General features: G+C 41.6%; 2 protein-coding genes across 6 annotated transcripts in view; one reads left to right on the top strand and one right to left on the bottom strand.

Moving 5' to 3' along the window:
- The first annotated feature begins 18,876 nt into the window (after window positions 1-18,876).
- SPATA7 (spermatogenesis associated 7) lies at window positions 18,877-57,437 on the top strand. Of its 4 annotated transcripts, XM_029952585.1 has the most exons (12): window positions 18,877-19,048; window positions 25,300-25,374; window positions 27,198-27,293; window positions 31,563-31,610; window positions 41,803-41,936; window positions 47,137-47,609; window positions 48,718-48,784; window positions 51,206-51,321; window positions 52,848-52,901; window positions 53,636-53,713; window positions 56,507-56,564; window positions 56,818-57,437. In XM_029952585.1, the coding sequence occupies exons 1-12, from the start codon at window positions 19,030-19,032 to the stop codon at window positions 57,400-57,402; spliced, it is 1,803 nt and encodes a 600-aa protein (XP_029808445.1). In that variant the 5' UTR covers window positions 18,877-19,029; the 3' UTR covers window positions 57,403-57,437. The 4 variants fall into 4 exon arrangements, with proteins under 4 accessions (XP_029808445.1, XP_029808446.1, XP_029808447.1 ...); XM_029952586.1 differs by lacking the exon at window positions 27,198-27,293; XM_029952587.1 differs by lacking the exons at window positions 25,300-25,374; window positions 27,198-27,293 and having other exon boundaries at window positions 18,878-19,048.
- Window positions 57,438-66,270: 8,833 nt separating this feature from the next.
- The window catches only part of LOC115302115 (tyrosine-protein phosphatase non-receptor type 21), a 14,258-nt gene continuing 8,863 nt past the window's right edge, over window positions 66,271-71,665 (bottom strand). The window contains exons 5-8 of one of the 2 annotated variants that reach the window (XR_003913424.1): window positions 71,380-71,614; window positions 70,362-70,522; window positions 69,794-70,146; window positions 66,271-69,389 (exon numbers count right to left, since the gene is read on the bottom strand). Coding sequence is in view for 1 of the 2 variants with exons in the window: in XM_029952114.1 (XP_029807974.1) it covers window positions 70,018-70,146; window positions 70,362-70,522; window positions 71,380-71,614 (525 nt within the window). In the remaining variant the exon portion in view is untranslated. Of the gene's footprint in view, window positions 70,147-70,361; window positions 70,523-71,379; window positions 71,615-71,665 lie in introns of both variants that reach the window. The other variant, XM_029952114.1, reaches the window with a different exon arrangement.

Below are 71,665 nucleotides of genomic sequence, written 5' to 3'. Positions count from 1 at the left end.
ACAATGGCAGCCCAATCTCAGGAAGAAGAGTGGGCTTATTGTATTTGCTGCGATAGAGTCATGCTCTTCTTTCTGATGTGCCATCTTTTTTTGTTTTCAAACAAATGTGTTTCTGCTTAACAACAAAGGGACTGACAAGATGCCACAGACTCACACTATTGAGCTACATAAAAGCAGAAGATGATGAACGTTAAGTGTGTTCTGGCTTGATTTGGTTTAAAGAGATCACTTCCAAGAAACACTTGGAATCAGTACTTGAGGTATTAGAGATGTGCCCTGACAGCTGGGGTTTAGTGGAACAAGAGCAGCTTTGTTCAATGTCCACTTGTTCCCATGCATTTGTTGTCAGTAGCTGCTCATGCACAGGGCACAGCAGAGGGGGACACAACAGAGAGCGGTAGATTTTCTCCAGCCAACTCTGAGGCGGAGGGATTGGCTGTCACGAGTCTGCTTTTAGTAGTTGCTGCTGTAATGCTAAGTGCTGAATCCAGCCCGTCCCTACAAATGACTTCACGGTCCATTTGAATCATACCCATAACGTCTTCTCATGCACATGGTTAGCCTCTACTGCTCAGTCTCCCTTGAGAATAGGGCTAAAGGAATGTAAGCAGAGGGGATGTCCTCTTTAAAATGTCCAAGGGTAATTCTCCTCTTTCTTCCCTCCTCTGCCACGTGGATTTCCATGCCCAAGGAGCCATGAAGCCATGTTTGAAGAATGGTGGACCTCCATAGCCAGATCCTTGAATGATTCTGTGGAGCTAAGCTTGCCAATACCAATACTCCTGTTGACTGGAATTTATGAAAAGAAAATAAAAACATCCATACTATCAGGCTGCTGAAAGATGAGCGGGGAGGTTTGTTACAGCAGTTAGCATACCCTGAACAATAGAGTATGCAAGAGCCCAGGGAAAGAATGCATGAGGCTCACTCTGAATGTGTTAGCTCTGGCTGCCTTTCTGATCACCTTTCCTTTAACCTCCTCACCTGCATGATCCCTAACAACTGACCCAGACCTGGGGAAAGATACAGGAAAACACGTTGGGTCATTACACAGTAGCATGTTGGCATGACTTTGGAAAAGTCTCTATGAAGATAGGGAAGAACTTGCATTCCTTTTTTTTTTTTTTCTTTTTAAGAGAGAGAGAGAATATGTGACACAGCAGGGAAAGGATAGAGGGAGGAGAGAGAGAATCTTAAGCAGGCTCCATGCCCAGGACAAAGCCTCACATGGAGCTCAAGCTCTCAACCCTGAGATCATGACCTGAGCCAAAATCAAGAGGTGAACACTATACCAATTAAGCCATCCAGGTGCCCTGATAACTCACACTCGAGGAAAGAAATGCTATCCCAACCAACAAATGTTTACTGGACACATTCCCGAAAACAAATCATTTTGCTATGTGCTGGGAATACAAAGGTTCATCTCTTCCTTGGAATTAAAACAAAACAAAAGAGGGGCACCTGGGTGGCTCAGTCAGTTAAGCGTCTGGCTTTGGCTCAGGTCATGATCTCACGGTTCGTGGGTTCAAGCCCTGCATTGGGCTCTGTGCTGACAGCTAGCTCAGAGCCTGGAGCCTGCTTCAGATTCTGTATCTCCCTCTCTCTCTCTGACCCTCCCTTGCTAGCGCTGTCTCTCTCTGTCTCTCAAAAATAAAAAACATTAAAAAAAAAAAAGAGATAGTCCTATAAGCTTGCAAATTGGAGAAACATGATTTAAAAGATAGTTGGGTAATGAAAAAGGACATGCTTTATAGTTCCACAGACCACAGTTGAAACACTAGACATGGCACTCATTAAACTTAGGGACAGTTGCTTAATCACTTTGTGTCTCAATACTCTTTGAAGTGGGAGAAAACCTGCTAACTTTTTTGGGGGGGTTTTGTTGTTGTTGTTGTTGTTGTTGTTGTTGTTGTTTTACTTTTTATTTGGAAATAATCTTCAACTTAGAGAAAAGTTGCAAGAATTCCCAACTATCCTTTCCCCAACTTCCCCCTAACATCAATGATTTGCATAGCTATCATATAATTACCAAAACTAGGAAATTAACATTAGTACAGATCCAATAGCTAAATGACAGACTTTACTAGAATTTCTCTGGGTTTTTTTTCACTAATGTCCTTTCTCTGTTCCAGGATCCAGTCCCAGGGGCCGCTTGTGGATCCTTCCATTTTGTTATCACGTCTCTTTAGTTACCTTTAGTTCAACCCATTTCCCTTGTTTTCCTTCCATTTCATGACCTCACCACTTTGGAATAGTACGTGTAATATATTTTTCTAGAGTGTGTCTCTCAATTTCAGTTTGTCTAGTATTTTCTCCGAGGTTATAGATTCAAGGAAAAAAGTAGCATACAGATGAATTTCATTATTTCAGGAGGTACGTTGTATCAACATGACATTACTGGACTTACTACTGGTGACCACTTGGTGAAAGGATATCCAAAAGATTTCTGCAGAGTAAAATTACTCCTTACCCCCTTCAAATAGAAGTGAGTCATCCTTACATATTCTTTGGTAAGGTGTATAATCAGAACATTTGCCCATCAAATAAAATCAGGTTGTTTTTTAATACTTAGGTTTAGGAGTTCTTTACATATGCTGTAGATAAGAATATTATCAGATACGTGATTTGAAGATATTTTTTCCAAGCCTATGGCTTATCTTTTCATTGTCCTAAGAGTGTCTTTTACAGAATAAGTATTTTTAATTATAATAAATTGAAATTCATAAAAATTTTTTCTTTTATGGACCATGCTTTTAGTGTCAAGCTTTGTCAAATCAGGCACGTTTTCTCCTAGAGGATTTGTAGCTTTGGGTTTTACACTTAGGTCTGGAATTCATTTTGAATTAATTTTTGTAAGGGGTATGAGATCAATGTCTAGGTTAGTTTTTTTTACAGATGGACATTCAATTCTTCTAACACCATTTGTTGAAGGGACGATTCTTTCTACATTGAATTGCCTTTGCAACTTTATAAAAAAGGCAGTGATTGTATTTGGATGAGTCTATTTCTGGACTCTCTGCTGTTGCATTTATCTGTGTTCTAAACTTTCACCAACACCATTGTATCTTGACTACTGTAGCCTTATAGTGTCTTGACTACTGTAGCCTTATAATAAGTCATGAAATAAGGTAACATGAGACTGCCAACTTTGTTTTTATTTGTAAATTTCCAGCTCCTTCCCTTCTCTATATAAGGTTCCATATAAATTCAGGATTAGCTTGTTGAGATCAGAAAAGAAGTTGGAGCACCTGGGTGGGTCGGTTGGTTAGGCATCCAACTCTTGATTTTGGCTTGGATCATGGAGATCAAGCCCCAAGTGGGGCTCTGTGCTGACAGCATGGAGCCTGCTTGGGATCTCTCTCTCTCTGCCCCTCTCCTGTGCTCTTTCTCTCTCTCCCTCTTTTTCTCTCTCTCTCAAAATAAATAAACTTTAAAAAAAAAAAAAAGAAAAGAAGCATATACTTGGGTCTTATTTTTTAGCAAATCTGATAATCTCTGTTTTTTAATTAGTGTTTAGATCATTTACATGTAAAATGGATTAAAATCTACCTTTGTACTAGCTCTTTTCTATTTGTTCCAACAACTGTCTCTCTTTTTCTCTGTCTAGTGTCAGGTTCACTAGTATTTCTTAGGACTCCATTTGACCACTTCTATAGACATCATTTATATTAGTTTTTAAAAATGTTTAGTGGATGCCCTACATTTACAGTATGCATTTAAAAAAATTTTTTTAATGTTTTATTTATTTTTGACACAGAGAGAGACAGAGCATGAGAGGGAGAAGGGCAGAGAGAGAAGGAGATACAGAACCAGAAGCAGGCTCCAGGCTCTGAGCTAGCTGTCAGCACAGAGCCTGACGTGGGGCTCGAACCCACGAACTTGAGATCTGACCTGAGCCAAAGTCGGAGGCTTAACCGACTGAGCCACCCAGGTGCCCCTAAAAATTTTTTTAATGTTTATTTATTTTTGAGAGACAACATTAGCAGGGGAGGGGCAGAGAGGGGAGACACTGAATCCAAAGCAGGTTCCAGGCTCTGAACTGTCGGCACAGAGCCCAATGCAGGGCTTGAGCCCATGAGCAAAAAGATCCTGACCTGAACTGAAATTAGTCGCTTAACCATCTAACTCACTCAGGTGCTGCAGGATGCATCTTTTTTAATGAGAGTCTACCTGCAAATGTATTATACCACTTTACTTCAGTATAGGGAACTTCTATCAGTGAATCGCCAGTGCTTTTCAACTTGCCTTACCTGAGAATCACCAGAGGCAATGTGGAAAAAAATACCAATGCCCAAGCTTAACTGAAAATAAATTTAAATCTGAATCTGGGGTGGGGTTGGGGACTAGGGGGGAGGGCAAAAAATCTTATTTTTCAGAGCTTCCTAGGAGATTCTAAATAAGCAACCAGAATGGATCACCAATCCCTAAAGATCATGGGTTACCACTCAGTCCTTATGTGTGATTTACAGCCTGAGTTTGATTATGTCTGCCATTGAAAAGGCAAAGGCACTGAGCAGTGGTTATATCTGGTAATAGTACCAGTGACTGAGCACTTCTTGTGCTTATACATTTATGTCAACTGCCCACCCCCTGCAGGCTTTTGTCATTTCCAGTTTAGACTGCAACCATTAGAAGACATTGAACTATGGCATAAGGAATGTGTAAAAACATGTGTAATGGAAATGGGTAAAAGAAATCAATTTCTTATCAGTTTGATAGAACATGACTCAGTCCAATCCATCAAGGAAGTACCAAGCTGAGTAATTTACTTCCTCATCCTGAAACTCTTCAATTTTTATAGATGGTAGTGTCAACAATCTAAGAGTCTGAATGTGATTTAAGGCCATGAATAATTTTCTAAGAACAAAATATCAGTGAAATCACTAACACTAAATCTGCCATTTCCTTAAGCAGCTTGATAGCATAAGTCCTACAATAACTCCAGAGTTTAGATGTTTAGTCTTTGTCAGAAAGCTAGGGAAAAAGTTATATTTAAAAATACCCAGTTTTTCATAGAAAAAGTACTAAAAGCAACATTTATTGCATTTTGACTCTCTTAAATTAAAGGTTAAGAAACTGAGGGGCGCCAGGATGGCTCAGTTGGTTAAGCTTTAGACTTCGGCTCAGGTCATGATCTTGGGGTTTGTGAGTTCAAGCCCTGCCGTGGGCTCTGTGCTGACAACTCAGAGCCTGGAGTCTGCTTCAGATTCTATGTCTTCCTCTCTCTTTGCTTCTCCCTGACTCATGCTCTGTCTCTGTCTCTCTCAAAAATAAACAATCATTTAAATAAACAAACAAACAAACAAATAAATAAAAGTCAGGAAATCTAGGCTCAGAGAAGTGCTTTGTTCAAGGTCACACAGCTAGCCAAGACCACACAGCCCAAAGATTCTGATCTCATAAAGTCTTCATTCTACAATGTTTCCATGCTCTTGTAAACTAAGCCTTCAGAATTGTTAGAGCCGTTACTCTGGATAACCCCAAGAGCAGAGAATACAGTGGGAAAATGGTAACCTTTATATAAAATCTGAAGCTGGGTTGGTTTATTTCAAGTCAGTTCCCAAATTGCTCCTATTAGAAACTTCTAAAATATTCATATACAACACAAAATATTCATATATAACGTGTATATATACTGTTACATTTTTATTCTGGCCATGCTGAATTGATTGACTTGTCCAAGTGGTCAGTAAAGTTACTTTTGGGAGGATCCATTTCCATAGTCTAGCTTGAATACTATAAAAATCCTGTGATCGGTTAGGATTTTGTATAACAATGAATACTAGAAAACACAAACATTTAGTATTCTCTTTCGTGAATATCTGACTCCAGGATTGGTGTCTATCGGGTCTATTCCAGGATTGGTATGAAGCCCCACAGAGTCAGAGACTCATGCTCTGTCTAGTCTGTTACTATCCTGAGCATTGCCTTCATTCCCAGGACCACTTCATGGTCTGAGATGGCTGTTCTGGTCCTTCCACTACATCCACATTGTAGTAATGAAAGGAGGAAAGGGAAAAAGAAGGGCGCTCTCCCTCCTTTATGGACACATTCCCACTGTTGCATGCATTCCTTCTGTTTCACACATTAACAAAAAAATTGTTACATGTGAATCCATCTTGCAAAGGAAGATGAGAAACATTTTGATTCCATATGGCCCAACCAAAAATTGGGAGTGCAATTATTATCTAAGGGAAAATAGATATTGGAAGCAAGTAATAGTCTCTAGTATAACGTGTGAGAGAATCTTTTGTTTGTTATATATCAGTGAAAACCAACATTCTCAATTATCTGGAAAGCAAGATTTTTTTAATGACCATGCTAGGAGTTAATGGTGATGCTCCTTATTGTTTTATTTTTATTTATTTAGGTTTTTTTTTAGAGAGAAAGAGCACAGGTGCCAACTGGGGAAGAGCAGGGGAGAGAAAGAGAGAGAAGCAGGCTCCATGCCCAGCACAGAGCCCGACACCGGGCTCAACACAGGGCTTGATCTCACAACTGAGAGATTGTGCCCTGAGCCTAAGTCAAGAGGCAGGTGCTTAGCTAACTGAACCACCCAAGTGCCCTGGTGATGTTCCTTTTAGGAACAAGAGGGTATTGAGTGTTTACTGGAATATTTTTTTCCTAGGCTTCCTGAATTGTAATTAAGATCCAAATTCAGAACAAAAAGACATGGGTACTTGCATTGTTATTTCTGAGAAAATGCTTGTCTTGAGGACACTCATTGAGAGAAATCATTTCAGGAAAAAGTGTCCTACTCCACTGTACTAGGTCCCCAGGTCTACTGTAACAAATTCTGGGTAGTTTAAAACAACAAAAGTTTTTTCTCCGACAGCGCTGGGGGCATGAGTCTGAAATCAAGATCACTGGGCCAAAATCACGATGTCAGCAGGGTCTCACTCTCTCTGCGAAGTTCTAGGGACAATCCATTCCTGGCCTTTTCTGGCTTCTGGTGGCTGATGATGATCTCTTGCCTTGTGACCACATCTACGATCTCTGCTTCTATCTTCACGTTGTCTTCTCTTCCATCCGTGTGACCTCCCTCCACTTCCCTTTTACAAGGACACTTGTGATTGTATTTAGGACCCACTCACATCATCCAGGATCACCATCTCACCTCAAGATCCTTCATTTAACCACCTCTGCAGAGACCCTTTTTCCTTATAAAATAACATTCATAGAATCCAGGGATTAGGACCTGATCTCTTTGGATGGCCATTATTCAGTGAACTACATTTACCCAAAAGAAAATGTGAAGATGATTGGGGAGAAAAAAAGTCATCACCTTTTGGTGGAGTCATCACCTTTTCTTATAAGGAGAAGCCATTTGGTGCCTCTCTTCTCTGTCATCAGGAAGAGAGCTGTTTCCCTTCCTGGAAACCAAGGGATTGGTGGATTCATAGGTGCCTTCAGAAAGGAGAATTCTGATTCCGCTCCCTGGTTACATACATGTCTATGTGAGCCAATGGATCTGCTCACCTGCCCTGTGATCCAGGCAGAAGGGAATGTGTTAAGGAGACAATGCAGGGTGGAGGGTAGTCAGACAGAGAGGGGCCACTCCCCTTTCCTGGCACTGCTCCCATGGTTCTAGTTCCCAAAACGCACAGAAAAGGATCCCCCCACACACCTGCAAGTCAATGAGGCTGGATCTTCAGTCTGGTTGGGGATTGCTAAGGCAGTGACCAAACAGGCAGGTGTGTTACAGCAGTGCGGAGAAATGGCAACCAGTGGGGTTCATTTGGAGTCAAATATTGCAACATATTACCTACATCCGGGGAAGCTGCTTGGGATGAGATGCCATCAAAAGGGAATGTTGGAGCCCCCACTCCTCCACATTGAGTTCATAGACAAGAGCTAGAAGAACAGCATCAACCACCCAGGGGGAGATAAATAAAGACCTCAAATCGAAGAAACTTGGCCCATATTATTCCTTTTTCGTCTCCCTGTCAGTGTCAGAGGAGCCAGGGCAGGGCAAGGAGGTAGGGAGAAGGGGTGTGTGAAAGCTGATCCCAGGCGCCTCCAATACCAGCCAGCGGAACCTCCCAGCATGGCCAGTGCTGGGGGAGAGGAAAGAGCTTTAGATTTGACAAAAGATTACATTTTCAGATAAACAGAAGTGAGTCCTAAAATCTGGAGGTGCTTTTAATTAAGGAAAATGACACACACACACATACATGCCTGTGCGCGTGCGTGCGCGCACGCGCGCGCGCACACACACACACACACACACACACACACACACACACACAACCTAAAGAATCAAGCCAAGCTGAAGTGTTCTTAAAAGCCTCTATGACCCAGTAGGAGGGAACCTTAGAACACAGGTAAAAGCAGTGACTTGGAAAAGTCGAAATGTTCTGTTTTTTTACCCCCTCATGAAACTGAAACTTCCCAATAAACCCATTTTGTTCTTTTGTCAAAATCACACCAAAGCATCAGCCTCTGCAAATTTGAGTGGCACCTGGCCTACCTAATCCCTGTATTTTTTTTACCCTGGAAGCAGGGATACCATTATACAAAGCAGATTATTTCCAAATTCCAGTCTTTTAAGTGTCATCTACATGACTTTTGCCACACTGTTACACCAGCAAACACTTTTGTTTCCTACATAGTTTTCCTGTGAATTTACTCAGTTTTTAAATTAAACATTTTTAAAAGAAAAACTATACTTCAAGTATAATTGGTAGGACATTAGTAAATGCCGTCAGCACCACAAAGACAGAGGAGGATGCCCTCAAATACCATGGCCTGAAACCAAACTTCTGCCTTTGTTAAAAAAGGAAGATTAGCTAAGACAACAGGTGTTAAAGTCATATTAGGATCACACTGAGACTTTCTTCTTGATGTAATTAGTGAAAGAATTGCAAAGGGAATAACTTTCTCATGGTGTAATCCAAAGTTATCCAATGCCGTGGCTGAGCAATAAAGTATGAAGTGCCAGAACCTCAAAGGAGAGGAAGGCTATTCCTGAATATAAAGCTACCGCCAGTGCATGCCCTGCCTCCACTATCTTGCTAGCAGCTTTTATAACCACCCGGGAATTTACATTGGAAGATGAGGTGTTAAAAGATGTCCTAGAATCTTAGAGCAGGAAATGCTACAAATGTGTCCATTAGGATTCTTTCCTTGCATGTGACAGCAAAGAATTTATTGGCTCATATAACTGGGAAGTCAGGTTCAAATACTTCCACCAGAGCTGTATTGGGGGAGCTCAGATAATGTCTTCAGGATGTTTCCCTCTGTCTTCCTCCCTCTGCCTGCCCCCCCCCCCCGCCTCTCTCTTTCTGTTTCCCCTTATCTGTTGTACATGTGCTTTCCACAGAGAGCAAGAGAGCTGTCAGCAGCACAGACCTCTATCTCCCAGCTCAGCAAACCCAACAGAAGTCAGTGCTAATGTAGCAGCTAGGTCCCAGAGAGGACGCTGATAGGGCGGGATGCTGACTAGGCTTCTGTGCCCATCTTTGAATCAATCCCCAGAGCCAGCTGGCTGGAAACATTCTGGCCAGGCCGGAGTCACACTCCCCCATTCTATGATAAAGGAGGGGCAGGAGAAGAGAGAGGACTGGGAAGGAGGCAAAATAGAGGCTATCACCCAAAGGATGAGGGATGTGTTTCCCACCAGAAGAAAAGGGAAAGAATGTGGGGCAGACAAAAATAACAGGCATTCACAACAAATGCCTTCTCTGTGCCAGTCCTGTGCAATTTGAAAAGAACTCAAAAGGTTACTTACTGGTAACAACGTTTAAAAATACAAGGAGTAAATATATGTTGAATGGCAACTGTGGACCCTGTCAATGCCACTTCCTTGCACACCAATCTCAACTACAACAGTGAGTGCCTGCACCTTATTGCCTAGAGCTTTCTCTGAACACAGAAGCCCACTTAACCTGCCCTTCAAGAATCACTCCCTCCCCTGTGCTCCCCCGGCTCCACCCTGGCAGCCCTTAGACATGGTCTGTTGGTGGATGGTGGATACATACCCCAGCTCACCAGCGTTGAGTAGGATAATTCTATGGTGTTCTGTTTCCCAGAGTTCCCTGGAGGGATTGAGCTCCAGTTGTGCACTAGATAGAATGAATCCTTTACAGCTTCCTTCCCTTCTCTGTCTCGCTAATTGGCGTTTACTGGGATGACCTTGTAAATAAACGATGTGTACTTGAATCCCTGTCCCAAAGTCTGCTTCTGGGAAACCAAACTATGGCAGCCACGCAGGCACTTTGGTAAGCTATTTATTGGTATTACCTTTCATCATTTTCACAACAATCACATCAAGCAGACACTACTATTATGCTCCGTGATCTTATACACGAAGAAATGGAGTCCTTGGTCAAGGACATCTAGGAAACAGCAAAGCCAGGATTCAAAAGCAGGTGGATTCCAACACACACTTAATGGCTATTCTATGTTACCTGACACTTTACAGTGTCTCTATAAATGTCCAGCTTCCAGGATCACTGTAAATGATCTAGAGAAAATATGGTTGTGTGTTGTAGAATCTGAAAGGAAAATGCGAGCTGAAGAGTCATGGGTCTTGCACAAAGTAAATGTTCATTAATGAGTTGGAATAACTCATTAATAAATTAAGGGTTGAATAACAGGTGACAGTTTTTAGTTTACAGGATGTTATTAGTGTTCTTTTCTGCCATCCTTGAAAAAGAGAAGCTGCCCCTTCTCAGAAATAAATCTCTAGTATAAAGTTTCCTGGGGCGCCTGGGTGGCTGAGTTGGTTAAGCATCCAACTCTTGATTTAGCTTGGGTCAGGATCTCATGGTTTGTGAGACTGAGCCCCGTGTGGGGTTCTGTGCTGACAGTGGGGAGCCTGCTTGGGATTCTCTCCCTGCCCCTCCCTTGCTCGCGCTCTCTCTCTCTCTCTAAGTAAATAAATAAGCAAAATAAAATAAGATAAAATATTCCTAAACTCAGTGTCAATGACAGTCTTTCTTGGATTATGGCAAAGTAATCATCTTCAGGGTAGGAGAAAAACTGGGCTCAACTGAGTTCTATTTCATTTTGTAAGAATAATATGTGTTAGTTTTTTAGAAAAAAATGTGACTTTAAAATATACATACACTTGGGGCGCCTGGGTAGCTCAGTCAGTTAAGCATCCGACTTCGGCTCAGGTCATGATCTCATGGTTCGTGGGTTTGAGCCCTGCGTCGGGCTCTGTGCTGAGAGCTCAGAGCCTGGAGCCTGCTTCAGATTCTGTGTCTCCCTCTCTGTCTGCCCCTCCCCTGATCACACACTCTCTCTCTCTCTCTCTCACAAAAAATAAATAAATGTTAAAAAAAACTTTTTAAAAATTAAACAACTCCATTACTAATTTATTTAAAAAATAATAAAATAAAATAAAATATGCATACACTTATCTTAGACAGCTTAGATATAGGTTTGTCTGAAAGAAAGGACTTAAGCAAAGTTTCATTTACCCTTCCCATCTTATATGTCCATAATTGCACATGGAAACAAATTTTCCATTATTTTAGGTAGCATGTACACAAAAGTGCAAACGGGCATAATGACATGTCACTGAAATAATTGTCTAGCTGCCTATTTCCTGATTTAGTGGAATGAGCATTAAATCAAGAGTCAGAAAGCTGAGCTGTAGAGGCTAATTATTCATCTTCTCTGTGGTCCAGTAGTTTCTTCTACAAGTTGGGTGTTTTGGCTTAGGGATCACTGGCATCCTTCTAGCCCTCAAATTTTCTGAGGTGCAAGAAGAAATATTATTCACTGCCAGCCTCATTTAAAAAGTAAATTAAGGGGGCACCTGGTGACTCTGTCAGTTAAGCATCAATTTCAGTTCAGCTCATGATCTCACAGTTCATGAGTTCAAGCCCCACGTCGGGCTCTGGGCTAAACGCTCAGAGCCTGGAGCCTGGAGCCTGCTTTGGATTCTGTATCTCCTTCTCTCACTCTCTGCCCCTCCCCCACTCGCACACTATCTCTCAAAACTGAATAAACGTTAAAAAAAATTTTTTTAGGGGAGCCTGGGTGGCTCAGTTGGTTAAGCATCTGACTTTGGCTCAGGTCATGATTTCACAGTTTGTGGGTTCAAGCCCTGCATTGGGCTCTGTGCTTACAGCTTGGAGCTTGGAGCCTGTCTTCGGATTCTGTGTCTCCCTCTCTCTCTAACCCTGCCCTGCTCACGCTGTCTCTCTCTCTCAAAAATAAATAAAAACAGTGGAAACATTTTTTTGACTTTTTTTTAATTCAAAAAAATAATTAAAAAATAAAAATAAAAAGTAAATTAAGAAGGCTCAGAGAATCACTCAGTCTCTTATTTGTCTATTATATATAAATATCCACTCCACATGTTATAAATGACACAGAGGAAGCCCTTCTGTGCCCAGAGCACAATTTCTAGACTGTGCCTTCAGTGTGGGAAATGCTTTTTTTTTTTAAAAAGATTTTATTTCTTTTAGAATGACTTTTTTTAATAGTTTATTGTCAAATTCGTTTCCATATAACACCCAGTGGGGAAATGCCTTTTGAATTTACTTCTTGACTCACAATTTTTTTTCTTTTAATCTACAGTTGCCAATGGGTAAAAACTTCAGTGGACATTTAATGTTACATGACAAGAAGCTGTTTTCCTAAAACATTTTCATACTGTTGGTCAATTTAGATTTTGTTTAAAAACCCAAAACACAACGAACACTGAATAATTGTTTGCAGGCAAGGAAATGAAGGATGCACAGAGGGTGTGAGAAACCTTTTATCTGAGGCAAGTCAAGTCGGGAACTGAGCATAGCTGGTGGGGGGGGGCGGGGCAGAAACCCCTGACCGTTATTGTCTAAGCCTGCTCGCTCCATTAGTGAAGTCTGAATCTACAGCCAGGTTTCCAGGGGTGCTCTGCAAACAACTTCAAGTTATTAAGTCAAACCAGACGGCCCTCTCGACCGTGGGCAGCGCTGAGGTGGCAGCCAATCCTCCTCGGCCTCACGGCTGCTCTCAGACCTCGGGTGAAGCCCAAGATCATTAAAAAGAGAATTGAGGGACGCCTGGGTGTCTCTGTCAGTTAAGTGTACAAATCTTGGTTTCACCTCAGGTCATGATCTCATGGTTTTGTAAGTTTGAGCCCCACGTCAGGCTCTGCTCTGACAGCACTGAGCCTGTTTGGAATTTTCTCTCTTCCTCTCTCTCTGCCCCTCCCCAACTCACTTTGTTTCTGCCTCTTTCAAAATAAATACTCTTAGAGAGAGAGAGAGAGAGAGCGCGCGCCAAGAGGGACACCTGGCAGGTTCAGTCAGTTAAGCATCAGAGTTTGACTCAGATCATGATCTCCTGGTTTGTGGGTTTGAGTCCCACATTGGATTCTTCACGGATAGTGTGAAGCCTGCTTGGGATTCTCTTTCTCCCTTCTCTCTGTCTCTACCCTCCCCTCACTTGCATTCTCTCTCTCTCTCCCTCTCAAAGAAATAAATAAATAAATAAATAAATAAATAAATAAATAAATAAATAAAAAGACAATCAAGAAGTTCATCTGGCATCAATCAAACCAAATGTCAAAATTAAGCACAACTGGCATTGACAATAGGGTGTGGAAAAGATTCAAGGGCCAGATCTTGATGGCTGACGCTGGTTACCGAAGCAACAAGAAAATAAAGCACGTGCTGCCCGGTGGCTTCCAGAAGTTCCTCGTCCACAAGGTCAAGCAGCTTGAAGTGCTGTATGTGCAACAAATCTGACTGTGCAGAGATGGCTCACGAGGTCTCCTCTAAGGACCTCAAAGCCACTGCGGAAAGAGCAGCGCAGCTGGCCATCAGAGTTACCCATGCTGCAGCCAGGCTGCGAAGCGGAGAAAATGAAGAGACAGACAGCTTACATGCATGTCATATTTGTATTAATAGAACCATAAAACTAGAAAGAAAAGAAAGCATGTCTGTATTTGAGCACTTTTGATTTACAAAAGAACAATATTGTGTCATTCAGCCTAATAATTTAAGGTGTTTGGGGAGTCAATTGCAGGCGGATATCCTAAAAGACAAAGTATGACAGGAGAGGAGATTGAATCCCTACGGAAAACTAGATAGGGCATCAATAAAGGGCGGTTTTCATCGGTGGCTTTACAAAACCCAGCTGTTGTTTTCATTGATTTGTGTATGGTAGCTTGTGAATTCTAGATGCACTTATCAGGGCTTCCCTGCAACTTCCTCAAAATCCAGTAATTGTTAAAACTCCAAACTCTGCTTCTTAAGTGAAACAAATATTACCAGGATAGACTGACAACTTGGTTATGTCCTTTGTTTCGCTTTGTTTGTAATGGTGTGAAACCACTTGTAAACAGAGCACATTAGGTGGAGATTATCAAGCTTTTTGGCCAAGTATTACCCCGTGGTATTGTGGCAGCTGACTGGCAGTGGAAGAAAAGATGAAATGCTCTTCTTAAGCTACGGCGACAGGTTACCTAGTAACCACTGAATGATTAAATTCCGTTCACAGAGACTTGTTCTCCTAATTGGACGAAAAGATGTAAAGAACACAGCTGGAGAGAAACGAGAGCAAAGGAGGACGGTGACAGGTATTAGTGGACCTAATATCTGCCATTTTAGCAGCCTTCACTTAAGAGCCACACTATATGATTGACTCTTTTGTTAGTAATAAGAAGCAGCTAAGCTGCCTATAGAGCCATAATTTCGTGCTCTTCTCCACTATAGAAAAAATGAAGATAAAGTATAGAACGGAGCACATCAAATGCAGTACAAACTCCAGATGGTGCTACAGTTCTGAAAGTGATCACTTACTGTGGGCAAGATTATGTTTGTGCTGAGATATCAAAGTTCTATTCATTACCAGAACGCAGAACGGTCATTTGGGGTCAGTTTATCTTGCTATCACTCTCTTCTGTCAGTTAGGCACATATTGCTTTGTAGAGAATTATGGTCACTTTTTTTCCTGTGCTCAAAAAAGAACTCAGCATGTGTGTCACTAACTATAATTGGAAAAGTTCTACCTAGAGTCAATTTTAAAAATGTTTTTCAGGTGGCTCAGTCAGTTGAGCGTCCAACTTCAGCTCAGGTCATGATCTCATGGTTCCTGGGTTCAGGCCCTACATCAGGCTCTGTGCTTATAGCTAGCTCAGAGCTTGGAACCTGTCTTCGGATTCTGTCTCTCCCTCTCCCTCTGTCCCTCCCCTGCTCGTGCTGTGTCTCTCTCTCTCTCTCTCTCAAAAAATAAATAAAACATTAAAAAAATTTTTTAATGTTTTCGTTACATCTTATACTCCTTGAGTAAGATTTGTAGGTTAATATTGCCTCAGTTTGGCCCCTATGCTCACAGGGATGTGGCTTAAAACTTTCTTGGGGCACCTGGGTGGCTCAGTTGGTTAGGCATCCAACTCTTGATTTCAGCTCAGGTCATGATCTCTCGGTTTGTGAGATCAAACCTCATGTGAGGCTCTGTGCTGATAGTGTGGAGCGTGCTTAGGATTCTCTCTCCTTCTCTCTCTCTCTCTCTTTCTCTCTCTCTCTCTCTGTACCCCCCTCATGTGTGTGCCACATGTGCTCTGTCTCTCTCTCTCAGATAAATAAACATTAAAGAAAAAAAAACCTTCTAAAAAAACTTTCTTAAAGCCCCTTCTAGTGAAAACAACAAATTGATCCATTACTACATAACATGCTAACCCCTCCAAGGTCCAAGTTCTGTTTTCTCTTTTAGTATTAGATGAATCAGGAGCTGCAGTATTTTGACTGGATCATGACTAAGAGCGTGCTCTTCAATCATGAAAACCGAAGGGATTTTCTTTTGAGACTGAAGTCAATCCAAAATACACACACATCATGTAATTGTATTTCTTTTACTCTGCCCTGTTATATATTTCTTTAAAATTTTTTTCCTAAGTGTTTGTTTTTGTTCTTTAATCCTTTCGGGATTAAAATATGTTCACAATAACCCAATGAATGGAAAAAGATTATCGTGGCCTTTTATGTCTTGTTGCTTTCATTGGATAATTTTCACCATGGTGTTAAGCATGTCCAAACTGACATACATGAGTTCCAGGAATCCTCTGAATTGTGAAACTCAGGGTTATCTATAAATATATAGATTAAATACATAAATAAGAATATAATAATTTTTAAAAATATAAAATAAAATGCAGTAAATAAACAGACAAACATGAGTTCCAGGAATCCTCTGAATTAAAAATTAAGGGTTATCTATAAATATACAGATTAAATATATAAATAATAATATAATGATTTTTTAAAATATAAAATAAAATGTGGTAAATAAACTATTATACATATTAGACTATGTATTATGGTATGTGTGATACATAGTTCATTTTATTTATATCTCCGGTTCCAAAGGGCTTAGAACTCCTCCAATAAAACAGAGCCATTAAAACAAGAGTGGAATAAAAAACCCACCTGCTTAATAAAAGGAATTAGAGATAAATAGAAATATAGGCTATGAATGATTATTGCAAATGAGCATAAATCTTATTTATACTTTCTGCCAGCTAAGACAAAAAGGGAAACCCAATCATAAAAGTAAGCATGCCAATTCATTAGGGCCAAAAACCTTTTCCTTCTAAAATACAACATATAGGGGCGCCTGGGTGGCTCAGTCGGTTAAGTGACCGGCTTTGACTCAGGTCATGATCTCATGGTTTGTGGGTTCGAGCCCCACATCAGGCTCTGTGCTGACAGCTAGCTCAGAGCCTGGAGCCTGCTTCAGATTCTGTACCTCCCCCTCTCTCTGACCCTCCCCTGCTGTCTCTGTCTCTCAAGAGTAAATAAAGAACATTTAAAAAATTAAAAATAAAATACAACATATAAATTTCTAGATATCAATAAAAATATACCAAGGAGTAATTTCTTAAAATGAAATTCATTTTTAAATATTCAATAAAAGGTCTTTAGGAACGGCCCCTCTCCAAGTCCATTGTACCTGGCAGTGATGCCTCCCAGTGGAAGGACACTTCTGGAAACTAACTCTACTATAAACCACTACTAGCTGCATGCATCTGCCTATGATCCTTGACTGCCTCCTGGAAATAGCAACCAGAAAGGATCCTCTCTGTCTTGTTTATACACACAGCGTGAAAGCCAAGGACATATTAAATTGAACTTAGGATAAGATGTTCACCACTAAAAATGGAAGGAAAAAGTATATTCTTGAAAGAATTGGAACGAAATACTTAAATAATGAAATGATGATGGCTTCAGTTGAAGTTGGGTACCATGCAATGTTGTCTCTAGAACCCTCTCCCGATCTTGGAGATCCTTGGAGATATTTCAAAGCAATATCTACTCTTCATCCAAAAATTTACTTTCATAAGAGGAGCCGGCATCATCTTTGTGTGAATCAAGTCACTGCGTTACTTTCCCCAGGGTGTTTGTCCTTTAAGCTTTAGCTCTAATTCAATTTAACAAATGCTTACCGGAGACTTATTAGATGCAAGGTATTTTCCAGATGCCTGTACTGGAATAAAAGGCTTCATGTTCTTAGATAGGGATTTCAAGCATCAGTGAGTAGGTAGTTTTTGTTCTCTAGGTAAAACGTGACTCTCCAACCATGAATCCTTCTAAATGACCTTTGTTGTTGGGGCCACAGAGCCATCACACATACTTCTACATTCTTCAGATTTTTAATCTAATGTTCTCCTTTCCCTAGTCTTAGCGAACCAGGAGTTCAGATGTTATTGTGACTGAATTTCTGGCTTATTCCCCTTTCCTTGTCATAGGATTCCTGACTTACTCCCTATGTCTGAATTTTTCTGATACCCCAGCTTTTCTAAGATAGGGTCTTTAAAAAGAGAGAGAACTATTATTTCTTGAAAACCTCGTTTTACATTCCAGGCAGTGGACTTCTTGATCCTTGCAACTACAACGTTAGTAGCATTTTACATTTTAGAAAAGAAAGACCTGAGGCTCAGAGAAGTTTCCAAACAAAGATCAAGCTCACAAGTGGCAGAAAAGTTCCACATATCTGCCACCAAAGCCAGTAGTTTTTCCATTACAGCAACAGTTCTCAATGGGGTGCAATTTGCCACCCACCCCTGGGAAATCTGGTAATATCTGGAGACATTCTTGCAACTGGAGGTGGAGTGGGTGGGTTACTACTGTCATCTAGTGGGTAGAGACCATGAATGCTGCTACTACCCTACTAGGTACAGGGCACCTCCCACAAACAATTATGCACCCAGCCCAAAACGTCAGTGGTGCCACTAATGAGAAGCCCCACGTTACAGAATACTCCCTGCCCTATTATCTTATTTCCAAGGATCCAAAAGTGGGTAACTGCTTCAAAATTAAACAAATTGTATAAAGCCACAGATCAACCAACGCCTTGTTCATACTGCAACTCTCTTCCAGTCTAAGGAAAAAAGATAGGAGCCTTAAGATGAATAAGACTGGGTGTGGAGAGGGAAGACGGACAGATAGAGCTCAGAAAGAAGAAAGGATATACAAGCTGATTGCTGAGGTTAAAAATCAAGAGGTAAATATATAGGTATCTTTAATCCCCAGGATTTTCACTAATCCAAATATTCACGCACTGCTCTGAAACTTAACTATTTGGAACTGGCTGAATGTTACCCAGACCGCAACCAACATTTGCGCTTGATTTTTTTTTCCAGGATCCAGGGGACAAGGATGCCAGATGAAGCCACCTTGTCTCCCGCTCTTCCCACAGGGACAAGACCTGCCAGGTGCTGGTGACTTAGCTCCCGAGAGGAGGCGCTCTGCGGACGGCTGGCTGGATCCCAGGGCCACAGACCGAGGTTTGGGACACTTTCCCCGCCCAGTAATCCCCTCCCCGCCACCACAATTCTCATCTTCTCTCCCCCTCCCTGCGCGTACCCCCGGCAGCCCGGCGGCGGGAGAGCACGTCCCTGCGCGGTGACGTCACAATCCCGGCGCCGCGGCTTCGGCCCTTAGCAACGGGCCTAGCGACGGTCTCCGGCGGCTGCCGCCAGGCGCCGGCTCCAACGCGCCAGTCCACTGATGCGGGGGCTGGCCCTGCCCGGGGAAGGACGGAAGGGGGGCCCGTGTGTCCCCGCGGCGGCTGCAAGAGGATCTAAGCATGGATGGCAGCCGGAGAGGTAAAGGGAACTCTCACGGGCGACCGCCGCCTCGCGCCGGCCCGCATCCGGGCCTCGGGTCCGGGATCCCGGTCGCGGGTGCGCGGGTCGGGGCCGGGCCCTGGGGCCCCAGGTCCCCTATCTACTCGCCCCTGTCGGCCCCAGTGTTATCCTGCGCACCGGAGGAGGAGGTCCTGCCTGCTCAGAATTTGTGGCCCTGACTGCTGGAGGCGGGTCTCCTGAACTCGGGTGCATGCAGCCTTTCTTACTTCGGTGGCCCCGAGGCAGAGGAACTAAATTTGGGTCTCCCAAGTCAAGTCCCCTTTGCTCTCCACAAGGACGACCCTCAGTTTCTTCATCTCTCGAACGTGGCAGTAAAATGCCCATGTCATAGACTTCTTGAAGATTAAATGAAGATAATATATAACTCCAAGCACTTTTGAAGTAATCAGTTAAATAGGAAATCTTTCCTTCTGTAACCACCTTCCTCCCCACAAGACAAATAACCCAGGGATTCTTTAATGTGAATAGGAATCCCCTGGGAATCATGTTAAAATGCAGACAATGGGGCGCCTGGGTGGCTCAGTTGGTTACATTGGACTCTTGATCTTGGCTTAGGTCATGATCTCAGGGTTTGTGGGATGGAGCCCCTCCTCGGGGTGTGCACTGTCAGTGGGAAGCCTGCTTGCGATTCTCTCTCCTTCTCTCCCCTGCTTTCTCTCTCACTCACTCACAGAATAAATAAATTTTTTAAAAATGCAGATTATGGGATGCCTGGGTGGCTCAGTCCATTAAGCGTCCGACTTCAGCCCAGATCATGATCTCATGGATGGTGGGTTTGAGCCTTGCATCTGGCTCTGTGCTAACAGCTCAGAATCTGGAGCCTGTCTTAGGATTGTGTCTCCCTCTCTCTCTGACCCTCCCCTGCTCACGCTGTCTCTCTCTCTCTCTCTCTCAAAAATAAATTAAAAAAAAATTTTTTTTAATGCAGATTATGATTCAATAGGTCTGGCAGGAGGCTGAGATTATGCATTTCTTATAAATTTCCAAATGATACAGTGTTGCTGCCTACAGTGTCATTGGCAAAGGACTAATCCATAATCACTATATCCACCTGCCCTTTATTGCGTACTCTCTGGGTCGAGTGGATGTCATGGTGGAACTGTTGGGCCCATATAACTTTAAATCTCTATGAATTGGCCCAATCCAAATAATTTGCATTTTCACATTTTCTGAGCAAGTAGCATTCTTGCCTCAAGCCAGATAAAGTAACCTGCAGATCCTCCCAATTTAGTGTTCTTATCTGTGTTTAAAGTATCTTTATTTACATATTTTAAAGTCATCTCTCCACTCAACGTGAGGCTCAAACTCACCACCCCAAGATCAAGAATCACATGCTCTACCCACTGAGCCAGGCAAGCACCCCTTCAAAGTATCTGTAAACCAAGCTGCTAATGGCTCCTTGCAATGTCCTGCTTTGAATATGAGTGTGCCTTTATTACAGAATCATTGGTCAAAATAAGTGCTGCTTTGAATATGGAAGATTACTATCCATTTAGCAAACTGTATATTCTGACACTCTCAACATAAGTTCCAGAAAAAGCAAACCAACATGCTTTTATGTTTTCTTAGAAATTTTACAACATAAGCTAACCTTGTTGTGTTCCAGAAACAAGTCCCAAGTTATCTCTTTATTTAATCCACAGAAACATCTTGATAGGTATTATCCTCATCTCACAGTAAGTAAGAGGTCATAAATAACTTGCCAAGGTCATAGTAAGTGGCAGAATAGGCTTTGCATCCAGGTGAGGAATGTGAAGCCTTAGAGCCATAATTTTTACTTACTATCCCATGGCAGAGGTGGGAGCTTGGGAAAGCATATGTGTAAAATTTACAGTATACAGGCATACCTCGGACATACTGCCGGGTCCGTTCCACCCCAGTAAAGCAAATGTCTCAGTAAACTGAGTCAAATGAAGTTTTTTGTTTCCCAGTGTATATAAAAGTTGTGTTTACCCGTGGTCTGTTAAGTGTGCAATAATATGTCTAAAAAGCAATGTACATGCCCGCATTCAAAAATGTTTTGTTGCTAAATAATGCTTACCGTCATCTGAGCGTTCAGCAAGTAGTATTTTTTTTGCTGCTGGAGGGTCTTGCATTGATGTTGATGGCTGCTGACTGATTAGGGTGGTAGTTGCTGATGGTTGGGGTGACTGGCATTTTCTTAAAATAAGACAACATTGGACATTAAACTTTGCTGCATCAGTTGACTCGTCCTTTCACCAACAAGTTCTCTGTTCTCTGTTCTCTGTTCACGAACGATGCTGTTTGATAACATTTTACCCACGGTAGAACTTCTTTCAAAACTGGAGTCAGCGTCCTCAAACCTTGTCTCTGGTTTATCAGCTAAGTTTATGGAACAGTCTAAATCCTTGGTTGTCATTTCACCAATCTTCACAGCATCTTTGCCAGGAATAAATTCTGTCTCAAGAAACCACTTTGCTCATCTTTGAGAATAACTCCTCACCCCTTCAAGTTTCCTTGTGACACTGCAGCAATTCAGTCCCATCTTCAGGCTCCACTTCGAATTCTAGTTTTCTTATTTCTACCACAGCTGCAGGTAATTCCTCCACTGAAGTCCTGAACAGTCACCCACAAGAGTTGGAATCAGCTTCTTCCAAACTCTTGTTAATGTTGATATTTTGACTTCTTCTTAAGAATCACAAACATTTTCAAGGGCACCATTCTCAATTTTCCCTTTACTTTGCCTAGAACCATCAGAGGAATGACAGCTAAAGCTTTATGAAATGTACTTCTTAAATAATAAGACTCGAAGGTTGAAATTACTCCTTGATCCCTGGGCTGCAGAATGGATATTGTGTTAGCAGGCATGAAAGCAACATTAATCTAATTGTGCATCTCCTTCAGAGCTCTCAGGTGACCAGGTGCATTGTCAGTGAGCAGTAATATTTTGAAAGGAGTCTTTTCTGAGCAGTAGACCTCAAAACAGTGAACTTAAAAATATCTGTCGAGCCCACACAGGAATACCAAGGTAGGTAGGTAGGTAGGTAGGTAGGTAGGTAGGTAGATATACAGTAAACCATGTTGTAAATGGAAGTGCTGTCATCTAGGCTTTGTTGTTCCATTTACAGAGCACAGGCACGGTTGATTTAGCATATTTAAGGGCCTTAGGATTTTTGAAATGGTGAGCCAGCATTGGCTCCAACGTAGGCACCAGCTGCATTTGCCTCTAACAAGAGTCATCCTGTCCTTTGAAGCACTGCAGCCAGGAACTGACTTCTCTCTAGCTGTAAAAGTCTTTGATGGCAGCATCTTCCAATGTACAGCTGTTTCATCTACATCGAAAATCTGTTCAGGGTAGCCATCTTTATTAAGTATCTTAGCTAGAAATTCTAGGTAACTTGCTGCTTCACCTTATACTTTTATGTTACCTTAAACCTCATGAACCAACCCCTGCTACCTTCAGGCTTTTCTTCTGCAGCTTCCTTACCTCTCTTAGTTCATAGAAATGAAGAGAGTTGGGGCCTTGCTCTGGATTAGGCTTTGGCTTAAGGGAATGTTGTAGCTGGTCTGATCTTCTGTCAAGACCACTAATACTTTCTGTATGTCAGCAATAAGGTTCTTTCACTTTATCATTTATGTGTTTCCTGGAGCAGCACTTTTAATTTCCTTCAAGAACTTTTCCTGTGCATGTTTATAACTCGGCTAAGTGTTTGACCTAGGGGCCTGGATGTGGACTATCTAGGCTTTCAACATGCCTTCCTCACCAAGCTTCACCATTTCTAACTTAACTTAAAGTGAGAGACATACAAATGTTCTTTCACTTGAATACTTAGAGGACATTGTAGGGTTATTAATTGGCCTAATTTCAATATTATTGTTTCTCAGGGAATAGAGGCCCAAGAGAGGGAGAGAGGTGGAGGAATGGCTGGTCAGTGGAACAGTCAGAACACACAACATTAATCTAGTTTGCCTGGATTCAGATCCAGAATCTGAACCTGTTATACAGAGTTGCTGTGTAATCTTGGGCCAATTACATGCTTTACCTCATCGTGCTTCATCTATAAATTGAGGACAATGATAATACCTGACTCTTGGATTGTTGTAAGGATTAAGTGCGTTTGTAGCTACCGCTACCGAGTGTTTAGAACAGTACCTGGCACAGTTAGTATTCAGTGAATTAGCTTTTGACTGCAAGTGAAGAAACCCAATTCAAACTGACTTAGAGAATTTTTAGCTCCTGTAAAGAAAAGTCTAGTGAGGGTAGAGCTTCCGTTAGATCCAGAGACTCAAACAATATCACCAGGAATCTCTGACTTCCACTTTTCTCCACGTAGGCTTCATTCCCAGGTCTCCTTGTATAGTGCAAGATGGCCACTGAAAGTGCCAGGCTTATTTCTGTCTCTAGCCCAGTGGAAAGAGTGTCTCTTTCCTATTGGTTCCAGTAAAAGTCCCAGGATAGTGTGTCGTTGGCTGGACTTGGGTCACATAGTCATTCCTGATTCACTCAACATAGCTGGTCACATTGGGATTATATGCCCACCTCTGAGCAGTAGGATAATCTCTACCTGAACTGCTTGGACTAAAAGTGAGGGACTAATGGTTCCCCAAAGGCAAGTTGAGGCCATTTCCAGATACAGGGGCAGTGAGTTCCGGGCAGGCAAAAAGTGTTCCACTTTTTTTATCCTCCATAGAAACAAGGTTTGCTTGAGAGTTTTTTTGGCTAATTTGCTTTTTCGTGTGTTGAGATTTCAGATTTCTTTCTTTCCTGGTATAAACAAACTATGCTAATTTCATGACTGTCATTACCAACTCAAATGGTGTAACCTTGATCTCTCTTGTCCTAAATAATAAGTTAATTTTTTCCTTCCTGCTCTCTGGCCTGTGATACAGAAGGATCTTCGTAGACATTCTGATCTCAAGTTGTTTTTCTATTTTAGCAGTCTCTTTTAGCAGACTTTGTTCTTTGGTCCTGGATTTTAGTTCTATCTGGACACCTCTTTTTCTATTTTCAGTCATCCATATTTCTTCCAGACTTTGTGTCCCCTCCACACCTTTATAGGTTATAGCAGCTCACCTGATAGCAGACTGACAATTTTATCCATTTAAAACATGTCTTAGCGGGGCGCTTGGGTGGCTTAGTTGGTTAAGCGGCCGACTGTGGCTCAGGTCATGATCTCGTGGTTCATGAGTTTGAGCCCCGCGTTGGGCTCTGTGCTGACAGCTCAGAGCCTGAAGCCTGCTTCGGATTCCCTCTCTCTCTGCCCCTCCCCTACTCACGCTCTGTCTCTCTGTCCCTCAAAAATAAATAAACGTTAAAAAATTTTTAAAAAAACACGTCTTAGGGATACAGTCAGTATTCATATTTTGCATGTTGAATTTCATTAAATTCTATAATTCAGCCTTCTTATCTTGAAGGTTCTAAACACTTGGTAGCTACAAATACACAATCTATTTTTGGAGGAAGTAAATTAATTTTGTGATGAGTTATGTATCTAGTTTTCCATCCATCTGGTCTGAAAGATGAGACACTGACTTTAGGGGAGATAGGATCCAAACAAGAATATAAGTAGGTTGGACTAGATGAACCTTAAGACATCTTTTAATAAAAATTCTGATTTTGACATTTTTATATATCTTCTACATAGTGACATTATATAATTTCTGATTTACTAAACTACTTTGTGAGGGGATTACTTTCTTAAAATTATTTTTAAGGCCAGTCTAGCCTATGATTAACTAAATAATTAATACGTATGTATTAGCTCAAAATCTCAAAATCATTAATCTGGTGAGTGGTACATAGAATAAAGTTGATATATATCAAATAACATGATATATTTATCACTTTAGTGACACTAATGTCTCAAGGTACAACTATTCTGAAAACAACTTACTTTGTTAAAAGAGAGGGCCTTTTATCTATGGCAGTAGAATTTTTGTCTGTCTGATGAATCCCTGCTGGTTAGTAATAGGACAATAAAATTTTAAACAATTCAGAGGGGAGCATGGGTGGCTTAGTCAGTTAAGGGTCCGAATCTTGATCTCAGCTCTAGTGTTGATCTCAGTTGTGAGTTCAACCCCTATGTTGGGTTTGGTGCTAGGCATGAAGCCTACTTTAAAATAAAGAAACCAATAAAACAATTCTGAGAGTTAAAATCAAAGATAAATTTTTTATTTTTAAATGTCCAACATTTTTGTTTTCATGAAAGTTGTTTCACATATCCTAATTTATATTTTTTTGTTAAAAGTCAGAGCAACCTCTGTCCTTCCCAGATATGGTTCTCCGTGCCTACTTAAAGGACACTTGAGCACCAAAAGTAATGGTAAGTGAGGTGTTTAAATCATAAAAGATTATCTGCTAAAAGATTGACTAAGTGTTTCCTTTATTTGTCAATTTTGTGACATGATGGAATTACTTCATATAATCAATATGGAACTTTGTATTGTTAATTATAATTAAATATTATAGGAATTCTTAGGCGGCCATCAGTGCACACTGGTATTGTGCCCAGGACATGGCCCTGGCCGCCTCCCACTCCCTGCCGAAGCTCCGGCCCAGCTCTCTGTGCTGGCGGGCCACCCTGGCATGCAGCTCGCCTTCCCTGTTAAATGGTGACTTGGGGGTTATTAAAGACACTGGCACTGAAAAGGAAAAACTGTGCAGAGAAAAAGAGCACTTGAAAAATGCAGTTTGTATCTGGAGTAAACACCGATGGGCCTCTTTTCCAACTGGATTTCTAGATCCTGTGAAAAGGAAATCTGCATTTTCTGTGTTTTCACATTTTAAAGCCTTTAAACTTTTGATGTGAACTTAAAATATATTTTTATTATTATAGTCTCAAAGCTTAAACTCTAAGTTTTTAGGCAAAATAATTGAAAATCTTTTTTTCCTTATTAACATGAAAAATCTTTGATTCTGGTCCCTATAAAAGTGAAAGAGGGATTACATTTTCAGGTAACTTATTTGTGGCAATAAAGTATATATACACATAGAGCAGAGTCATAAACGTTGAAAAATTATTTTTAACTAAAAATTTTAAACGAAGGGTAAAGTACATATACCTTAGAAGAACACGATGAAGAACAATATGTAGTTTGCTAACATTTTTTTTAAGAACCAATGTGCGGAGCTGCTGTAGGTCTAGTGGTTGTAGGCGTGACGCTGCCTTGGTTCACAGGAAAACTGCGTCCCTTATGAGCTCTGCGTCCCGGAAGCCCTTCGTCACGTCTCTCTTAGACTCCACGCCTGTTAAATGGTAATAATGACTCAATGGCTTTTACATGTGAAGAGCCTAGAACAGTGCATGCACGGGACCTATTCAATAATTTTTAATAGTAGTACTAGTATCAAGCTTATCATTACTGTATTATGCATAGAATTTCCCTAGAAGAATGCATAAAAACAGTAGAGAGTATAGTTCTGGGAAGGGAGGCTAGGGGTCATGACAGGATATTCATTTAATTTTTTAATCTTTATATGACATTTTAACTGTTGGTTTTGTTTAACTATATGTGTGTATTCTCAAAAATGATTTTTAATGTTTAAAAAGTTATGCCTACATTTATTTACATTTTATACATTTATACTTATATAAGTACTTAATTATTTCTAAGATATCTTTTAAACAGTTCAGATGAGATTGAGAAGCTTATGGAATTTCTATGTGATTTATTTGTTTTAATATATTCCTACTACTTCAAAAAGAGTGCAGTAAGCTGATCATGTTTTGGGCTGTAAAATTAGAAGTTGCCGCTCAGAAAGGAATCTTTGCATAGACTTTTAGTTTGGATTTGTTTGATTTATTCAACTACTAACAATGCTAACATTATTTTATAATCAAGCAAGTAGCTAAACACTTTTAGTTACAAGATTAAGGCCTTTCAATAAGAAATGACTTTGTAAATGTAATCATAGATTATATTCTAGAATCTCTTCCCAAACTCCCAGTCTTAGGAAGGCTTGAACCCATGCAGTCGGACCTGGTCAGTTACCCGAGCAACATCAAGCATCACAGGGATGTCAGTATGTCCATGGTTAATTTTCAGAACATCTTATAATAATGAGCTTAATAATCAATATCTTGTTTGTCTCATGACTTGATATTAATTCTAGATATATAATGATTAAATATGTTTTAATTTTTAGCTTTTTGCATTGACTCCTCCTCTCTCAGACTAAGTACTCTCCACCTGGTCAAGAATCACATGGCTGTTCACTATAATAAAATCCTTTCAGCCAAAGGTAAAAATGTGCAAATGTGAACTTTCTATACCCAATTTAAATCCTCAGCTTCACTTCTAATTAGGGTAAATCTATAGCAAAAATGAATATGTTCTATATAAATAGATTTATGTTTCATGTAGCAAGATATTAACTGTTAACTATAACTTTTATACATAGAAAGTTCAGAATGCCATTTTTGTTAACTCTATGTGATATCTATTTAATAACTAGTTATTTCATTTTACTTGTGTTATCCCTAATATGTTTTTGTGGTTAGATATTGATGTTAATATAATGAAAGTTTATAATCTGCTTTTGTTTTCTAATCTAAGGAAATTGTACAAAGAAGATACCAGCTGCTCTTTTTTTTCTTTTTGGTTGCTTTATTGAGATAATAACTTATATGTAATAAAATATGCTAGTTTTAAGTGTGCAGTTAAGTATCTGTGTTTTGGAATGTATATACATCAGTACAGTCACCAGCACAATCATTCTATAACAGGGACCCGCTAACGTCAGCTTGTTGGCCAAATCCTCCTGCCGCCTGTTTTTGTGCAGCTCTTGAACCAGAAATGATATTTATATTTTTAAATGGTCAGAAAAAAATAGAAAGAACAAAATTTTGTAACATGTGAAAGTCACATGAAATTCAACTTTCATTATCCGGAAATAAAGACAATCATGTTCGTTCTTGGACATATTGTCAGTGGTGGTTTTTGCACTAAAAGGGAGAGTCAGCTAGTTGTGACAGAGACCATATCACTCTGCAAAGCCTGAAAATTTGCCATCTGTTTTTTTACAGAAAAAGTTCACTGACCCCTGATATAGAACATTTCTATCTTCTAAAAAGTTCACCTAGTCTTTTGCAGTCTTTTCCTTCAATCCCCGGCAACCACTGATCTGCTTTTTATCACTATAGTTTTCATTTCCTAGAATTTCAAATAAATGGGATCATAAACTATGAATCATGTTGTGCATGGATTTGGATTAGCTAATGCTTTGGAGACTAATCCATGTTGGTGTATGCTTTGGTAGTTCTTCCTTTTTATTTCTAAGTAGGTTTCCAGTCAATGAATACACCATAATTTGTTTATGAAGTCATCAGTTGGTGATATTTGGATTGTTTTGACTCACTTTTGGGCATTAGGAATAAAGCATACCATCTTCACGGACAGTCTTTCAACACCTGCTTCCTTTTCACTTGATTAAATTTATTTACTAGGAGGGGAGTTGTGGGGTAAAATGGTAAGTATTTAACTTTAAAGGAAACTGCCAAACTATTTCCCAGAGTGACTGCAACTGTGTATTTCTGTCCCTCATATATCCTCACCAGAGTGGAGACATAGTGGTAGCCCATCAGGGTTTTAGTTTGTATTTTCCTCATGCCTATGAGGTTGAGCAACTTTTCTTGTGCTTATTTCCCTTTCTTTTTTTTTTTTTTTTTTGGTATTTTATTTTATATTTGAGAGAGGGAAGGAGAGCATGAGCAAGGCAGGGGCAGAGAGATGAAGACAGAATCTGAAGCAGGCACCAGGCTCCTGGCTATCAGCACAGAGCCCAGTGCGGGTCTCAAACTCACAAGCAGTGAGATCATGATCTGAGTCGAAGTCAGACCCCCACTGACTGAGCCACCCAGGTGCCCCTCTTGTGCTTATTTTCTATTTACAGATCTTCTTCAGTGAAATATCTGTTCAGATTTTTTGGCCGATTTTTAAAAATAAGTTACTTGTCTTCTTAATACTAAGTTACGAGAGTTCTTTATGTATTAAATACAGACCTATATCAGATATATTTTCTCCCCATCTGAGACTTACATTTTCATTTTCTTTTAAACATATTTATTATGAAATAGTTTTAGACTTACAGAAAAGTTGCAAAAACAGTACAGTGTCACAGAAACCGTTCGCCCAGCTTTCCCTAATGTTAAAATCTTAAGTAACTATAGTACAGTTATTGAAACTAGCAAATGACTATTGATAGAATACTAGTAACTACTGATCTTATTTGAATTTCACCAGTTTTTCACTAATGTCTTCTAAAAATGATTTTATCTTCTCATTTGAAGAGCTAAAGTTTCTGTTTTTATTATTTTTTTAATATTTATTTTGAGAGAGAGAGAAAGAGTTTGTGAGTTTGAAGGGGTGAAAAATTCCCAAGCTGATAGTGCAGAGCCTGATATAGGGCTTGATCTCACAAATGGTGAGATCATGGCCTGAGCTGAAATCAAGAGTTGGACGTTTAACCAGCTGAGCCATCCAGGTGCCTGGAAGAGCTGAAGTTTTTTTAATTTTAGTTCATGTTTTATGAAGTTTATGTTTTATTTATTTATTTTTTTTAATGTTTATTCATTTTTGAGAGACAGAGCATGAGCAGAGGAGGGGCAGAGTGAGAGAGAGAGACAGAATCTGAAGCAGGTTCCAGGCTCTGAGCTGTCAGCACAGAGCCTGATGTGGGGCTCAAACCCACGATCTGTGAAATCATGACCTGCACCAAGGTCGGAAGCCTAATGACTGAGCCACCCAGGTGCCCCTGAAGTTTATATTTTAAACGATTGAGAAATCTAAAGAAAAATTACATTTTGTGACATGTGAAATCAAGTTCAGTTTTCCAGATGTTTTATTGTTTTAACTTTTCAGGGGTGCCTGGGTCGCTCAGTCAGTCAAACATCCAGCTCTTGATTTTTGGATCAGATCATTATCTCACAGTTTCATGAGTTTGAGCTTCTTATCAGGCTCTGCGCTGACAGTGTACAGAGCCTGCTTGGGAGTCTCCCTTTCTCTGTGCCCCTTCCCTGCTCTCCTTCTTCTGTCTCTCCCAAAATAAGTAAATAAACCTTTTAAAAAATAATAGTTTATACTTTTCATGAAGCTTAAGAAAATCTTTTCCTGTTTAAGAAATCTTTTCCTGGGACTCCCGGATGGCTCAGTTGGTTGAGCAGCCAATTTCAGCTCATGTCCTGATCTTGTGGGGTGTGAGTTCAAGCCCCACATGGGCTCAGAGTTTGCTGTTAGTGTGGAGCCCACTTTGGATCTTTTGTCCCCTTCTCTCTCTGCCCCTCTACTGCTTGCGTGCACGTTCTCTCTCTCTAAAATAAAAAACATTAAAAAAAAATCTTATACTGATTTTAGGTCACTAGGATATTCTTATGTTTTCTTTAGAAGTATAAGTTTTAGTTCCTACATGTTTAAAGTTTGTGATCCATTTTGGGGTGCCTAGGTGGCTCATCAGTTAAACATTCAACTTCAGCTCAGGTTATGATCTCATGGTTCATGAGTTTGAGTCCCATGCTAGGCTCTATGCTGGCAGCTCAGAGCCTGGAGCCTGCTTCAGATTGTTTCTTCCTCTCTCTCTCTGCTCCTTCCCCCACTCATGCTCTGTCTCTGTCAATCAAAAATGAATTCCCCTTTTTAAAAAAATTTTTTTTAAGTTTGTGATCCATTTTGAGTGACTTTGTATATATGACATAAGGGTCATTTTTTTTGGCCTATGAATATTCAAATATTCCCAGTATCATTTGTTGAAGAGATTGTCCCTTTCTTTTTTTTCTTTTTTTCTTTTTATATTTTACAGAAAGAGAGAGAGTTGCCGGCAGGGGAGAGGGGCAGAGGGAGAGAGTGAGAGAGACAGAGAATCTTAAGCAGGCTTTACGCTCAGCATTGAGTCTAACACAGGGCTCGATCCCATGACCTTGGAATCATGATCTGAGCCAAAATCGGGAGTGGGACACTCAACCGATGAGCCACCCAGCCCCCCTGAGATTGTCCTTTCTATGTTGAATTGCCTTGGCAGTTTTTGAAAGACACATGACCATGTCTGAGGATATATTTCTGGACTTACTCTTCAGTTCCATTGATCTTCTGTGTCTTTATTATAATACCATATTGCCTTAGTGACTATAGCATTACACTAAGTCTTGAAATAAGGTAGTATAGGGCCTCTAATTTTGCTTTGTTGGAGGGACTTGTTTTGGGACTCCCAATTACACATATGTTAAGTGCATGATTCTGGTAGGCAAAGTCAGTGATGCTCTGTGCATTTATTTTCCAGTATTCTTTTACTCCATTTCATTTTGAATAGTTTATATTGCTCTGTTTTTAAGTTCACTAATATTTCCTTTTGCAGTATCCAATGAGCCATTGATACTGTGTTTCTTGTCTCTAAAAGTATCATAGAAATCAAAACAAGGAACTGCAAATTCTGGAACTTTTTGTGATTTCCACATTTGATATTTGTTGTCATTTATAGATGTTAAGAATATTACTAAACAACTGATTTGTTTTCTTTCAGCTGCGGTAGACTGTTCAGTTCCATTAAGCATGAGTGCCAGCGTCAAATGTAAGTATTTGATATGTAAGTATTGAAATTTTTGATATGTTGAATTTTGAGAAAACTTATGGTAAACTACACATAACATAAAATTTACCATCTTTTTTTTTTTTATAAATTTTTTTTAATGTTTTTATTTATTTTTGATACAGAGAGAGACAGAGCATGAGAGGGGGAGGGGCAGAGAGAGAAGGAGACACAGAACCGGAAGCAGGCTCCAGGCTCTGAGCTAGCTGTCAGCACAGAGCCTGATGCGGGGCTCGAACCCACGAATGTGAGCTCCGACCTGAGCCGAAGTCGGAGGCTTAGCCGACCAGCCACCCAGGCGCCCCTAAAATTTACCATCTTAACCATTTTTAAGTCTAACTATCTTACCCATTTCACTGGCATTAGCCACATTCATATTGTGGCTACCGTCCACTTCTAAAACCCTTTTAACCTTGCAAAACTGAAACTTCATACCCGTCAAAGAATAACTGCTCCCAACCCCCCTTGCAACTACCATTCTCTTTTCTGTCTCTCTGAATGTGACCACTCTGGGACATCGTGTAAGTGCGACCGTCCAGGAGTTTTCCTTTTGTGACTGGCTTATTTTACTTAGCATACTGTGCTCGAAGTTCATCCGTGTTGTAACCTGTGTAAGAATCTCCTTTCTTTTTAAGGATTTTTTGTTTTTACAGTCGTAAGTCAGAAAACACTTGGGTCCTTTCCACCTTTTCCTTATTGTGAATAGTTCTGTGGACATGGATGTACATATATCTCTTTGAAACTTCACTTTCAGTTCTTCATATATCCAGAGGTGGAATTGCTAGGTCATACGGTAATTCTATTTTATTTTGTGAAAAAAACCCATAGAATTTTTGCATAGCAGCTGCATCATTTTACATTTCTATCAGTCGTGTACAAGGATTCCACGTTTTCCACATCCTCCCCAACACTTGTTATTTTCTTTCGATAGTGGCTATCCTAATGGGTGTTGATATATTGCCTTTTGAGGAAGCATTTTCTAACTGTTAAAAATTATCTGTAAATAAAAGAAGCTTATATTTCAAAGTCTGGAACTTAGACTTGAGCCCAGGCTTTGCCCCTGAAGTGCTGTGTGACTTTAGATTAATTATTTAACCTTCCTGGATTTCATTCCTACATCTAAAAATTTAGGTAGTACTTACAAAATCTGTAAAGAATTTATCAAACTCAACACCCAAAAAACAAATAATCCAGTGAAGAAATGGGCAAAAGACATGCGTAGACACTTTTCTGAAGACATCCAGATGGTTAACAGACACATGAAAAAACTCTCAACATCGCTCATCATCAGAGAAATAGAAATCAAAACCACAGTGAGACACCACCTGACCCCAGTCAGAATGGGTAAAATTAACAACTCCGGTGACAACAGATGCTGGCGAGGTTGCGGAGAAAGAGGAACCTTCTTGCAAGGTTGGTGGGAATGCAAACTGGTGCAGCCACTCTGGAAAACAGTGTGGAGGTTCCCCAAAAAATTAAAAATGGAACTACTCTGTGATCCAGCAATTGCACTACTGGGTATTTATCCAAAGGATACAGGAGTGCTGATTCATGAGGGCACATGTACCCCAATGTTTATAGCAGCACTATCGACAATAGACAAGGTATGAGGAGAGCCCAAATGTCCATCGACAGATGAATGGATAAAGAAGATGTGGGGGCTGCGTGTCTTGTCTATATGTAGAGAGTATTGGCAGTCAAAAAGAATGAAGTCTTGCCATTTGCAACAACGTGGATGGAGCTAGAGTGTATTATGCTAAGTGAAATTAGTCAGAGAAAGACAAATATGACTTCACTCGTATGAAATTTAAGATACAAAACAGATGAACAGAAGGGAAGGGAAGCAAAAATAATGTAAAAACAGGGATGGAGGCAAACCATAAGAGACTCTTAAATATAGAGAATAAACTGAGTGTTGCTGGAGGGGTTGTGGGTGGGGGATGGGCTAAGTGGGTGAGGGGCATTAAGGAGGACATTTGTAGGAATGAGCACTGGGTGTTATATGTAGGGGATAAATCACTGGATTCTACTTCTGAAATCGTTATTGTACTATATGCTAACTAATGGATGTAAATTTTAAAAAATTTTATGAGACACCTGGGTGGCTCAGTCGGTTAAGCATCCGGCTTCAGCTCAGGTCATGATTTCACGGTTCGTGGGTTCAAGCCCCGTGTCGGGCTCTGTGCTGACAGCTAGCTCAGTCTGGAGCCTGCTTCGGATTCTGTATCTCCCACTCTCCCTGACCCTCCCCTGCTCATGCTGTCTCTCTCTGCCTCTCAAAACTAAATTTAAAAAAATTTTAGGTACTACTAAAAGGCTTGCCAAGCTTAAGTTCTAGGATTCTGTGATTCTCATTTCCCTTGGCTTATTTAGGTTACTGAATGATTCATTAAAACTACCATAACTGGCACTTTTCTCCAGATAAATATTGTCTTACTGTTTGTCTCCTAATAGCTTAACTGATAAACTTGATAGTTACATGTATGTGAAAAGCTGTAATGACCAAAGATTTCTAAATAATCTTTACTAAGGAAATAACCAGATCACAAAATTTGGTTTTTTTCTGTTTATTTTTTTTTTAATTTATTTTTGAGAGACAGAGAGAGACAACATGAGCAGGGGAGGGGCAGAGAGAGAGAATCTGAAACAGGCTCCAGGCTCTGAGCTGTCAGCACAGAGCCCAATGCGGGGCTCCAGCCCACGAACCGTGAGATCATGACCTAAGCCAAAGTCAGATGCTCAGCTGACTGAGCCACCCAGGCGCCCCACAAAATTTGAAATTCCTATTTAAAATGTTCTAAAAGATACCATTTGAGGCTTTTGTTTGAGTTCAGGTTAGAAAATAAATACTTAAAAATCACCAAAGGATATAGATATCATAGCCTGCACTTGTCTCGCGGTAGATTATAAGTATTATTAGTAATTCAGTATTACTAATAAGACAGAATCAGAGGATTTCCACATTAAAAAATAAGTATCAGCCCAAGGTAGTGAACACTAAGTGGTGAATGAGCGAGACTGTAGGTAGGGAAATGCCCCTTAGGTGCGGTCTGGGAAGGATCGAAGACCGCAGGGTCGTTCGAACCTGATCTCTTCATGGGTATCTTCTTAGTGGAACAGACAGGACCTTTAAGCTGAGCCAGCTGCCACCAGCGGCCATTCAGTGAACACAGAGTCTTTGCAGGCCCTGTGCCTGGCCCTTCTTATTCTCCTCCTCTGTGTGTTCCCTCTATGTTTGTAACAGGCCCTCCTCTAGGCTCTCATATCTTAGAATCTTGGAGTTCAAATAATTTTATAGGAGGAGTAAAGGCGTTTTAGGCAAGAGTACAGACTTAAGTATATGTTTCTACAGATTAAATTGACCACAGCATACAACTTATGTGGGCACATCATTTCACTTCTTGTAAAATGAAAGGTAATTAGATGATCTCTAAGGATCCTTCCAGATTTTTTATTTCTGTGACGTGTATTTTTTCTTCTGTATCATATTAATAATGTTTTTATAGCTCCAAAAACTGGCTTAGTATTTACCAGCTTTAAAAATCTGAATCATTTGGGATGTCTGGCGGCTCAGTTGGTAGAAGATGTGACTCTTATCTCGGTGGTCATGAATTTGAGCCCCATGTTGGGTGTAGAGATCACAAAAAAATAAACAGTAGATAGATAGATAGATAGATAGATAAATTCAGTCTTTTTTAAAAAATCTGAATCATTTGAATTAAGATGTTTTTACTTGGGGGCACCTGGGTGGCTCAGTCGGTTAAAGTGTCCAACTTTTGATTTCAGCTCGGGTCATGATCCCAGGATTGTGGGCTCGAGCCCCATGTTGGCCTCTGCAGTGGACATGGAGCCTGCTTAAGATTCTTTCTCTCCCTCTCCCTCTCCCCTTCCTCTGCTCTCCCTCTTGATCATTCTCAAAAAAAAAAGGTGTTTTTACCCAATTGTCATTATCAGACAATCCTCTTTAACCAGGATCACCTCTAAATGGAAAAGTTTTGCTTAGTTTCCATACAGATATTTTATCTCTTTTATTTAGGCTGAGTAATAAAAAGCCTGCCTATATGTATGAATCCCCTTACTGAACCAAACCCTGGGATCTGAAATCCATATTCACCAATTTAAAATAATCAGGCATTTTGCACAGTATTTTGTTTAGTTCACTAGAATTTATTCATTGATTAATACAGCAAATATATATTAGGTACCTACTATGTGCTGGATACTGTTCTAACTACTTTTATAGAGCTTGCATTCTCGTTGAAGGAGACAGTAAGTAAATACAAAGCAATAAGTAAATACAGAATATGTCAGAAGGTGGTAAATGCAATCAGGCATATAAGGGAGATTGAGAATCTTATGGAGAAGGCATCACTGATAAAATGAGCAGAAACCTGAAAGAATTAAGAGGCATGTGGGTGGGGCGCCTGGATGGCTCAGGTCAGATCTCACATTCATGGGTTCAAGCCCCGCATCAGGCTGTGTGCTGACAGCTAGCTCAGAGCCTGGAGCCTGCTTCCGGTTCTGTGTCTCCTTCTCTCTCTGCCCCTTCCCCTCTCATGCTCTGTCTCTCTCTGTATCAAAAATAAATAAAACACTAAAAAAAAAAAAAAGAGGCATGTGGGTAAATGCGAGAAGAAGAGCAGTCAAGACCAAGGATAGAGCAAGTACAAAGCCTTGGCATGGCATCGTGATCGGTGTGTTCAGGGAGGAACATGGAAAGCTCCCTTCCTGATGTGAAATGGGCGTGTCCAAGAGTGCTAGGAGAAGAGGTTGTTGGGGTGAGACACAGAGAGCAGACCTGGTGCACTACGGCCATTGTGAGTACTTTGGCTTTCATTCTGATGACATTGGAAGCCATTGGAGGGTCTTGAGTAGACCAGTAATAGAGCCAATTTAGCTTTTTAAATTTTTTTCTAATGTTTTATTTTTGAGAGAGACACAGTGTGAGCAGGTGAGGGTCAGAGAGAGAGGGAGATGCAGAATCGGAAGACAGGCTCCAGGCTCTGAGCTGCCAGCGTAGAGCCTGAACCCACATACCGCAAGATCATGACCTGAGCCGAAGTCGGACGCTTAGCCGACTGAGCCACCCAGGGATCCCCAGTTTAGCTTTTAAAAGCATCTCTTTGGCTACTGAGTTGAGAATAATCTTTAAGGGGCAATGCAGAATGCAGATAAGCAATAATGGTGACCTGGGGCCCCTGACTGACTTAGTAGGGCATGTGACTCTTTGTCTTGGGGTTGTAAGTTCAAGCTCCACTTTGGGTATAGAGCTTACTTTTAAAAAAAAAGAAAGAAAAGAAAAGAAATAATGGTGACTTGGACCAAAGTGGTTGCAGTAGAGGGAGTGTGAAATGGCTGCATTCTGGAAACATTTCAAATGCGTGTCAACAGTACTTACTGATGGGTGGGATGTGGATAGATTATGAGAGAAAAAGAGGAGTCAAGGATGATTCCCAACACTTAGAGCCTGTCAACCAAAGTTCTAATTTACTGAAATGAGGGATACGATAGGAAGAGATTTGGGGGAGGAAGTGAATCAAGAGTTCACTCTTCATCATTATAATAGTTTGAAATAAATATCTATTAGATAGCCAAGTGGAGATCCTAAGGAGGTAATCAGAGTTTGAATCTGGAGTTCAGGGGAGAGGTCTAGGATACAGAAAAAAATTTGAGAGTTGACAGCATATAGGTTGTATTTAAAGAATTGCTCCTAGTTTTGGTTTTTGTAATTTAGAGTTAGCTAGTGTTTATTTATCCCACAGTATTTTCTGCTTTCAGTCAGTTGAGACAAGAGGTTTTTTTGGTTGTTTTCTTGGCCATGTCTCTCTCAAAAAATGAATACACATTAAAAAAATTTTTTTTTAATCAGACAAACGTTAGCACAAACCACTTTTAGAACATTTATGTCAGCCCAGAAAGATCCCTTGTACCCATTTCTAGCTGCATTCTGTGCCCACCCCCTAGCCTCAGGCAACTACTGTACTTTTTTGCTCTATAGACTGGTCTTTTCTGGACATTTCATAGAAACCGAATCACTCTGGTTTTTTACATTAGCCCTCTCGCTTAGCATAATATTTTCTAGATTCACCTGTGTCTTAGATTGTATCAGTACTTCATTTAATTGCTGAACAGTATTACATTATATGAATAATACCCCATTTTGTCTGGGCATCAGCTGATGGATATTTGTATCATTTCTGGGTTTTTTGTTTTGGTTTTGGGTTTTTTTTTTGCTATTATGAATGGGTGCTGCTAAGAACATTCCTGTGTAAGTCTTTTGTGTAGACATAAGTTTTGGGGTATATACCAGAGAATGGAATTGCTGGGTCATAAAGTTATATTTAATTTTTTAAAGTTTATTTATTTTGAGAGAGAATGGGCATGTGTGAATGGGGGAGGGGCAGAATGAGAGGGAGAGAGAGAGAGAGAGAAATAGAGAGAAAGACACTCCAAAGGAGGCTCTGCAGAGCCTCACTCGGGGCTTGAACCCATGAACCATGTGATCATGACCTGAGCGAAAATCAAGAGTGGGTTGCTTAGCTGACTGAGCCACCCAGGTGGCCCAAAGTGTATTTAATTTTTAAAGAAATTGCCAAACTGTTTTCCAAAGGGGCTGTACCGTTTTACATTCTTACCTCCAACATTTTAGGATTTCAGTTACTCCACATCCTTGCTAATGCTTGTTATAGGCTCCCTTTTTTTTTTATTAAGTTTATTTATTTTTTTAGTAATCTCTACACTCAATGCGGGGCTCAAACTCATGACCCACGTTCAAGAGTCACATGCTCTTCACACCAAGAGCCAGCTGGGTGCATCCCCTATCGACTCCCTTTTTGATTATAGCCATCTAGTGGGTGTAACGTGGTATCTTATTACAGTTTCAATTTGCAGTTTCCTCATGATGAATGATGTAGAGCGGTTTTTTCCATATGCTTATTAGCCATTTGTATGTCTTTGATAAATATTCAGATCTTTTGTCCAATTTTTAATTGGGTTGTCTTATTACTGAGTTGTATATTAGTTATGTATTCTGCATGCAATCCCTTATTAGCTATATGATTTGCAAGTATTTTTTCCACATCTGTGACTTTTTTTGAAAAAGAATAAAAAATTTTCATTTTGACTAAGTCTAATTTTTTAAATTTGTTTTAATGTTTGTTTATTTTTAAGAGAGAGAGAGAGATTGCAAGTGGGAGAGGGGCAGAGAGAGAGACACACAGAATCCAAAGCAGACTCTAGGCTCTGAGCTGTCAGCACAGAGCCCAATGCAGAGTTTGAACTCAGAACTGTGAGATCATGACCTGAGCTGAAGTTGGACGTTTAGCCAACTGAGCCACCCAGGTGCCCCGAATTTTTTAATTTTAGTTACTTGTACTTCTGGTTGTATCTAAGAAATCTGCCTAGCCCAAAGTCCTGAAGATTTACTCTTCTGTCTTCTTCTAAGAGTTTTATAGTTAAACTCTAACATTTAAGTCTGTGAGTTGTTTTTTTATATCGTATCAGAAGGCTTTACTTAAATGAACAGGTAGGACAGATTTGGTAATATGGAAGTATTTAAAAATTGATAGTGTTGAGGATACTGTTGTCCTGTTTTTTTACTCACTTCTTTTCCCTATAAGTAAGATAATAGATCTGACTGAGAAAGTTCTATTTATTTCATTCTACAGGCGTCATCTGCTATAATATAGTAATGCAGTCACTAAGCAGGTGTTTGAGGATAGAATAAGCTGAAGGGAATACAGTTGTTCCTTGAACAATGTGGGGTTTGGGGTACCAACCCCGTGACATAGTCAAAAATCCCTGTATAACTTTTGACTCCCTCAAAACTTTACTAGAATCTACTGTTGACCTTACTGATAACATAGTCAATTAACACATACTTTGTGTATTATATATATTATATACTGTATTCTTACCATAAAGTAAGCTAGAGAAAAAATATTATTAAGAAAATCACAAGAGGTGAGGGTGCCTGGCTGATGGTCAGTAGAGCATGCAACTCTTCTTGATCTTGGGGATGTTAAATTTGAGTCCCACGCTGGGTGTAGAGATTACCTAAAACTAAAAAATCTTTGGGGCACCTGGCTCAGTCGGTTAAGCGTCCGTCTTCAGCTCAGGCCATGATCTCACGGTTCATGGGTTCGAGCCCTGTGTCAGGCTCTGTGCTGACAGTTCGGAGCCTGGAGCCTGTTTCAGATTCTGTGTGTCCCTCTTTCTCTGACCCTCCCCTGCTCATGCTGTCTCTCTCTGTCTCTCAAAAATAAATAAAAAACATTAAAAACATATTTTAAAAAACTAAAAAATCTTTTTTAAAAAATGGCCAAGTTACTAATTAGGTTTTTTAAAATTGCAAGGGAGAGAAAATACATTTACATTACCAATTACTGTACTGCACAAAACCCATGTAGAAGTGGACCCATGTTCAAGGATCATCTATAGTTCACTCTACATTTTAAATAATAAATACATTTACTTTAGCATGCTTATAATTTCTTAACAATTTTTTTATTCAGTTTTGAGAGACAGCAAGCGAGGAAGGGGCAAAGAGAGAGGGGGAGAGACAATCCCAATTGGGCTTCCCACTGTCAGCATAGAGCCCGATGTGGGGCTAGAACTCATTAACCATGAGATCAGGACCTAAGCCGAAGTCAGACGCTCAACCGAATGAGCCACCCAGGTGTCCCTAGTTCAAACTTTAAAAATATATATAAATTACCTTAGTTTCTGGGGTTTTTTAATGTTTATTTTTGAGAGAGAGACAGAGCTTGAGGCAAGGGAGGGGCAGAGAGAGGGGGAGACACAGAATCCGAAGCTGTCAGCACAGAGCCTGACTCGGGGCTCAAACCAAGGAACCATGAGATCATGACCTGAGCCGAAGTCGGAGGACTTACTAATGGAGCCACCCAGGCGTCCCACCTGAGTTTGTTTTTTAAGCTTATAGAAATGTTTATAAATTCTGATTCAAATCAGAGTGATTTGAAACCTGAAAAATATAATTTTCTGTAATAATATAATTGTCCATTCAATTAGGATATATTCCAATAAAAAGTATATGTTAAATTTTTAATTTTGTATGAAAATATAAGTCATTTGGCTTATATTTAACTCTGAAATTTGATTAGCTTGCTTTTCACTATTTTCAGCCTTTATAAAATGATACATCTCTGATAACAACTCAGTACTTGGCTTGCATCCTAAAGTGTGAAACCACTGTTTTCATTTATATTTTCAAATGAACAGCTGTTATGAGAAGTAGGAATCAGTTATCCTGATTGAAAATAATGTTATTTTTTTAAGTCACATAAAACTTAAATTTGTATGTGATGGTATTGACTCTTAATATTGCACTCTGGATCAATTCAGACTCTGCATTTAGTAATGACAGAGTCGCAAACAACATGTCAAGCATTTCTAACCTTCATATCTCTGTGATTATCAGCTAGGAATTGCTTTCTTGAGCTCTTAGGCTTAGCCAAGAGCCAAGATGTCACATCTTGCTTATGCTCTTTAAATAGTTAATGCAGGGGCGCCTGGGTGGCTCAGTCAGTTGAGCGTCTGGCTTCGGCTCAGGTCATGATCTCATGGTTCATGGGTTTGAGCCCCACATCAGGCTGTGTGCTGACAGCTAGCTCAGAGCCTGGAACCTGCTTCAGATTCTGTATCTCCCTCTCTCTCTGACCGTCCCCTGCTTGCACTCTCTCTCTCTCTGTCTCTCAAAAACAAAAAAAGAGTTGACTCTTTTAAATAAATAAATAAATAAATAGTTGATGCAGGGGCTCCTGGGGCTCAGTCGGTTAAGCATCTGACTCTTGATTTCGCCTCAGGTCCTCATCTTAGGCCTGCAAGATCAAGCCTTACATTGGGCTTCGCACTGAGCCTGGAGCCTGCTTAGGAGTCTCTCTCTACCGCCCCCTGCCGTGTCTCAGCTTGTTTGCATGCACACCTCTCTCTCAAAATAAACACTTTTTAAAAAATAGTTAATTGTACTTAAAGTTTCTGTAAATTAAATACTTGTTTGTTTCTCTTTATACAGAAAAGCATATAGATTTTTATTTATATATCAGTAGTGTAAACATTTTTTAGCAAGAAATAAAGTGCCCTTTATTCCTCTTCCTGAACCAAGATCTTAATTTTTCTATTTTCTGTACCTTAAAAGATTTGTTTTCCCCCTCAGATGCAGACCAACAACGAAGAGAGAAACTCAAAAAGGAACTGGCACGATGTGAAAGGGAGTTGAAACTAAATAAAACAGCAATGCCGGCCAATTCTAAAAGTCATTCCAAGTCATTATTTAACACTCTCCAAAAGGTAAGACAGTATTTTCACCTTTTATGAGCAGATGTGTCCAAGGTACTTCATCAGTGGTGCAACCCGACTTTGTGGCAGTGTGTTTACCATGTCAGAATCAGTGAACTTTTCCTATAAAGGGCCAGATAGTTAATATTTTAGGCTTTTCAGGCCACCGTCTCTCATGACTCTTGGGCCACTGGCTAGCAGCCATAGACAGTATGTAAGTGAACGGGCAGAGCTGTGGTTCAGTAGCACTTCTCTGGAAAGCAGGGCACCAGGGGCACCTGAGTGACTCCTTCAGTTGAGTGTGTGACTTTGTCTCAGGTCATGATCTCGCGGTTCATGAATTTGAGCCCCACACTTGGTTCTCTGCTGTTAGCTCAGAGTCCACGTCGGATCCTACTGTCTCCCTCTCTCTGTGCCCTTCACCTGCTCTCTTGTACTTGCTCCCTATCTCTCTCTCTCTCTCTTAAAAATAAATAAACATTAAGAAAGAAGAAAGGAAAGACAGTAGGCCAGGGGTGCTTAGGTGGCTCAGTTGGTTAAGCACCCAGGTCTTAATTTCAGCTTAGTCATGATCTCACGGTTTGTGGGATCAAGCCCCATGTTGGGCACTGTGCAGAGAGCGTGGAACCGACTTGGGATTCTCCCTCTCTTTCCCTTTGTCCTTCTCCCCCGCTTCGTTCTATCTCTCTCTCAAAATAAATAAACTTTAAAAAAAAAAAGAAAGAAAGAAAAAGTAGACCAGATCTGGCCTGCAGGCAATAGTTTACTGACCCCGATACTCTTTAACATGTGACTGAGGATTTATTTCTCCTTTCTCTTGAATGGATGTCAATTTTATCAAATGCTTTTTCTGCATTTTTTGAAAAGATGGTATCATTTTTCTTTTAAATCTGTTTATGAAGTGTATTACAGTCAAGTCTCTGATGTTAAAACTTGTCATAATGCAGTACCTTTTTTATACCTTGTGGGATACAGTTGCTAATACTTTGCTCAGGATTTTAGCGTCTACCTCCATTATCGATACTGACCTATAATTTTGCTTCTTCTCTACTGTGTCTATGTGCTATTTCCTCTTTTTCCATGCTCTAGAATAATTTACATGAATGTAGAATTATTTGTTCCTTAAATTTGATGGAACTCAACATTATAATTATCTGGTGCCTCGAGTTTTCTTTTTGGGAAGATTTTTGACCACTAATTTAATGTTTTGAATCATTATAAAACTATTTTTTAATGTATTTATGTCAGAAGTCCATTTCATCTAAATTTTCAAATTTTTGGCATAGACTTGTTTAAATATAATCTCTTAATCTCTCCTGAATATGTATTATTTCCCCCTTTTATTCCTCATGTCGGTTGTTTGTACCTTTATTTTTTCTTTGATTTTTCTCACCAGAGTTGTCATTTCTTAAAGTCTTTTTAAGAAGGGCGTATTTTTACTTCATTAATCTTCATTGTTGTATTTTGTTTTCTATTTTATTAATGTCGTTCTTACCCTTTCCCCTTTGGTTTTCTTTGGGCTTATTTTGCACTACTTTTCCTACTTCTGCTTAGCTTATTCTCATCCTCACTTCTGGCATGGTACAGGCATAGTTAAGTTTATAAATTTTCCTCCACATACTGCTTTTAATCCAAGAGTCCTTTAGAAGGACTTCTTAATATCTATGTGTATTTTTACCCATTTTCTCTTTGTTCCAGATTTCTAGCCTAATCGTACTGTGGTCAGGGAACATCTATATGATACCCATTTCTTGAAATTTGTTGCGAAATTTGTTTCATGGCCCAGTAGGGAGACACATTTCTTAAAATGCACTGTGTCATTCTGTGTTTGAAAAGACAATATATTCCATAGTTGCATGTAGTATATAACATACTGTGTATTCATTAGCTTAAACTTCGTATCATTTATATATTCAAATCTTATTCCTTTTTTTGTCTTGTCAGTCTATCATTTATTAAGAGAAGTATTCCACATGATTATGTATTTAGCTATTTCTCTAAAACGTAGTACTACCAATTTTTGTTTCGTAGGTTTTATTCTATACATACAGATTTAGAGATTCTCTAACTTTAGAGAATTGATTTCCTCCACTGTTTTAAAGTCTGACGATTGCAAGATCTTTGTATACGATTTCTTTGGATGTTGTCCCTGGAAAGATTTAGTAGTCAGTTGTTCTGTGACTATAAACGTCGGGAGCGTGTTCTTGACATGAGAACATGAGGAGTGGATCAGCTGGGAAGTGACTGTCACTTCACAGAAGTGCTTAGATCACAGCAGCAGCTCACAACCTATCCCTCCGAATGGTAAAGCTGACCTAAGAAACGAAAGTGGTCAGATTACCACGAGAATTTTTGTTCTATTCACGTATAATTGATAAACCCTTTTCTGATTCTAGAACTTTACAGTTATCTGTTATTCAGATTTTGGTGAATTTACCAGTGTATTATACATTTTCTGTGAAAATTATATCCATCCAAGCTTTCTGATGTTTGTGGCGACAGGAAACCATTATATAATCTCAACAAAGCAGATTGGTACAATTGATTTCATACTATGTCCTGCTGGTTTCCAAGGAAAGAAAAAGTGTAGGATGCAAGGTCGGAATTATGATACCTAAAAATAGAGGAGTTTCATGCCTTCAGTCAGTTTGAAAGCAGTTTTTCCAGCTCATGTGAGACAGATGAGAATATATCTCTGCCTTTAAAGACTTTCTTCGGGGGAGGCGCTGGGGTGGCTCAGTCAGCTGAGTGTCCAACCCTCCATTTCAGCTTAGGTCATGATCCCAGGATTGTGGGATCGAGCCTCACATCAGGCTCTGTGCTGAGCACAGAACCTGCTTAGGACTCTCTCTCTCTCTCTCTCCCTCACTCCCTCCCTCTGCCCTTCTCTTCTGCTTGTGTACACTCTCTCTAAAATTAAAAAAAAAGTATTTAAAGACGGTCTTTGGTGTTCCATTTTGTTTATTAAACCATTACTGATAAGAGGTTTTTTGCAGGCAGTCTAATGCTTTGTGCATTTCTGCCTGCTCTGACCTCAGCTTTACTGTTCCTTAAATATAAATAATTCCTGTGATTATTATTTAATAGCTCTGTAGGATTTTTCAGATTGTACTTAAGAGATTGTTTTCCCGGGAGCCAAAGTCTTATGGTATATAAGCTGTGAGTCTGGTTTGGGAACACTCTTTAAAACTAATATATTGAAATCATTAAGCATCAGGCTCTGTGCTGACAACTCAGAGCCTGGAGCCTCCTTCAGATTCTGTGTTTCCCCTTCTCTCTGCCTCTCCCATGCTCATGCTCTCTCAATAATAAATAAAAATGTTAATAAAAGATTCCTCATGGTGTAAAAAAAATCTAAAATATGGGCATACCTGACTGGTTCAGTTGGTAGAACATGCAACTCTTGATCTTGGGGTCATGAGTTCAAGTTCCATGTTGGGTGTAGTTTTTTGGGGTTTTTAAATCTGAAATATATAATTTTCAATTGAGTCTTTATAATAGATAATATGATGTAATTGTCAAGAGCATAAGCTCAGCATGGGTTCAAATCTGTGAGACGCTGCATGGCCTCGTTTTCCTCATCTCTGAAATAAAAGTAGTATTTGTATTACCTCCCAGCAGCTGATGTGAGGATTCAGTGAGTTGTGTGTGTAATTTAATTAGAACTATACCTCACACATAGTAACCCACTAACAGCAGCGATAGTTCTTCATTGTTCTCTTTTATTCTCCTCAGTGGCAAGAACGGTTCCTCACACTCAGGAAGCTACTGTTGTGCCCAAGTTTGTAAAATCGCCCCAAATCACCCCAAAACAAACACCAGTGACTGCTAGGGAGACCGAGTCACGCCTGCAAAAGCAAAGGGCCTTTATTACAAGCTTAAGCTCTGGCTCACAGTCTCCAGCCAACCCACTGGCCACGTGGAGAGAGCCCTGAACAAAGGCAGGGCAGGGCCTTTTATGCCTTTGGGAGGGGGAGTTACAGGAAATGATGACAGGTGTACAGTGATCCAATCCCTGTCCCCCCATCAATACTGGCAGTTGTGGGAGCCAGTCACAATAGTTGGAGTGTTGACCAATCAGAGTGGGTCCAGGACGCCCCACGTTGGGCGTGACTAGGCCCGCCTCTAGAAAGGTCAAAGGTATCTGCCGGCCTCTCCCGATTGGGCGCTGCAGGAGTTGTCCCTCCTAAGGGGCGCCCTTTCCGGAGAAGCTGGCGCCTTCCCCTTTAAGTAAAGGGGAAGGCTGGATCGGACCTGCTGCAGGCCGGGGAACACCCACCCCACGGCTGCCGGCGCATCTCCACCTCTGAGGTGCGCTGCGACAGGCTCCCCGGCTCCGGCTCCGGGAAGGCTGGGAAGGCTGGGACGGCCTGGTGGTGAGGGCCGGATCGGACCAGCATCCTTACACTATTCTCTTACTCGGCTCATTCATTTTTCTCGTTTTTCTCCCCGTGAGCTGTAGGACAGATGTAACAGCTAAATCCTAGTCATTGTCGCCTCAGGCTCCGTATCGTCCATGTAACTTCCCCTCTACCTAATAACGTGCCTCAGCATTCTGGAATGCATACACAGGCGTCCGTAAAGTCTGGAATCATAGACACAGCTTCTCGGGCAGCAACCTGTAAAAGAATAAAGTATTATCCCTGTTTTAAGATTTTCTGGATACCCTGTAGAAACCGTTCTTCCAAAATTAAACCAAAAAGAAATGGAGCAGTCCAAAACACCTTCCCTCTCAGCTTTCCCCACTCATGAGGAGACGCTGAGAGAAATTCCTCTTCATTTCTTCAAAGCCTCCAAGTTTAAGGCTCTGCCGCCCCGGAGATGGCCGGAGAGACATGAGGGGGAGGGGCGCCGCCTGGTCGGGAAGGGGGCTGGTGCTCGCAGCTGGTTTGGAAACTCTCAGATAAAACGGAGATCTACCTGTAGGTCTCAGCATACAAGTTCAAGACCAGATATAGGTAGATGTGAAGTTTTGGGGTTACTTTTTAGTTTCAGAAAGAAAAATGATTGGTATTACTTATGTTTAGAATTATATTTTTACATATTAATAATCCGAAACCTTGAATAGAAGTTCATATAAATGCTAACACCTTCAGGAATATATAATTCTCTAGACCTTCTAAGGCCACCAGTTTTGGGTGTATAATCTGGAGATCCCCAATTATCAGAATTTGTAACCATAACTGATGACGATCAAACCAAATGTTCTTAGCCTTCAGGAGAACCGCAAGAGGAGGATGTGTTACTCGGAGAAGTGAATGGATTTCCATCCTTCACAAGGTCGCCAGGAACTTCTTCAGAGAGACTGCGGCTGCATCTGCCTCGATCTGAGAAAGTCCTCCCGGACGGCCCTGAGAAGAGCCCCAGCTCCTCCGTGCTCAGCGAGGACTGCGCCCCCTCTGGGCCTAGGAAAGCGCGCTCCGGCGCTTCGTGCGGCCGGGGGCCCAGGGGCACGGTCCCCAACACCCGGCGGTTTCAGTTAGTGATTTCAAAAGCACCCAGTGGGGACCTTTTGGATAAACACTCTGAACTGTTTTCCAACAGACATTTGCCATTCACTCCACGCACTTTAAAAACAGAAGCAAAATCTTTCCTGTCACATTACCGATATTACACGCCCGCCAAAAGGAAAAAGGAGTTCACAGATCAGTGGATAGAAGCTGAAACCCAGACTGATTTAAGCAGGTAGGGCCCCTTCACAGCCAACCCTGAGTCCTTCAGGGAGTGGTAGAAATTCGGTAATAATCTTCCCTATCTTATGTCACATCCCAAACGTGCCCAACTTAAGGGCTGGTGGTGCCCTTTTGATTGGAATGAGATTAAGTGTCGTTTCCTTTTGCGTGTGTCACTAGAGCTACCCAAGTAATGGTTGAAAGGTGGCTGTTAAACTTGTCCAGCTCCTTACAGACAGGAATGTCACGTAGTTTAATTTGCTGTTTTAAGCATGGTATGTGCTTTTAAATATACTTTCAGAGAATCCTTAAAATATGTCATCAAGTAGCGTTTGTGTAAATATGTCTATTGATTCATGTTAAAAATGGCAGAACAGTGGGCTATAGAGGGAACAACACAGCTGTTTCTCGGACTCTCCCTGGGCTCCCCTCCCTGTAAATACCCAACCCCGCCCTTACAGAGGAGCAGCTCCCCAGGAATAATGCAGGCACTTGGGGTGATTTCTGGAAACTACATATATTTTGCTTCAATAATCTTTTCATATATGATAGTGCCTGGCACATAATGAATATTCAATAAAAGTTTGCCAAATGATTGAAGAAACAAATCTTATCAAGTATTTAGTGTTAGCTGATTTGTGATTGTTTTTCCCGGAGTTATATAAACAACTATCTACGTGGTCCTAAGTATTAGTTATTCTTAGAAAGCAAAAAACAATTTAGGACAAGTATGCTTTTCTCTCAGCACAGGTAAGAGGTACAGTAATGTCAGATGGGTCTGCATACGTTTAATCTCAGGAATTCAGGAGTGGAGAGGAATGAGGAGAGCAAGCATGTCCTGTCCTTTCCTGATGGCATTTGTGACAGCTTTTGAGGATAACAGTCCCCATGTCCCTAGGCCCATTCAGTCCAGCTGAATCCTAGCTGCTATTGACAAAAGGGAAAGGAAGCCGTGCGATCCAAACCGTATCTATTTCCTGATTATATAATCAGAAATTACACATTTTATAAGAATAGATGGATTTCATCTCTTAGTTTGAGAGGTTTTTAAGACCATAAACTTGTTATCTCGGTGTTTATATTTTGAAAGCTTGACAATTATTCCTTTTAAAATATTACAGCTTTAAATCTGATTCTGAGGCAGTTGAGACCAAGAACTTCACGGAGTCGGAAAAGAACATAGAGCAGGTAATAAGGATGAGATCTCTTTGTGGGCCGCCTCGGAGTTGCAGCTGCTCTAGTTAATAGGCTATGTATAGCTACTTGGACTTGAAGAATCTCTCGGTGACACTTCTGTGTGTGATGTTGCCAGCAGAGTAGGACTGCCTATGTACAAATGGCCGCCACTCCTTTTCAGCGGCCAGATGGAGCCACTGAAGTGGCTGGGAAGTCATTGTTGTTAGCATCTTTTCTAGATCGTTGACTGGCTGCTAGGTAGAAGAAGGGATGGATAAAATACTTTACAGGTTGCTTTCAAAGATGCAGACTTGGGTCACTAAAGGAGCCAGAAAAGCTGTCTAGAAGTTATTTTAGTTTCTGTGCCTGCATTTTATTTTTGAAAAATTGCCACTGATTATATTATTAGAAATTATCCATTGTATATGACTAGATGGATATCATCCCCTTACGTTTGCTAGGCTCTGTTTTACAGTGTTTATGTTTTGAGTGTTCAACAGTCATTTCTTTTATTTTTTTAAAGCATATTTATTTATTTTGAGAGAGAGAAAGCAAACCTAAGCTGGGGACGGACAGGGAGGGAAGGAGAGAGAGAGAATCCCAAGCAGGCTCTCCATTGTCAGCGCAGAGCCAACGCAGGGCTTGAACCCATGAACTGCAAGACCATGACCTGTGCTGAAATCAGGAGTCTGACGCTTTACCAGCTGAGCCACCAGGCGACCCAGCAGTCGTTTCTTTTAAAATATTACAGCTTTAAGTCTGATTTTCACATAAACTGATTATTTTTATTTTGGGGATGTTAATCATACACTGTGTCCCAATTTAAATTTATTGTTTGCAAAAACATTTTGTCTGTTAAAATGTCAAACACAGATTCGAAGATAAGAGAATAAAATACAGGGACACCTGGGTGGTTCAGTTGGTTAAGCATCCAAGTTCAGCTCAGGTCATGATCTCATAGTTGGTGAGTTTGAGCCCCACATCAGGCTCTGCACTGACGGTGCAGAGTCTGCTTGGGATATTCTCTCTCTCTCTCTCAAAATAAATAAGTGAACTTTTTTAAAAAAGGGAATAAAATATAATCACATGGAACTTCCATCTTCCCTTCTGAACATGAATTCTGGGTTTCCATGTCAGCCATTAATACCTGTTTGACATGGGCCCTGCCACTCAGAGCCCAAGGACAAAGCCCTTTTCCTCTGACAGCTGAGTCTCGCATCAAGAACTGACCTTAGCGTGCAGGATCACTGGAAGGAGTAACTGATGTGGGTAAAGTCCTTGCCTGGGAAGGGGTCAGTAGAGAATGACTGTGACTAGGTTGAGGTTTAAGAAGAGAGTCAGCTTGGTAGGTAACTAAGCAAATTAGAGCAGTCCGCTTTCATGATCTGTGCTCCAAATGCTTATCTGTAACCTGGTAGGAAAAAGGTGTGTCACGTTACTCCATAGCCCCTGCCACCAGCAGTCTCCTCGGAGGTAAGAAGTATGAACTGCAGTAGACCGAATTTTAACAGCACTGTACCGTGAAGATAAATCCAATAACGCAAGTAAATGCTTGCCGCAGGACGCAGCACGTAGTAAGGATTTCATGAAAATAAGCTGCCATTACTTTGTTAGTATTATTGACGGCCCCACCAGAACCACCACTGCTTCTCTGCGTTTGGTTTACGGGCATTTGAAACAGATGAGCTGTTTGAATTTGTTACAATGGGATATTTTTTCTCAGGCTTACTGAAAACTTGCAAATTTGCTTCATTTTCTCTTTGTTTATTTGTGGTAATTCCTTAACAGATTTAAAATATCCGTAATGATATACAGAGAACAGACTGAGGATAGATGAAGGGAGGTGCGTGGGGGATGGGCTGAAAGGGGGATGGGCATGAAGGAGGGCACTTGTTGGGATGAGCACTGGGTGTTACATGTATGAGTGATGACTCATGCTCCTGAAATCATCATCACACTACATGTTAACTAACGTGGGCTTAAATAAAATTTTAAAACTAAAAGAATATATCTCTCATTAAAATATAAGAAATAAGCGGTTGTCTTACCTTACTTTAATAAGTTTAAGAAAGAAGTCTTAATTGGGTTGAAAATGTATTCTGAAAACATCCTTATTATATCAGTCACTTTTATCTACTGGATATCTCCACTTTATTTTCTTGACTTTTTTTTAAGTTGATTTTGAGAAAGAGAGAGCATAGGCATGAGCAGGGGAGAGGCAGAGAGAGAGGGAGAGAGAGAGTTCTAGGCAGGCTGATATGGGGCTCAACCCCATGAACCATGAGATCATGACCTAAGTTGAAGTCAAGTCAGAGGCTTGACTGAGCAACCCAGGCGCCCCCTCGACTTTTTTGAAGTTTGCTGTTCTGCTTTATTTCTGCTTTCATAGTGTATTTTTGAAGCAAAATAAAGACTGATTCTTCTCATTCCCAGGCATCTAATTGTGTGACCTATGACCCCAAAGAAAAAATAACTCCCTTACCCTTACAAGGGCATGACCTGCCGTGGGAGGAGATGAAAGATGGCACTCCTCAGTGTTCCTCACCAAGGTAAACAACCTACATGAGTCATTTCACTGTCGATTTAACCCCTTTCCTGTGTAACAGAATATTTGCAGCATAAGTACTATTTTAATTTACGGGAACTCTAATCTATTTTGGTGTTATCCAGCTCAGTAGCAGTGATAATTTTACTAAGGGAATTTCACAAAGTAGGTGCTCAGTAAAAGTTTAGATGAATTCATTGTGCTAATTCATTAATAAAGGGGACACTGCTTTGTATTATTTGCCGTTGCTATTCATACAGAAAAGGATTTTTTTCCTCAAGACAAATCCCCTAGCAGTAATGCTAACCAGCTTACATGGCAGAAATACTGCTGATGAACCTCACGATCTGAGGATTCATAGTTCATGATTGCGAATGTTCGCCATATGCTAGTGCTCTCTCTGTCACTGCCGTGTACTGGGCACAGTCTTTCAAACTACCCATCATGTTTGGTAAGTAGGGAACACCGCACCTCAACAAAACTGACGGCTTAGCAAAAATGCCTTTGATAGTTTCCGCTGTCAAATGCTTTTCCAGTGTCAGAGATTGTATACGAGATGAAGGAGGTAGAAAAAAAAAAGGCCTAGGGGCTCCTAGGTAGCTCAGTCGGTTGAGCTGCAGCCTTCGGCTCTGGTCATGATCTCACGGTCATGGGTTCGAGCCCCATGTCGGGTTCTGTGCTGACCGCTCAGAGCCTGGAGACTGCTTCCGATTCCGTGCGTCCCTCTCTCTCTTCTCTGCCCCTACCTGCTCATGATCTGTCCCTCTGTCTTTCAAAAATAAATAAATGTTAAAAAAATTTTTTCAAAATTAAAACAAAAAAAGGACTAGAGATAAAAGGGGGGCAGGAATGAGGTGGCGTGTAGCAGACCGAAAGCTGACAAGGCCGTGGGCAGCTCACTGCTCAGCTTCGGGACGCTTCGGGACTCGTAAGATTCGTAGGCTGACTATGAGGCCTCTCTGCATGAACATAAAGAATGCCCTAAAGAAAGGAGTATTTATCTGTTCTAGTAGTTTCTATCTAAAAGAAGTAAAGTAAAATACTATAATTGAGCATACCTGAATAAAAAGCTTAGAATTAACTAATGATGATACAACGAAATTATAAAATTTAGTATTAACCAGCTCAAAAAACAGTTTTTCAAAGGGAAGTCTCTGTCTCCAGCATTACTTACATGTTAACTGTAGTCACAGTAAAATTATGTATTCTAGAGAAGTGCTGTAATCCAGTTTCAGAAAGGTTTCTGAATTTGTAGTTCAGAAGACTTACTCAGAACATCTCTGCTACTGACTAGTAGCCACGTGACTTTGGCAAGTTGCCCAGCCTTTCTGCCCCTGCTGAGCTCGTCAGTCAGTGGGAAGACAGTACCCGTCCGATACACCAAACAGGGCTGCTCTGACGTTTAGATCAGATCATGGCTAGGAAAGTACTTTAAAAATGCTACAATCTATTATTACTAATATATATTACTGAATACTTCTTGTATGCTGATCGTTGTTTTGTTCAAATATTGTAATTTTCTCTTTCCAGGGCAGAATGTCAGTATTCTTTGCGGTGTCCTCCAGAGAGAAAAATCCACTCTGAGTAAGATCTTTTTGACCTTTACATTTCGCTTTAGTGGAAATCAAGAATTAAGAAGCATGGGGCGCCTGGGTGGGCTCAGTCAGTTAAGCGACCTACTCTTGGTTTTGGCTCAGGTCATGATCTCCTAGTTCATCAGATTAAGCCCCACGTCAGGCTCTGGGCTGGCACTGCAGAGCCTGCTTGGGATTTTTTCTCTCTCTGCTCCTCCCTCACTCACCCTGTCTCTGTCTCCCTCAAAATAAATAAATAATAAACAAAAATCACACAAACCATTTACATAAGTCAGGACTGAACGCTAATTTCTCTTACAACCCTACCCCTTTCTCTCTCTGCCCCTCCCCTGCTTCTGCTCTCTCAAAAATAAATAGGTAAACATTAAAAAAAAAAAAAGAATATGATAGGGACCCCTGGATGGCTCATTCTGTTAAGCATCCGACTTCGGCTCAGGTCATGATCTCGCAGTTTGTGAGTTCGAGCCCATGTCAGGGCAGCCTGGAGCTGCTTCAGATTTTATGTCTCCCCCCACTCTCTCTCTGCCCCTCCACTGCTTGCACTCTTTGTCTCTCTCTCAAAAATAAATATTAAAAAAAAAAGAAGGTAGACATAGTCTGTTGTATAATATTCTTCTCTGTAATATGAGATAGCGGTACATTTGTCATAGCTGGCTTCTATTTCATATAGTGTTCAGAGGAAGTAAGAAATAATTTTATGCTGTGTACACTTTGTCTTCACAGTGAGGAAGAACTCTTGTATCTGAGTTTCATTGAAGATGTAACAGATGAAATTCTGAAACTTGGTTTATTTTCAAACAGGTTAGATTTTTTTAATTATGGTGATCGAACAGTACATTAAATACTTTTCCTTATGATGTTAATTTTTTAAGTTATTTCCACACACTAGGAAATGAAAAATTATACTGCTTTCTTGGGGGGACATAATCTTAGAACTGGTAGCAAATCATAAAGAACGTTTAATTCACACTATATGAGGCCAGGTCACAGGTTGGGCAGTTAACAGAGCGGTTTTACTCATATAGATACTGTTATCTCTCTTAGATGCAGCGAACAGCTTGGCGGCTGCCAGGGACGGGGGTGGGCACAGTGGGTAAAGGTGGCCAACAGGTACAGCTGCGGCTATAACATAAATGCGCTGGGGGGTACAGTGCGTGTACGGGGTGCTGGGTGTAGTTAATGGTTCAGTGTTGCATATTTGACAGCTGCTGAGAGAGTAGAATTCAAAAGTTCTCATCACAAGAAAAAAATAATGTAACCGTGTGGTATTGGATGTTAACTCGACTTATTTGGGTGACCATTTTACGATATGTACAAATATTGATCATTATGTTGTGCCCCTGATACCGATATAACGTATGTCAGTTATACTTCAACTTTAAAAATCTGTCACAAAAGAAGAAAAATGATATCCGTATTTGAAAGACATAAAACTGTCTTTATTCACAGACATTGTCATTCATGTAAAAATCCCATAGAGTCTACAAAAAAACCCAAAAATTACTATTATATCTCTTAGTTTAAATAGACTAGTGAACTGTTTTTTCGTTCTTATTTGCAAAGATCCATTATCTCACTTCACTATTTGGAACTTGTCACAAGAATCAAAGGCAAGCATTTTTGATACAACTATTACTAGTAAAGTGAGGACAGATCAAAGGCTAGGTTTACACACTGTAAGTGAAATGGAAAGTTTGCAAAAGCAGATTAGATCATGCACATCTTAAGGAAACTGTGTGGTCCTGAATCAGCTGGGACCTTTATTTATGCAAAGCTCACCGGGCAGTGAGCCTCACTTTATGTTCCGTGTCTGAGGCCTCCACCACGTGTAAGGCTAGCTCTGCCGTATGGTGTCAATCACAACATCTCCAATGAATTATTTTGAGTCTTATGTGAAGCTTTTCTTTTAATTAAAGCAAACATTTGTATTATTGCTATAAAAAGATACACCAAAGTGACCTAAGTTTTTAATAATAATAAGAATTCTTTCATTTAAAAACAGTGATTAAGGGGCACCCAGGTGGCTCAGCAGTTAAGCATCCGACTCCTGATTTCAGCGCAGGTCCTGATCTTGTGGTTCATGGGAACCAGCCCTGCGTCAGGCTCCATGCTGTCAGCACAGGATTCTCTCTCCGCTCCTCCTCCCATTCACGCACTCTCGCTCTCTCTCTCTCTCTCTCGCTCTCAAATAATGTTTTCATGGAGGTGCCAGTTGAGTGTCCAACTCTTGATATCCGCTCAGATCATGATCTACTGATTTGTGGGATCAAGCCCCACTATGGGAGGGAATTCTCTCCCTCCCTCTTTCTCTCTGCCCCTCCCCCACTTGTGCTCACTCTATCTCTGTAAAAATAAATAAACTTTAAACAAATGAAGTGAGGGGCGCCTGGGTGGCTCAGTCGCTTAAGCGTCTGACTTCGGCTCAGGTCATGATCTCACAGTTAGTGAGTTTGAGCCCCACATCAGGCTATGTGCTGACTGCTCAGACCTGGAGCCTGCTTCGGGTTCTGTGTCTCCCTCTCTCCCTACTCTGTCTCTGTCTCTCAAAGATAATACATGTAAAAAATATTTTTAATTAAAATAATTTTTAAAATGAGGTGAATGTATTGATACAGAAAGATGCTCAAAATATATAGTTGATTAGAAAAAACATAATTGATACCCAAATAGTATGTATTGTTTGTTAAAGATAGACTATGGATTCCTTGGGCTTTTTTTATTTTTTATTTTTATTTTTTTCTCCTTGGGCTTTTTTTAAATGGCTAAGTAATTCAGAACTACTGAATCTAAGATTAGCTAACTTCATTGATAATAAAAAATGGTAACCAAGGAGTGATTTTTCAGCAAAGGCATAGATACATTCATATGATAGCAAGACCAGTGTGGTGTAGCTGCAAGAACTTCCTGGAGCCAGACTCCTCTGGGTTAAGTGCTCTTCATGGCTTCTGACCTTAGGGGAGAGGAAATCCTCGTCTTAAGAGTATTTTCTCGTCTTTAAAATGATCTGCACATACCTTTCTCCCAATGTTGGTCCTGATTAGGGGTCTAATGATTGTGTGTCTAACACAAATGTCTAGCCCTTAGTGGCGCTTAATAAGTGATAGCTTTTAGGTTATTATGTGAATTTATCATCAGTGGAGTTTTTTTCAAGTATAATTTATAAAATAATTCTGTATAAGAATTTTCTTCAGGGTTTCATTGGGGAAAGGGGTTGTGTATGTGAGAGAGAAAGGGAGGGAGAGGCTTTCGGTATTTGCATATGTGTGTGAGAGGAAAAAGAGAAAGCTTTTGGTGTGTGGCCAGGGCAGAGAGAAGGGAACTGTTGGACCTCATTCAAAGTATTTTATTCACAGAAACATAAGTGGTATGTAATCTTCCAGAAACAATGGCATCTGTAATATAACTTAAAAGCCATATTAGCTTCCAAATTAGAGAACTTGACAGAACAGGGAAGGATTAGTGTTTAGTTTTGGAAAGAAAAAGGATAATCTAAAAAAATATTTTCCAGCCTGTAGTTTTGTTATTGTGTGGCCATTTTGTATTTAGTTGATTTTCTGATTTTGAGAAATTAACATTTCTATTTATCATTTTTAGGTTTTTAGAACGACTATTTGAGCGACACATAAAACAAAATAAACATCATTTGGAGGAGGTTTGTCTTTCTTCAGACATTCATTAGAAAAATTCTAACATAGAAAGAATTTTAAAGTTTCTCCATAGCCTCAAAGAATGCATTAAAAATAAGAGCAGTTTTTTTCCCTTGTACCTTTTGTGTGTGTGGTGGGGCGGGGTGGAGGTGCATGGGGACAACAGGTATTAATCCTGCTGAGATTAGCAACACTGCACAAGAGAGCAATTCAGTGTGACTAGTTTAATTAAGGTGATTATTCTTATCTTAATCCCAGGAAAAAATGCGCCACCTGCTGCGGGTCCTGAAGGTGGACTTAGGCTGTGCATCCAAGGAAAACTTAGTCGAGCTGGATGACATGGACATGCTGAATGTACTGGACCTTGAACAGACTGAGGATTCAGAAAAAAATGATTATAAAAGTAAATACGATGTCACAATTCGACAGGAACGCCAGCAATACCAGAGAGCTCTGGATATGTTGCTGGCCCTACCGAAGGGTGAGAACCAGAGACTCTCTTCACCGAATGAATTTTTCCTGCCCATCTACAAACCCAAGTATTCAGAAAGGGCTATAATTCAGCAAGTGAATGATGAAATGAATCCCGGACCTTCCGTTTCGGATGAAAAAAATCCAACTGTTTCAGACGGTTTAACAGACCAAGAAACCTCTGTGAATGTCATTGAAGGCGACAGTGACACCGAAAAGATGGAGACCTCGAATGAACTGTGTCATCTGAGCACGGAACTCTCCCCGTCTCTTCAGCTTCACCGCGTCCAAGGTGACAGCAGTCATGACATGGAAGGGCCAACTCTTAAAATCATGGAAATGAGCATTGAGGACCGCCCTTTGGGTGTTTGATCTTCATTAATAAATATCCCAAATGGCCAATAATCCAATATTCCTTCTGTGTTTTCTTTTATATATTAAGATATCTGTATCTGCTTTCTATGCTCTAAAATAAATTACCATGAATTTATCAGCGTAAAACTACACACATGTATTATTTATCCCATAATTTCCATGGGTCAAGAGTCACAACTCGAACGGGCCTGCTCTCGGTCTCTCAAGGCTACAGTCCAGGCGTCACTTGGGCCCGTGGGCTAATTTGGAGGCTTGAGGGGCGAGAATCTGCTTCTAACTCCTTTCAGTTGTTGGCAGAATTCCTTTCCCTGTAGCTGCAGCTCTGAGGGCTTCCCTCCTTCGCTGGCCTTGGGCGCTCAGCGGCCCTCAGCTTCTAGAGGCTGCCCGTTCGCTCCCACTCAGTGCCCTGTGCAGGCAGCTCGCGACATGGCTGCTTGCTAGTGAGCCAGAGTCCCACAGACAATGCCACCACAGGGATGACCTTCCATCATCAGTGAGAAGCAAGTCCTCGGTGCCGCCCGCACAGGAGGCGTGCAGATACACAGGGTATGCAGGGTGAGAGCCACAGGCTCTGTGGCCACAGTTTCTTTATATATTGTTTATTTTTTTTAAGTTTATTTTTATTATTGAAACAGAAACTGAGCATGAGTCGGGGAGGGACAGAGGGAGACAGAATCTGAAGCAGGCTCCAGGCTCTGGGTTGTCAGCACAGAGCCCGACGCAGGGCTCGAACCCACAAACTGTGAGATCACGACTTGAGCCGAAGTCAGACGCTTCACCCACTGGGCCCCTGCTATTGCCCACAGTTTCTAAAGTTGCTTTTCAGGGGAACATATTTCACCCAGACCTGAGTGATTTTGGATGCAGTGGGAAGTGGTTTATGATCTGGCACGGTTCTTGAAACATTAAGCCTGGGCTATAATCTCTTTAATTTCTTCTTTCTCACTTTCCTGCAGTATCTAAAGCTTCAAGGACTTTCTAGTTATCAGTGAACTAGAGGAGTGAGTCATATAAGTGAAAAATCGTCCCCTTGTACAAGGGCAAACATCCTGTCAACCTAGTCCGACACTCTCCTCTTGCCCTTGCAGCCCGAGAGATCGGTCTCAGACTTCCCTCTATTCATGTCTTTTCAGCCACTTACAATAATGTAACAATATTTGTGCATCAGAGTTTCATGCCTAGGGACTATGGGAGATAAAAGAATAAAACAAAATAATCTTGATAATAACTCAGGTGTTCTGAAAACTTAGCACTGGCTTCTAAGCATCCTGGTCTTTAACTCAGGGTCTTACTATCCCCTGTCCGGACCAGTGTTTCCACAAAGGTAGTGCACACCACTGAGGTATTAGAGCTGATTTCTGGTGCCATATGGGTGGCAGGTCTGTCTCACTCATGGGAAGCTGTCACCACCGTGTTCAGGATTCAGGCTCAGGGACAAGCTCCAAAGGACAACATGGCTGGGCTGAGCACCCAACCCAGTTCCTCTTCGTGTCTTAGGCCCCAAGTCACCACCAGGCCTACGCCTCAGCTCCCACCTGTGGAATTCTCCCCCTTAACCTTCTGAGCAATGCCTCCCTTTTCCAACCCACAATCCTCTTCAACCCCCTAAAATATTCCCAGCCCGAAGCTTGGCTGGCTCCCATCCTGGGTCTCCCCATCAGCCGTCCTTCACCCCTCCATACTTGGGCTCCATCCCTCAGCCCCATCATCCACGCAGCTGCCTCGGACTCCCTGCCTCGGACTCCCTGCCCCGGCTCAAGTTCTCCCTTTGGAGCTGCCATCTTGCTGAAGGCATTCTCCGGAACGGACGGCTTGCTGGCGCTCCAGCCTTTGGGCCCAGCCCTCTTGCTGCCTGCCTGCTTTGCAGTGTCTGGTCTTCTCTGCCCTCTAAGTCTGTGTATAGATTTTGGTCTCTAGGACCATGCACCATCCTAATTTTCATATTTTTTGGGTATTTTGTCCTCAGGTTTCCCTTTAAACTTCAAGTTTAGAGGGATGCCTGGGTGGCTCAGTGGGTTGAACATCTGACTCTTGATCTCAGCTCAGGTTTTACTCTCAGGGTCATGCGTTCAAGCTCTGTGTTGGGCTCTAAGCTGGGCATGGAGCCTACTTCAAATAAAAAAATGAAATTCAAATTGAGAAAGATTTGTTGGTTTAAATAAATATCAAGAGGGGCGCCTGGGTGGCTCAGTGGGTTGATCAGCCGGCTTTGGCTCAGGTTTGTGGGTTCAAGCCCCGTGTCGGGCTCTATGCTGACAGCTCAGAGCTCAGAGCCTGGAGCCTGCTTCATATTCTATGTCTCCCTCTCTCTCTCTGACCCTCCCCTGCTTGCGTTGTCTCTCAAAAAAAAAATTAAAAAAGGAAAAGAAATACCAAGAATGGTTCTTGGATATGGTAAAAGTTGTGCAAAGGTGAGCAGTGAATGTTGCTTGGGAAACACTGACTGTGCATCTTTGTTTCTACCTCTTCCAGCAGTCCATCCTCTGCTCTGCTTCCCCCCAGAGGTTTGATGAGTGAGCCTTTCAGGACAGACTGCCCGGGTTTGCTCCTTGGGAGCTGTGACCCACCCAGAATCGGGGCGCCTCAGTCATTGACTGGGGGTTACTTACAGAGCCTTCGCCGCTGGGCTATAAGAACTAAATAGGTTGTGTGAGAAATACAGTCACTACTACTCCCTTCGACAACAAAAACCTGAAGAGTTTCTTCCTGCTGACAAGATAAAGTCCAGGTCCCTTTGTGTTTTTTATAAAGTCATGTTTTCCTTCCCAGCTCATCCCTTGCCATCTTCCACCAAGTAGCCTAAGTGTCTAGACATCAAATGACTTGTTCCTTAAACACTGCAAAGATTCTCCCTCCTCCCTCTCCTCTCTCTCTCCAACCCCCACCCACCCTTTGTACTTGCTACCTGTTCAGAATTTATTCCCCTGCGCTGTTCTCTTGGGCCTTCCCTGACAGTCCAGATTGTAACACGGGAGACCTTGCCTGATTTCCCCAACATTTGTCCCGCCTGCTCTGGGATCCGGGATCCCTCCGATTTATAGTAGGAATTATAATACTGTTGATGTGCCTTCTCAAGATGAAGGACTTAATTTCTCTTTGGATCCCAGGTCATTGTCTCTGCTTGAGAATGAACTCATTTGTTCAAGGGGGGAGATAGTTTGAGCTAGCGGAGAGGGTTAGCCACAGGTGAGAACAGGGCAGACTTTCCTCTTCTCTTTACACTCAGAAATGTAAATTCCCCATGGAAGGGAGAATGTAGCAAATTGCTAACTTACAAGAAAATCTCATTTGCTCACACTTTAGATGGTATAAAATATAATTCAGCCTCTTCCCTTTAAAAACTCACATCCCCGCCTACCCCCACCCTGTGAAGCCAATCAGAAAAGATTCAGAGCAGCTTTTATGGGGCAAGATTATGATTTGCCAAGCGGATCAATCAGCTGCCAGTGAATTAATTAATTTACCCTGGGCCCTGGGTAAGAGTTTGGACTAGATGAGACAAAGGTTTTAGTTTTAATATGCCCAAGTTAGTCTTGGCTCACTTCTTAGGTGCTTTAGAAATTATTATTGAAATAACATGTCGGGGGCACCTGGGTGGCTCAGTCAGTTAAGCGTCCAACTCTTGATCTCAATCCAGCTCACAGCCTCTCAGTTTATGAGTTCGAGCCCCCCATGGGGCTCTGTGCTGATGGTGCAGACCAGACCCTGTGTGGGATTCTGTCTCTTCTTCCTTCTGCCTCTCTACTCCCCCAAAATAAGTAAACACGAAAAAATTGTTAGTAAATATCAAAAAGCAGTAGTAACTGTTCACCCTCCATGTGCTACCAGGGCCTGCCCGGGACAGCAGTCCCCTGGGTCAATCACACTTGACGGAGGACATCACCTACTAGTTGCTTTTCCCAGACATTTTAAAAGCAGCAGATTTAGCTAATAACAGCCACAAAGAACAAATCCATGCTTAGTTTTTGGCCAGGTAGAAGATACTGTTGAATTGACATAAGTTTTGTTCCAAAGCCGACCTTTTGCCGCAGGAATTGTCTTGCACCAACATTCAAGCTAGGAGATAGAACACCTAGCCATTCTGGTGGGTTCCATACCCACCTAGTTCTTTAAAGATGCTAAAGTTGCTGAGCTGACCTTGTTTCTCCCGAGAGGAAGAATATACTGTTGTACTCGTTTTCTTTTGCTGCTTAAAAAACTTAAAACTTAGTGGCGTAAAGAAAGCTTTATGACCTTACAGTTCTGGAGGTCAGGAGTCCTACAGTCACGCTGCGGCCAGGGCGAGCTCTTCCCGGAGGCTCTAGGGAAGGCCCTCGCCTTCCTTCTTCTGGCTTCTAGATGCCGCCCGCAGCCCCTCCTCTTGCGGCCCCTCCCCCACCTTGGAGGCCAGCGGTGGGGCATCGTCAGCTCTTCCCGTCCCACCCACCCCCTGCTTCTGTCATCACACCTCACCCTGCGGCCCTCCTGCCTCGCTCTCAGACCCTCGTGGTTGTTTTGGGCCCGCCCGGAGGACCCAGCACCTCACTTAACCACATCGGTACGGTCCCTTTCGCCATGGAGGGCGCCGTTCGCGTTCGCTCGCGGAAGGAGCCCTGCCGTGCGGGGCTGTGGACACCTGCGGCCGCCCTCACGCCCTGACGTGCAGCGGAATCACCTGGAGAGCTTAGGCCCCACCTCCCAGCTTCAGATTCGGAATGTTCGGACATGGGATGACCTTCGAGAATTCCAATTTCTAGTCAGTTTGCAGCGCTGCTGTTGTTGGTCTAGGGGAAAAAAAACCCACCCCACTAACAAATGCAGTTTGCATTTGACAAATAACATAAAGTTCCACTACAGGGCTGGCAGCGTGAGCGGCTCTGTCGACGTGCTTGCTGGGAAGCGGATATTGTTGGGAAGCGCGCCGAGGAAGGTTTATTCTTCAAGTAGGTTCATTGTTCCACAAACGCCCTGGTTAGGGAAGCTGGCTATTTGGCAAGATGCATTCTAAACATTTTTAAAAAATTTTTGTTGTTGTTATTTTTGAGAGACAGCATGAGCTGGGGAGGGTCAGAGAGACAGGGAGACACAGAATATGAAGCAGGCTCCAGGCTCTGAGCTGTCAGCACAGAGCCTGATGCGGGGCTCGAACCCACGAACTGGGAGATCATGACCTGAGCCGAAGTCAGACACTTAACCGACTGAGCCAGCCTGACGTCCCTAGACATTTGTTTCAAAAGAGAGAACATGAGCAGGGCAGAGGGGCAGAGAGAGAGAGAGAGAGAGAGAGAGAGAGAGAGAGAGACAGACAGACAGAAAGAGAGACAGAGAGCGAGACAGAGAACCTTAGACTCCACGCTCAGCATGGAGCCTGACGGAACTCCATCCATGACCCTAAGAACATGACCCTCAACCAAAGTCAAGAGTCCGATGCTCAACCCACTGAGCCACCCAGGCGCCCCAGGAAGACGCACTCTAATTCCTAAGTCATCCGTTCCTGCGGAGATACCTGTCGACAGACTGGCACCTACCACAAGAAACGTCTATGGTTTGGTACATTATTTGAAATAATCCAGTGGGGAAATGGGACTGATTATGTGCCTCTATGCAGTAAGATCTAAAGTGAAAAAAAATCACAAGCAAGATAGCCTTAATTGTACTAATATATTCACGTTGGGGTTATATCTTCAATATTTATTTTTATGGCAAAAACAGACTAATACATTCATTTCACATATATTACATTCAGTCATTCAAACTTTTCCCCATTAAACGTATACAACTGTACAAACACATGACAGGTTAGAACTAAGCTCTTCTGATTATAAATGTTTACATTATTGATCTTCAGACAGCAATTAAAATTGCTTTTTAAACCAGAAAACAATACTAGGCAACTCTTAATACTCGTATGTCAGAAAGGTACAATTAATTTCCCAGTGCATTGCCTGAATTATAGGGCAACTTTCTAAGAAAATGTTATTCCATATAAATTTTCTGCAAATTTGGGGTTTTATTAGGTCTGTTAAGTCATATTAACTTCTGTGGGAATTTTTACTTAAATAGACGTGTTACCTAGATGTTTAAACTATGCTCTGCTAAATGTACTATGGGTAGAGTTTGCATCGCTTCTGTTTTGCACCAGATCACACAACTCAGAAATATACAACAAAGTTCTGATTTGTTAGTGTAATTCTTCATCTGAGCCAAACAGCATCTTTATAATTCAGAATATTACCTTCAATTAAGCACAATGGAATAAAACACGGAGGCATTTTCTTAGGAAAGTATTTAGCATTTGGTAAAAATCTGTTTCATATCAGAATGTAAAAAATTATGTGAGACTATAGTAAAAAAATATTCCAATGGCCCAGTGCCAATCAATCTTTTGGGTAAGGTGTGTATCCAAGCTTTTAAAAGACTTGCTATATTAACAACTATTTTAAGTTTTCCCACATTTTGTATTGCATAGAAATTGCATATACTTATAATACTGTAATAGCTCATTTCTATATGAAATTAAGCTGCCTACTTTTCATATAGAATTGGGAAACTCTAATATGGAAGGGTCCAAGCTGATACTAACAGAAAAACTTCAAAAACATTAAGAAGCATCCCTACACAAGAATTACTGCTTCAATTTCTCTACCCTGCCACATGCCACAGAAACCAAATTATGCAACTAAAACCCATTAGAGCTCTACCGGCCTAAAAGTTGTTTGACTCAAGTGAGTTAACTTGAGTTTTGTATTATTTGTAACCTTGGTTTTTAAGAAAAATAATCCAGAAGTTCCTGCGTGTTTAAGTGTCCGACTGCAGCCCAGGTCATGATCTCACAGTTTGTGGGTTCAAGCCCGACATCGGTCTCTGTGCTGACAGCTTGGAGCCTGGAGTTACTTCAGATTCTGTGTCTCCCTCTTTCTCTCTGTCCTTCCCCTGCTTGTGTACATGCTCTCTCTCTCAAATAAAATAAACATTTAAAAAATTTTTAATAAATAAAAAATTTTTTTTAAATCCAGTCTGGACCAAGTTTGGCACTTCTGGAGAATACTTAGTTTTCAGTTATTTGTTGGGCTGAACCAGTATCTGCACTGTATTTTATTCCAGTAAAACTGTAAAACCATTAGATCCTTTTGGGATATTTAACTCTAAGATCAAATTACATTTTGAAAAATACAACTATAAAATAAGTAAAAAGATTTGTCTTGTTTAGTGGTCCATTAATTTCAAGTGATTTCTAATAAGCCTCTAGGCTCCTGAGCATGAGAGCGTAATGGCCTGTGCTATTTTTTCTTCTGCAAAATGCGTGACTGAGCTGCTCCCCCGCGTTCATTTGTTCAGATTTTCTCGGCTGGCAAACCAGCAGGTTGACACGGAAAGCCAGTTGTCATTAATTCTTACTAGTCTCATTAACCTGTCCCCCAAATTGAGGCCAGATTCATGTTCGGGTTAAAGCAGATAATCCAACCTCCTGAATTTCTTTGGCAGTCACACGCTTGCTCCTAGGAGTAAATACTATAGATTTTTTTCCCCACAAGTTTTTAGATTGTGAATTTAAAGTCCAGATACAGGGGCGCCTGGGTGGCTCAGTTGGTTAAGCATCTGACTTCAGCTCAGGTGATGATCTCATAGCTCGTGGGTTTGAGCCCCCCGTTGGGCTCTGTGCTGACAGCTCAGAGCCTGGAGCTGCTTCAGATTCTGTGTCTCCCTATCTTTCTGTCCCTCCCCAGCTCATACTCTGTCTCTCTCTCTCTCTCAAAAATAAACATTTTAAAAAATCCACGTGTGCAGTTAAAATGTCCCTAGCATACACAGTTGACAACTTACATGGAGCAGAGGTACTTTTACCCAGCTGAAGAATGAACCAGTTCAGTTCAAACTGCAGATTTATTAGAGCGGCATCGCGTTCTGCTATGGCCAGTCGAGGATACACTGTATTATAGATTTAAAGCCAAAGGCTTTCAGAGATTTTAAGTCTTTTAATAGTACAAACCACAAAGTCGTTTAGCGGAAGCTAAGGAATAATGACCAAAAGATTTATACAGCTAGTTGGTAATTTTCAAAAATGAACAGCTGTACTGTTAGTTCTGCAGCTAGAAGTTTGATTATTCCTTTCTTGTCATCCATTTGTATTTATTTATATTAAGCATAATTTAAAATAAGTGGTTACTTATGCCTTAACCTACCAACATGTTCAAAAAAGTTTAATTTGCCCTAGATTTTTGAAACTCTTTTAATTTCTCAAATACACGGGGTCATTTTTGGAAACATGACGCGCAGCCAGACCCTACCTATGCTGTTTGTGTGGGAATCTTAGCCTTGGAATGAATGCCTCTGGAGCTGGGGCCACAGACCTTGAACTTCCCTCTTGGCCCATCCTCCGCTTTGCACTGGTGCCAACGACAGTAAAGGGAGGATATTTAAGGGGCAGCAGGAAAGGTAGGGGAGTGTATTGCCAAATCACCCTCCTTCACCCCTGCCCTGCCTCACGGAGGTTTCAAGGGGCCATCCCTGCTCCCCGCTCACTCACTCCCATCCTGTTCTGCTCCCTCCCCTTCCCGAGCCTTCTGCGTTTCTGTAACGCTGGATGGAAAGTCACTTATGCGGAGTCCTCTCAGAAACACCAGGCAAAGTGACCAACTGCTTGCTGAGGCTGAGTCCCCACAGGCAGAGAACTCCTCCGATCTCCCCGCCGGGGTGTAGCAGGGAGACTCTCTCTCTGAGTTCAGATTATTGGCCCTTTGCGTCTCTACCACAGTTTCCCTTTTCAGAGCCCTGAGAGTTTGAACACGCTTTGGGGGACACGCCAAGAAGTTAACACCCACTTGGAATATGGCTGACATGGGGGAGGTATTACTATATTTCCCAATAAGTCAACACACATACATCTGAGATTCTAGAGCATGACTTTTATTTGGGAGCTCTCTGTAATACACAGAAAAGGAGGCCACTTTAAACCATCCAAGGACCTGTTCAATTGCTTCTGAAAATCCTTTATCCAATGCATGCACACCTTAAACAACTGCACTTTCTGATGTTTCCTGGTTTTTCTAGAATTGTAGATACTGGAACGGAGCCCTCATCTAGAGGAATTTGAAAACCTCATGTTCTTTTGAGAAATGTTTTTTCCAGGCAAATCCTTAATGTCCCTCTTCCTCTATGTTTGAAATGTCTATCCCTCAGCTATATAAAAAGCCGCCTCCAATTTAGATTTTTTTAAATAGGCTTTAACCTGGAAAAAGATAGTTTTAGCTTGTTCCACATAAAATCTTGATGGGAAACAAGTTCCCTAAATATTTATATAGCAAAGAGTTCCCTTAAAAAGTCTGATTTTAGGGATGCCTGGCCGGCTCAAGGAGTATGTGACTCAATCTCGGGGTCACGAGTTTGAGCCCCATGTTGGGTGTAGAGATTACCTCAATTCAATAAAAAATTTTTAAAAGCCTGATTTTAAAAATGATTTACAATAAACAGTAATTCTTGTTTCCTTTTGTTCATGCAAATCTCAAACCTGCTCCTAAGGTACAGCTGACCTCCAGTTGTAGATTTTAAAACATGCAAGGTTTTATTTAATATATAATATATATATTTGTGTTTTCTTAATGTTGTGAATATTGACACATCAACCCATCTGAAGGGGCTGTTTTCTTGTGACGACGAAAGCTTCAAGAAAACGTTGGCTCTGCCCACCGTCATCACTCTGTCCTCCAGCCTGACACTCTCCTTTGTGTTTCTGCTTAGATCTTGCTCTTTCTGGAAGCTTCTAAGGAAACATTCTATGTCCAACTTCTGGTTTAATTCTGCCAAAGGGTTTTAAAGGCTAAGTACTAGGGCTTTCAGAATACTTCACAGTAGGTGTTCCAGAAAAAAAGTGATTAATCATGACTACAATTAAGATTCCGAACGAATACTTTCTGTGCTCAAAACTCTCGGGGAGAATATGCCATCAAAAGACCCCACTAGGGGCACCAGGATGGGAGGAGTGTGCAGCTCTTGGTCGTGGGGTCGTAAGTTCGAGCCCCACGTTGGGTGTAGAGATTATGTAAAAATAAAAATCTTTTTTTTTTTTTTGAAGACCCCGCTAATCAGCAGGACTGATGTCAGCGATGCCAACATTGACCTGCTGGGAAACACTGGCTCGTAACCTGCTTTTCGGGAAAATGTACATTTCGGTAATTTTGATATGAAAGGTAGACTCTCAAGGAACGAGAAGACACAAGGGACAGAGGCACCTCGGAGCCCAGCAGACAGCCGCACCCTGCGAAGCATCAACGGTGCACAGTTCACTCTGGAAAATCACATCATTTCCAAGTCTAGTAATGCAGATTTATATTTCCCCAGAAGTCCTTTCACATTCACTAACTGGAAAAGTTTAAATATTCAAAAGGGACAATAAATTACATGGAACGTAGAATCTATGCCAAACATGCGACATTTTAAGAGTGACATTTAAACGGTATGACTTAGCCCTCAAAAGTAATTTTCTTACCATTATTACAACTGGAAGACAAACATACCATATGTTACTCTTTAGATTTTTGTTTTACAGTATGTTCTTGTCAATGGGACACTTCAAGATGTGTAATCCTGACAGAAAAGCATTTAAAAAACATGTACCATGGAAGACAAGAAAGCACTGAAAACGCTCCTGTCCTTTAGGTGGTGTGGAGATGGGAAATGTCATCATAAAAACTCTGACTGACTCTACTCTCCCGGGAGCTCTGTGTCACCGGTGGTTCACACTCACGTCTGCTGTCACTTAAACGGGACTCTTAAAACAACTTCGGGTTTTAAATGAACATTTTATCCCTAAGTGAGCGCTGCGCCCACTTCCGCTTCCAGTGTTCGTTTTCGTGAATATCTTCTGAAGTTTCCTGGGGGGGTGGGCTCTGGGTAACTTAGAGACAGTCAGAGCCACACCGTATGAAGGAAAACCTGCCTCCCCTAGGGCCACACACACTGCGCAGTCACCACAGCGAGTTGAACTGCTTTAGGGGTGAACGTAGAAATCAGAACCACCCCTAGGACACCGCAATTAGGGGCAGAGCCCTGCATGGGACATCTTGGAAGTAGATGCAGCCCCAGAAGGTAAAACAAGATGGTTCCTCAGCTACGTGTTCCAATTAGTCCTCGGACCTACTCAAGTCCCTCCGTGACAAGGCCATCTCAGCCTAGACCAAAGGCAACACTCTCCGTCTCTAACTCAGCCTGGTTCTGCCCACCGAACCCGGTGCACCTGAACAGTGTGGGGGAGGGGGGAGCGGGGAACCAAGACACTAAAACTGACCTCAGGGGTGAAGTTTAGGAGGTCGGGGAGCTGGAACCTGAGCACCTCTTGAACCCGAGCACCTCTTGAATACCACAGTGATCTCCGGCGGCCCCACAAGTTTGGGCTGTAGTTTTGGGAAATTATCAACTCTTCCCTTCCTTCAATCAAAAGAAAAGAAAGCCCCTTCAAAGGCTTTTGATGGTCATCGAAACCTGACTTCATTTATTTAAAAAATGAGTTTAGGTGTAAAAAACTCCAAGGAAAGAGAGTCCCTGCTAGCGACAGCTCGGGAATTTCCCGGGGACACCCACCATCCGTGGGGACCTCAGCCCCCACACTCCCAAGCTCTCCGCTCTCCACCCCCACCTCTCAGTCTGAGGGTAGTTAATACTGTACTTTCATCAAAGGCATCTTGCGTCTACACTGCACTCACTCTTGCCCCAACCATTCTACGTGCACTTACTCCTTAGCTCTTCCAAAACACTCCTTCTGAAGCAAGGTCCACTCTTACTGTTTCATCTATAAAGCAACACAGATGTTAAAACTCAGGTCTGTCTTTAATAAAAAAGTGCTTAAAACCACCCTATGCAATGGTTTTCCAACTCATTTCCAACCAATAAAATCGAACTCGTTTTGGTTTTTAAATAATACTGAATAATATAGTGAATCCAATTATTCTCTTGCGTTTTCAATCATGTGCCTTCATTCATTTCAGTACCTTAATGAGTTGAACTCTCATCTGGAAAAAATAGAAGGTACAAATATATAGAATTTTTTGGATAAAAAATTTTCTGAATATAAAAATGCTTTTCGTGTTTCAAAATAACACTTTTAGCTGCTTCTTGTAGTGCTGGGTTTGGTAACGAATCTGTGAAGTACCTTTAAAACTAACAAGAGATAGCATGGTTTTAAATACAAACTTACACAGGAACCAATCACACCTGCGGACCATCCTCCTAGAGTGTTACAGTTCCTCCACAAGAAAACCCCAAATACTTTAAGTCATAAAATAAAACTCCATTATCAAAAACTAGTTTAAGATAGAAATCTATGCGCCTTAATGATTGCCAGAGTTGCCCTGCAGAGCTTCAGTAAAACAGAGAATTGTCTGGAAAACACAACCTCCACAAAGTGTGCAAGTACCGCAAATGGGACAGCGCGGAGCAGGGCAAGGCCCGGGAACCAGTCCTTCTTCGGCGTCTCTGCGGCTCCAGCCCCCCGCCGCTCCTTCCATGCCCGTCAGTCTGTCCGTCACGCTCACGCCGTCTCTGGGGGCCCAGGGGCCCCAGGGAGTCGGAGTTAGGCAGCCCTTCATTTCACCGTCGACACTTCCACGGTGGACTGGTCCCCGGGACCAGCGTGGGGGCTCATATGAGCCTGGAGCTTTTCAGGAACTGAATGAGCACCCGGTACACGAACGTGTACTGGCAGAGGGTCTGCACCATCATCATCCTCTGTCGCCTCAGCATGTCCAGCACCCTGGGGATGTCCAGCACCTGCGTGGGGAGACAGCCGTGAGGGGAGGGCACTCCCCTGCAGAGAGCAGGGCGGCCGGCGCAGACATCTGGTCAGCAGACGGACTTCCTTGCTACCTCAGCGTGTTCTAGAAGAAACCCCTGGGAACTTGTTCAGAAAGAACTGTTAGACCGCTTTCCTTCCCCCGCCTTCAGCCCCGCCCACTGGGCCGCCCCCCCAAAAAGGACAGCAGTACCTCGTTGTGTTCCAGACAGGCGATCATGATCTCCGACAGGATGACGACGCCCGTCCTCCCCACCCCTGCGCTGCAGTGGACCAGCAGCGGAGGGTTGGGGCTCTTTGGTTCACTGGTGCTGTTTGTATGGCGTCGAACAGACTGGATCTCTTCGAGGTACGCTGTGAGATGTCAGAAACAGAAAAGTAATTTTACGGGTTAAGGCCCACCAAATTGACAATTTTCAGATTATCACCACGACTGGGAGGACTCTGGAGAAAGAACGCCGGTACCACAAACAGGCAGTGTGGTCTTGGGGGAGTCGCTGCCTCTGCCTGGGCTTCCGGTTTCTCATCTACAAAATCCAACGGAGGAGACGGTCTCTTGAGAGTCCGGTACGGCCGTCTACTTCCTACCAAGTTATACTTGAAACACTTCTGCAAAACCTCCACTGAACACGTACAACTGTTATTTTGGAGCAAGTCCAGGGGCACCTCGGTGGCTCGGTCGGTTAAGCATCCAACTCTCCATTTTGGCCTAGATCATGATCTCAGGGTGGTGAGTCTGAGCCCAGGGTCAGGCTCTACGGTTACAGCACAGAGCCTGCCTGGGATTCTCTCTCCCTCTCTCTGCCCCTCCCCTGCTCAGGCTCACGAGTGCTCGCTCTCTCTCGCTCTCTCTCTCTCTAACTAAGTAAATAAACATTTAAAGATAAAATAAAATAAGGGCGCCTGGGTGGCTCAGAAGAGCCGTGATCTCACGGTTCATGAGTTCGAGCCTCCCATCAGACTTTCCACTGTCGGCGCACAGCCAGCTTCCAATCCTCTGTCCCTTTCTTTCTCTGCCCCTTCCCCAGGCACTCTCTTTCTCTCTCATAAATAAATAAAATGTTTGAAAAGATAAATTAAAGTAAAACAATATAAAATAAAGCAAGTCCAAAGCTTCTATGAAACAACATAAAGAGAGTATTTCAGGAGCCCGAGTCTTCCTCTGTGTGGATGACTCAGGCAGAGGCTGTGCTGGGAATGAAGACACTTACAGAGAAATCCCTTGAGGTCGTCCGGACAGCCATGCTCAGGCCAGTCTGTGTACTGGAGATGCCAGACCGTCCTCTCCTGCCCTGTGAGCAGGTGCTTCATCTTCAAGCCCGTGGTGGCGTAGCAGCCGGAGTCCGTGCGGAAGCGGGTCGTGATCTTAAACCTCCCGTAGGTGACGGTGTTGTGCCTGGAACCAAGTCGTGGCCAATACCTGAAGCTCTTCTCCCTTCCGCCCTCCTGTTAAAGACAAGTTCGGCCAGGGGCGCCTGGTCGGTTTCGGCTCAGGCC

Source organism: Suricata suricatta, chromosome 9 (assembly GCF_006229205.1).
Source record: "Suricata suricatta isolate VVHF042 chromosome 9, meerkat_22Aug2017_6uvM2_HiC, whole genome shotgun sequence".
Lineage (NCBI taxonomy): Eukaryota > Metazoa > Chordata > Mammalia > Carnivora > Herpestidae > Suricata > Suricata suricatta.
This window is presented reverse-complemented; position numbering and strand designations above follow the sequence as displayed.

Excerpts from the sequence above, each read along its gene's own strand:
- SPATA7 (XM_029952585.1), top strand. Across the intron at positions 31,611-41,802 it reads CATGAGTGCCAGCGTCAAAT|ATGCAGACCAACAACGAAGA; the intron begins GTAAGTATTTGA and ends TTTCCCCCTCAG. Across the intron at positions 52,902-53,635 it reads GAGAGAAAAATCCACTCTGA|TGAGGAAGAACTCTTGTATC; the intron begins GTAAGATCTTTT and ends TTGTCTTCACAG.